Source organism: Pholcus phalangioides, unplaced genomic scaffold (genome assembly GCF_987345545.1).
Source record: "Pholcus phalangioides strain wild (caught in Gottingen) unplaced genomic scaffold, Ppha-v1.0 ptg000003l_1, whole genome shotgun sequence".
NCBI lineage: Eukaryota > Metazoa > Arthropoda > Arachnida > Araneae > Pholcidae > Pholcus > Pholcus phalangioides.
Window position 1 is genome coordinate 16,162,776 of NW_028301596.1, and position 72,089 is coordinate 16,234,864.

The 72,089-nt window shown below is 37.2% G+C and overlaps 5 protein-coding genes across 5 annotated transcripts in view; 1 reads left to right on the plus strand and 4 right to left on the minus strand.

Moving 5' to 3' along the window:
- The first annotated feature begins 4,678 nt into the window (after positions 1–4,678).
- LOC149088166 (beta-scruin-like) lies at positions 4,679–35,673 on the plus strand. The gene is made up of 16 exons (XM_089245165.1): positions 4,679–4,925; positions 7,296–7,438; positions 7,823–7,939; positions 8,602–8,785; positions 9,988–10,188; positions 11,710–11,930; positions 13,551–13,744; positions 14,520–14,618; positions 22,119–22,223; positions 23,749–23,942; positions 25,804–25,949; positions 27,711–27,827; positions 29,428–29,611; positions 29,808–30,017; positions 32,335–32,552; positions 35,219–35,673. Exons 2-16 carry the CDS (start codon positions 7,300–7,302, stop codon positions 35,431–35,433), a joined length of 2,544 nt encoding a protein of 847 aa, XP_089101291.1. The 5' UTR covers positions 4,679–4,925; positions 7,296–7,299; the 3' UTR covers positions 35,434–35,673.
- Positions 35,674–35,770: 97 nt separating this feature from the next.
- Positions 35,771–38,794, minus strand: LOC149088167 (uncharacterized). The gene is made up of 4 exons (XM_089245171.1): positions 38,698–38,794; positions 38,482–38,590; positions 37,156–37,271; positions 35,771–35,884 (listed from the first exon to the last, which is right to left on the minus strand). The coding sequence occupies exons 1-4, from the start codon at positions 38,740–38,742 to the stop codon at positions 35,840–35,842; spliced, it is 315 nt and encodes a 104-aa protein (XP_089101297.1). The 5' UTR covers positions 38,743–38,794; the 3' UTR covers positions 35,771–35,839.
- A 3,531-nt stretch (positions 38,795–42,325) lies between these two features.
- On the minus strand, positions 42,326–46,021 carry LOC149088168 (uncharacterized). Its single transcript, XM_089245183.1, has 4 exons — positions 45,779–46,021; positions 45,570–45,678; positions 45,329–45,444; positions 42,326–42,454 (listed from the first exon to the last, which is right to left on the minus strand). Exons 1-4 carry the CDS (start codon positions 45,821–45,823, stop codon positions 42,407–42,409), a joined length of 318 nt encoding a protein of 105 aa, XP_089101309.1. The 5' UTR covers positions 45,824–46,021; the 3' UTR covers positions 42,326–42,406.
- A 5,791-nt stretch (positions 46,022–51,812) lies between these two features.
- On the minus strand, positions 51,813–59,633 carry LOC149088169 (venom protein 164-like). The gene is made up of 4 exons (XM_089245196.1): positions 59,529–59,633; positions 58,247–58,355; positions 53,676–53,791; positions 51,813–52,038 (listed from the first exon to the last, which is right to left on the minus strand). Exons 1-4 carry the CDS (start codon positions 59,571–59,573, stop codon positions 51,994–51,996), a joined length of 315 nt encoding a protein of 104 aa, XP_089101322.1. The 5' UTR covers positions 59,574–59,633; the 3' UTR covers positions 51,813–51,993.
- Positions 59,634–68,399: 8,766 nt separating this feature from the next.
- Positions 68,400–72,089, minus strand: part of LOC149088170 (peptide 1-like) — a 7,780-nt gene continuing 4,090 nt past the window's right edge. The window contains exons 2-4 of the mRNA XM_089245207.1: positions 71,910–72,021; positions 70,468–70,577; positions 68,400–68,495 (exon numbers count right to left, since the gene is read on the minus strand). Of these exons, the coding sequence (XP_089101333.1) occupies positions 68,460–68,495; positions 70,468–70,577; positions 71,910–72,021 (258 nt within the window). The 3' untranslated portion in view covers positions 68,400–68,459. The remainder of the gene's footprint in view (positions 68,496–70,467; positions 70,578–71,909; positions 72,022–72,089) is intronic.

The following is a 72,089-nucleotide window of genomic DNA, read 5'->3' on the forward strand; positions in this document are numbered from 1 at the left end:
CCAGAAGTTGCCTTCGAGGGAGGGGGGGGGCCCCACTTTCATTTCGGGGGGGGGATCAAAGTGATAGAACAATAGATGTGGCCATCTTTTCCCCTTTTTTCGGTCATTTTCTCACATTTCGGGGGAGACCAGACCCCCAAGTCCCCCCCCCCCCGATACGCCCTTGGATGAGAATATAATCTCGTTCCCTGTCAAACCCACCCCATTGTTGGGGCCATGTAGGGATTTCAGTTGAATAGGAGCTTGGCGATGAGATTTGGTACAATTATTTATGATAATAAATATGTGAATTCAGAGGTGGTGTCTAAGCCCTCTTTTATTTTGCCCTGGGGCTATGATGTTATTGAAACAGTTAATACAAATACAGAAGCAACGCCACAACGGGTAAAATGCCCAACGAGGTGGCCGTAGCAGTAGGAACACACTTTTTATTGGACAAATATTCAAAAATTCGTTTGAGTTCTGTAGAAGAGCCTTATGATTACCAAGGGTTCCACGAGAAACTTCAGCAAAAATCTGCGAGAGTGAAATTGCCGTCATGATAAATCTGTCATTAAAAAAATGCCGCCCCTGTAATCATGCCCCTCGGCGGCGCCTCGTTGCCTGGCACCGGCCCTGGCTGAGAATATTTTTCTTGTGAGAATTTTCTGAGTTCTTACGAATTGAGAGATCTTAGATTTTCAATACATAAAGTATATGTTTTAAATCCGATTGTATTCTCAGTGGATTTATTTTTTATACAGTTTTCGATTTCCGAGGAAAATTTACCGTATATGAACGATGCTGCATCCAAGATTCAAGCTGGTTATCGTGGCTACAAAGCGCGGAGATCTTTTTGGAAAGAAAGGGTAATTTAGTTGCAAAATTTTCTTCCCCTTTGTTTCAAATATGATTCGATTCGAGTTGTTGTACATTCTGGAATATGGAATCCTCTTCGTTTTGATGAATATCACGAAAGTATGCTCTTAAAGAAAGGAATGAAAGAAGGAGGGTATTTCCAGCGATCCACAGAGGCTACATGTGTCCTAAGATGTACATAGGAACATATTTTTTCTCATTCAAGGAACAAGCTCGACGGAGGAGTGAATCTCTTCGTGGAACAGAGGATGATCCGAGAGCTAGTACCCAAGAACGCGAACCACAATACGTGCCAAGGAAGAGCTACAAGACCCAAACATTTGACAACCGAAGGGGCAGCAAGTTGCTTTCGGCTGATCCAAATCTTGGTATGATCCCCGAGCTGCAACCCGTAGATTCTGACACGAAGTAAGACATTCATATATATATATATATATACAGTCGGCCCCCCGTATTCGCGGTTTTTTCCCTTTATTGGAATTTTTTTTTCAACTCTCAAAAATCGTCATTCATGTGTTTTGTTTACAAAATTTTAGTTGTGCATATTTAGAATGGCTCGCTAATGACATTACTGTCATCACCAGAGCCGTGGCAGCCCCCAAGAGAGAAACAGTCCTCTTGGGTTGGATTAACCTTTTGCCACAATGTACACTAAAGAATACAACCACTTCTACAGAGTAAATTGAAGAGACTATAAAAGACATTGTCACGTTAGCGAAACAGGTGGGCGGAGAAGGGTTCAATGGTATGGATATAGAGGAAGTCAAACAGCTAAATTAATAGCAATTCAGAGGTGTTGACCGAGGAGGAATTAATGCAGGTTGACTGCTCCTGAAACTGAAGCGGCACCAGATGAAGATCAAGATAACGAAGTAGAAGACAGGTTCACCATGAGTAACATAGCGGAAAGGCTTCGCACGTTCAAATCAGCAATGGATTATTTTCATGGCACAGATCCCCATATGGTACGCTCTTCACATTTAGAAAAATTGGTAGAGGAAGCCTTGTCATCATATTACAACATACTTGACCGCTGTGGTGGTCGAGTGGTTATAGTGCCGGACTCGTGATGCGAGGATCCGGGTTCGAACCCCGCAGTGGTGGTCGGCTGAAGTTGGTTTTCTGTGGTTCCCAACTTCAAGGCGCAAATTCGAGCCAATCTCCCCGTTAAAAAGTCTCGCCACAGAGAGCAACAGTCCTACAACGGTAAATCATTCAATCATAACACTTCACTCATAGTTAGAAAAACTAGGGGCAGATGACAGCACTGCACATAACAAGCATTACACAGAAACAAACTTTACGTCAGGTTGCACTACACGCACATTCCCGCATGTACCGATTTGTTAGGGGTTCGTTGGGGGGGTTCCGCGGGGGGGGGGGTGCATGTGTGGTGTAGCAGTAGTAGGTAGGGCCTCCAAAAAATGGCTCGGGGATCCATGATGTTCTTAAGTCAGCCACCTCGTTGGGCAATTTGCCTGTTGTGGCGTTGTATTTGTATTTGTATGAAGAAGACACGACAAACAGAAATCACAATGCTCTTTCAGAAAACATCGCCAACAATCGCTGCACCCTCTTTTACATTTCGTTCTATCCTCTGCGTCACCCTGCTCTTTCCCATGATGTTCAATAAACGAGATATGCAAGAAGAAAACTATGGTTTCGGTTATTCGCGGATTTCCCGTATTCGCGGTCACCCCCGGAACGTAACCCCCGCGAATAAGGGGGGGCCGACTGTACACATAAACATATTCATTAAACATATAGGCATACTATCATTCATGTACATAGCCTTTACCCTGGGTTTCATTTCCACATGGTAGTAAAATAGAGGCATTTGCCCAGGGCTACCTTAATTTAGGACCCCTGAATTTAAATAAACTAGTACCCGTACACATAGGCGTACGCAGAATTTTCTCAAGGGGTGGGGCTCAATTTTTTTTTCTTCACTCGGGGGGGGGGGTAACTTTTTTCCTGCAAAATAACACTATAATCTCGGCTTGGGGGTGGGTTTAGAACCTCAACCCCCCCCCCCCGCATATAACATCTATAAAAAAATTTCGTTGAAGGGGTGGGATGATGGTTGATTTTCTCACCCCCAGAGCCGCAACTAGAAGCTTGGTCAGCAGGGGCAAGCATGCATTTTGGCACCCCCTTGTAATGCTAAAATAGAGGTAAGAGTGTGAAATTTGTGCCGCCTTCTGGTCCAGCGCCTGGGTCGTAGACCCGCCTGCTTCCCTCGTTGTAGTGGCTTTGCTCACCCCCCCCCCCCAGTTCAGGCTGACTACACAGATTGTTACGGTGAATCTAATTTGATGAAGTAGGAGACATATAAGTACTTTTTATACCATCCAATTAATATACATTTGTTGCCCTCACGTAGAAAGTTGAATGCAGTGAAGTTTTTTTGAAGAATGACGGTGGATTGGCCACTTGACATAACCTCGTTATAACGAAGTGATTTCTCCGGTCACTTGGAGTTCGTTATAACGGGATTCAACTGTAATAATGGTGGAGGGACGAACGCTCAATTCGCTGCTACAAAATACTGTGGGCGCTCGAGTACCCATCGCCCCTCAAGCTCTAATGCCACTGGTACCATTACTGGAAATTAATTTCCCAGTACGGATAATACATAAATACCAAATTCTGCTTTGGAGGCCCACCAAAAATCGCAGCCTGGGGGGGGGGGGCCTCTGCTGCAGGATGTGGGGATCATGCCTATGCCCCCGGACTTGTCACGCACCCCCAACCAGAACATAGTTCCCACTCTGTCGCCGGAGGGGAATTATGCTGACTAAACCGTGCTGGAGAAACCCGTCGACATCCGGGCCAGGAGGGCCACCCATGAAGGACAGGTCCACGGGACCCACCCACGGCAGACTCAATTCAAGGCCAATGAAGCTAAAAGCACATGTCTTTATTCCTCCGGGCTGACTAGATGAGTTTGGTCACATGCTACAATACATTCCGTTTGACCTGCTGGAAGTGCCGTTTTAACGCATGAGTCTCAAGAGAAGGGAGCCCTCACGAAAATGAGAACCCATAACACCAAACATGGCCCGCGCTCTGTCCCTTGCGGGACGAAAATGAGAACCGACTGAATTTTTGAGAATTTGCTAGATGGGGCCTCAGGAAATTCACTTGGCCAGGGGGCTCGTGATGCTTTTAAGACGGCCCAGCCTGCTGGGGATGAACGTAGAAAATATATTTACATTTGCACACAGGGAATATTATTGATATTCGTAGAGAATGTATTTTCACACAATATGCAATAGAGGTCGGACGGATAAAGCCACGGGACGTCTAGCTTCGTTGGCCTAGTGTTGAGTCGGCCTTGACACACCCCCAGGGCATCCATTGGAACTCCATCAACAGGAACTTTTTCAGAGAGCCTTGTCAGCCCCCACTCTTATAGGAGATGTGATATACATATATATTAGGTCCCCCCCCATCTTTAAAGGTGCCCTCCTCATATTCGACCCTATGCTTTCGTATCTTTGGCACCCCACGTCCCCCAGTGTCGTCTTAACGCATGGGCCCTCACAAAAATGAGATCTGGTAAAATTTTTCTAGAATTTATCAGGTAGGGCCTCAGAAAAACCACATGGCCCGGGGGCCCGTGATGCTCTTGGGACGGCCGTAAAGGTCCCCCTTTATACTTATCTCAGCCCATGCTTTGGAATCATTTATGACATTCTTGTTTGATTGCTTTTTTCCTTGAAGGAATATGGTCTTCTCGATCAGAAAATACTAGTATGTCCCATAACCGTGAGTAATATGGTCAATGAGTTTTTCTGCCTCAATCATATCATTGACGTTAAAGTCGTCTGGCTTTGAACTTCAAAGAAAGTAAACGTTTCGTAGGAATGTTTGGTAGCAATACGAAATCGGCTCTGCATTGCGAGGATCCGTTTCAGATGGATCCCGGATGAGGAAATCCGTATGTTGATTGGTAGCCTGTGGTTCCTTGAATTCTCTGATTAATTTGCTTGACTTCTGGCAAGGGTCCCTCGTTCCCTCAGGGACCCATAACAATGGCATTCTGTACCAAGACAGTGACGAAAGTGAGTATTTAAATATTCACTTTCTGGGTACTTTCGACCAGGTAAGAGCCCCGCTACCCGATGAATCACTTTACCCAGGGCAGTGCCTTCTTATCGCATATGAGCCCAACCGCAACTGGGGGGGGGGGGGGGCGCCGGACCAGACGGGGCGTAAATTTCACCGTTTACACTTCAACATGGCGGGGGGGGGGGTGCCAAAATGTGTGATTGCTTCGGCTGACCAAGCATCTAGTTGCGGCCCTTCCCAGGGGGTACTCATGGACTATGACCACTCTCCGCTGTGGTGGTCGAATGGTCATAGTGACGGACTCGCATCGCGAGGAACCGGATTCGAGCCACAGTGGTGGTCGGTTGAAGTTGGTTCTCTGTGGTTTCCAGCTTCAAGGCGCGAATGCGAGCCGATCTCCCCGTTAAAAAGTCTCGCCACAGAGAGCAACAGGCCTACAACGTTACAAATATTCTATCACTACGCTTCACTCCCAATTTGAAGTATAAATGGCAGCACTGAAATATCAAACACAATACTAGCTACACGCTCAGACTGTTAGGTGTACTCACTTTGCCCCAGACTCTGCCACGAAGCTGGGCTGGAAGAGATCTCGGCAACAGGATAAGTCTGGTGTCAGAGCCCCTGCGTTCATTCATTCAGGGGAACTCATGATAATGAGATCTGGTTAAGATTTTCAAGTTTAAGGAACAGCTATATAATCCATTATGGCGATTTTTTCCTTTTGGGGAGAAAATTGACCGAAACCATGATGAGAGAGAAGTTGCCTAGAATGAAAAGGAGTTATGATTTAGGACGAAATACCAACCCAAAAACGGGAGGAATAATATTGGTAACATCCTGTAGAAAAAAACGCGTCAAAATGAAAGAAAACGGCAAACCAACAAGCTAGAAAGGAAATCACTAAAGGAATAAGGTAATTGCTATAGCTGTTCCATAAATTGGAAAGCAAGCATTTGTGGACAGGTGGGGGGGGGGGCTGAGAAAAATCTTTACCTGAGAGGGCCCCATGATGCGCTTAAAACCCTAAGTGGGTATAGATTCTTCGTATGGAGGATGCGAATCACTGACGGGGTGTAACGGAAGGCATCTCTGTCCTCCTGCCTATGCCAATACACAATTTTTCTACTTTTCCCCCTTTCTTTCAAACCATTCACAATTCCAGTCTATCACCATGGCCCAACCCCTCGAGATAATGTGTTTATTTCTCCCATAGGACATAGCCTCGGCCATGTCTCACTCTACAGGTCTAGCGCCACAGGCAATTTGCTTCCGAATAAATTTTAGCCTAACAATCTTAGTGCATGTCTGAGGTTGTGAATGAATTTGTAGTGCTGCCATCTCGCATTAAACTGTTAGTGAAATATGATTGAATATTTGCAGTGTTGTGGGTCCGTTGCTCTCTGTGGAGAGACTTTTATGGGTAGATCTGCTTACAAGTAGATAGTGGTGAGTAGAAGAGGTGGTGAATACAAGTATTGGGAACCACAATGAACAAACTCTGGGTGCTGCTGATGGGGTTTGAAGCCTAGTTCTCAAGATGCGAGTCTGTCACTGTGATCACACGACTATACAGCAGCTCAATTTTTGTACATAACAAGGGAACAGGGGACAATTGCCCTTGCACCTGCCTATGTTTAAGACGGTTCCTGGCTCATGGGCCTATTGATACTGTTGAAATTGTCCTGCTCCAACAAGGCTCACAAAGTTCATGATCTTTCCAAACCACGTATGCAAGGCCGCCAAATTGGTGATTCGCGATTGCGTCAAGGTTTTCAACCCTTGGTGAACCAGAATTTTTTTAACTGGCAAACATGCTCAACATCATACAAATCACAAATGACCACCCGAAAAATTACTAAAAAAAAATTGGATACCCATAAAATGTACACACAATAACCCAAAATTCAACGAATGTAACAACTGATGATCGTTGTAGGACACAATTTCCAGTGGCACATATTTTGGTTAGAAACTAGGCTTTCTTTCACTGGTATATTGCTTCCTGTTAAGAACATAAGTGTTTAGATCATATTAGTGAATATTTGCCTTTGAAAAAAAAAAATTAACGAGCCAAGGATGCATATTCAAGTATAGTGAGCATGAACACTGAGGATAGTAAGAATTGAAAATGACACTAAATTAAAGATAAAGGTAGTAGGTTGACTTGTGTGAAAAACATTCCAATTGCCTATGAAATATTATTAAGATCCAAAGCGTCAAGGTGAAGTATTATTAAAAATAAATGAGACCAATTTGACAAAAATTTGGCTAGCGAAATCATAGTTATAATATTGTTCAGTGGGATGGTTTTTTCCCTTCATACTTCCCATATTATATATATATATATATATATTTTTTAGGATAATGATATCCAAGGATTGGCGCACGAGAACGTCTACAACTCTCCCAGTACCAGTCATCAGCCAGTTGAGAGATGAGCAGAGCAATGTTGTTCTACTTCTTGGTGGCATCGATCCTCTTAATCCAAAGGATTACGAACTTAGTATGTATTCTAATTGCAGCTAGCTATAATATTGAGATTGCAAGATATGTGAACATCATGGCTCCCACATCTGCAGCAGGGGACTAGGATCCTTTGCGGGGACCCTCTGACCAGATTTTCATTTGCCCTTCTATAGTGAATTTATAGAGAGAAAAAACAAAAAATGAACAAAATGGCTCAAGGCCCTGTCACCCCATCCTTCTGGGAGCATGGTAGACATGAATATATCATTAAAATACAAGCGAATCCAAAATTGCTATACGCTGGATAGTATTTTGTATCTCCTTCAGATTAGCAAACTCCTCAAGTCTGTTGAAGTTCATTTATAGCTCTTATTATCACAGATGTTTACTCTTTTCTAGTTGTTTATTATTTCCTACACAGGTGCATCCATGTTTGTGTATGATGTTTCCAAAAATAAATGGTTTTTTGCCGGATACATGCCAGAACCGAGAAATTACCATGCTGCCGTCTTTTGTAATGACATGGTTTATGTTACAGGTAAGGCAATTGAGATTCTGGGATTGTAACGTTTGCATAACTTGAATTGTTCCATTTTTTTTCTAAAAACTCAATATTTGAAATGTATATTTTTCCCGTACCTTTTCAGGGTATTGGAATATGTGTATAGTATAAATAACAGAAAAATATAGACTATTGTTTTTCCCTCAGGATTTACTGTTTTTAGAGTTTGAGGAGGGGAGGAGCATTATCACCTGCACGAAATTGGAAAAAAAGTCTTGAAAAAATATGGGAGCATTTTACAGAGGGTTTTGTTATTTCCACTGTATCAGTTATGAAGCGGATTGGCGAAATTTATAAAATCGCCGAAAGGATTAAATGCTGTACCAGGGCTGGACAAATCTTCAAAAATTTACGTAGCCGAATCAATATTTTGTATGTTCGGGTCAAGCTTGTGGTCAAAAAAATATACATGCCCAGACAATAGATTTTTCCCTGCGCTGTCACGTGACACGTGCTTGTGAAAAGAGTAAAGGTTTCACTCAATGCATTTACAAAAATTTCACACATTCAATTTTTGTTTTTCCTAGAATTCAGTATTTCCTAGCATGTATACAGATGTATATCTTAGTTGCTGAATACGTTATTTAATGTTCCCTCTCACATGTGAGCATAAAACGGATGGATAAATTTCATTGCAGGTGGTTATTCTCAGTTTTATGTTCAAAATGGTGACATGGTTGCAACTAGGACTGTTTTTATGCTTAACCCAATTTCAAAAAGGTGGCGGAAGCGCTCTGACATGCATTATTGCAGAGCTTGCCATGGGCTCTGTGCTGTTAACTTGAATTTGTTTGCGATTGGCGGCAGAAGTGATGGAGGCCAGTGAGTACAAATTGTAATAAGTGCAAATTTCCATCATTATATGTATACGTAATTTCCACACATATCGTACCCTTTAGGCATAATTTTTAAAGGTAAAATAGTATTGATTTTCAACGAAGCGACTCCCAATCACAATAAAAGCATTTTATTGTATAAACACACCAATAGTTTTTCTACCGTTTTCCACTTTAATGCAAATTAATGTCAACAGGTCAATGTGTTGATGGCTTATGCATTGGTTTTCTTGTTTATAATATTCAGTGTGTGTAAAAAATTCATGATGGGCAAACTCATTATGTTCCGGATGTAGTGAATATAATGATACTCTGTGTATCACAAGGAAAAAATATTGCTATAAACTATAGAGGGATTATTACTATGACAAGAATTAACATTACCATTATGCATCACCAAACTTATGGTGTTCATGGCATCTCTTCTAAATTGGTACCACCAGAAAATGCACTTATATATTCTATTCACATCTAAAATATGAGTATTATAATTGATCAATAAAATTCAGTTGGACATTTTGCCCCTGTAAAGAAGTTTACCATATCACACTTTTGTGTGCTACTACTAAAAAATATAGCTTTGCAACACCTTCAGGAAGCCAGTTACACGAATTACTGATGTTATCAGACACCCTTAGAAAAACAAAAGCTGATTAGGAATTTAAAAATATATGGAAGGCAGTTTCAACCAAAATATTGTGATTTTTCATTTATACACCCTCTCACTTATACGGCTCTGTCACTTATGCATATTTTTTCCTTGTTCCCTCGCATGGCACATAGACTTATGGGTGGGTGGTTCCACAGAACCTATCACTGCGACCAGAGGTCTATTGCACTATTATATGCATGACACATATGTGAGAAATCACTGTATCTACTACTACTACAATCTATGTTGTAGTGATCAGTGACCTCTGATAAAAATATCATTTAAAAGAGATTTAGTATGGTAAAGGACATTGTATTGAGGGGAGTTTAATGTTAGACTATAGGCAATTCCAAACAAGATTTAAAAAAATAGTTGTAGAGAGTGATTTTATTATAATCAAGTATCACTGTAATAAGTTTCTCTTTTTTTCTGATGGATAGAAATGCATGGAAACTGTTTCTTTCTCTGTGGTCATATATGTGGTGCTATATCTGGTAATAAAGGATAATCTAATACCCTCCTTTTTTTCAATGAAGGATTCTTGCAGCTGTTGAAACTTATGATACCACCGTAGATCAATGGACTGTTGTACGAGCGTTGCCTGAGCCATTGATGGGCATGGCTATTGCAACCCTGGATATGTCAATTTTTGTGATGGGAGGTTTATCAAAAGAAGAGCATTCAACCTCGTACTATGTATCGGATAGAGTTTATTACTACGATAAAGACCAGTTGAGGTAATTCAGTTACATTTAGTAAAGGAATTTAGCTGCCTATCTATCTTAATCTGCTATCAGTGATTAAGTTAGGGGCCGTTCTCAAGTATTACGTCATCATCGATGGGGGGGGGGGGTTTCCGATTTGCTGACTTTTGATGAGAAGTGGGGGGGGGGGTTGGATAATGCTTACGTCATCAAACACCCTTTATGAAAATATGAGTTACGATTCAGAGGGGCAGAGCTGATGATGAAATTTTGCTGACGTGGGGGGGGGGGGGGGTCAAAAATGGCTAAAAATTTGCTTTCGTAATACTTGAACAGCCCCTTATGAGAATTTAGTTTTCAGAACAGTAAAAGTCTGATATAACAAAATATCTGAATATCTAAGTGTGATAATATATGTCTGATATAAAAGTCTGATAAATTTTTTTGTCAGTACATAAATATCATTATGTAATTGTAAAAAGACAAATAAAAACAAAAAATAAATGTAGATGTATTTATGTTACCATACATTAGGGTTACCAAACATCCTTCTTCTTGATGTCATTTCAAGCATCCTCCTACGTTTTGGAAAATTAGTGCTTTCGTCCTTCTTTTCAGGTTTCTGGAATAATTTTTCTTTTTTATCTGAGGAAAATTTTTTTTCTTCATATTGAAACACACATTTCTTCATTGATATGAGTATTTTTGTGTTTTTTCCCCCCACACGCATTCACCAATAGCTGTCGAAATCCCCAGAATTTTTCTGTAACTGCTTTTTTTAGCAGTTCTGTTTGAAGTTGGGGAAAATTATTGTTGTTGCTGGTTTTATTTGTCAGAATAATGGCACCATCTATTGCAAAAATTGGGATATGTGACATCACTAAGGGTGGATGGGCAGGCGTCCTCCTTTCGAATCTGGTAACTCTATCATAGATGTGCTTTTTTCGTTTTCTTGCTGGTGCTGCGATCTGCTTTTCAAATTTAATGCCATAAATTTTCAATGAAAAAAATGATAGTCTGTATATAGGAGTTATACAATAGGTTCAACCATGATCTGATATCAATCAAAACTCATTATAGTATCAACATTCTGTGTAACCAATCGTAGTGGTATATCAGGGTTGACAGTAAATGAAATTTTTATTACTTAAAATTTCAATACTGAAGTCCCAAAAAAATATATTTGTTTTCTAAGGGTTTTTAAACATTCAAGTTTATCTTATTACATTATCTAGAATTAAATTTATGGTAGACCCCATAACGAGAAAAATTACCTTTACTATGTATCAGGGAGTATATAACTATTAGGAATTACTATTAAAAATGCATCAAACAGAAAAGTTTTGCTTTTTATTTATGCATTGCCACTCATATGATCTGATTTTTATTCCGTATTTACTCATATATTTGTTATATGCCTTGTAAATGTACAATGATATCCAAAAAATTTTTAATACAAACAACATTTGTCAGTTTTAGCAGGTTTCATTCATCAAACATATATCTGATACAAACATCTTAAAATAACTATGATTCTGTGTCTTTTTTTTTAAGCTGGTTTGGACGGATGTCTCTTCCAGAGCCACTTGCATTTGCTTCCGCTACCACCATCAAAAGAGAAGTATGGGTCTGGGGTGGAGTCGAAAAAAACCTCAATGCCGATGGCACTCTTATTAGCAGTGATTCTGTATATGCCTACACACGGTCTGATAACAAATGGCATCCCTGCTTCAATATGCAGACACCAAAGCATTCTATGGCAGTTGCGAAAATCGGTGAGTTCATGCTCTAATTACATTCGCCTTCGTGTGTTGATTTATACAATGAATTTCTTTGGTTTGTCTTCATTACAAAATTATTTATTAGAAAGTTTTCTTTAAAGTTTTGAAGGTTTTTATTCTATCATTTTTCTTTCAGAGGCGAAATATATGTATACACGACTTACGATGTAATGTAGTTTTTGTATGAATTGAGAATGTTGTGGTTATTCTTGAGTACCTTATTTAAAAATAAAGAAAGAAATTTCTCACAGTGTGGATTGAATACTGCTGTGTTTTATCTGTTGCTTTTATTTTGTAAGATTTTCTTTAAATAGAAATAAATATTAAAAAAATTAATTTTTAGAATTTTCTTTTAATATTTATATATGGAGTGTAGATGTGAGTAGAAAAATAAATATTTTTTAAACCATGACATGACAAACAGCCTTTAACATTAAAGTGAAATTGTAAGTTTTCTGGTTTTTTAGGTGATGTGATGGAAAATTTGTCTTCCAACATTTTGTTTGCCACCCATGCGAAACTTTGTCATGTCAAAAAATTCAAAATCTTTGAACTTACCTTTACTTAATAGCCACAAAAGCCTTGTTTGTTTCAACCTTCAATATTCCTTAAGATTTCATTATTTGATGAATGAAATTTTCACATTCTTATTATACGCCACTGTGAATTATATATATATTTATATATACACACACATTTTTTCCCCTCAAGGTAGCAAAAATTGTGTCTGTGAATTATAGGCAGGAAATTGAGGTATAAAAATTCATTAAAAATAATCCTTTTAAATAACATTTTTGTCTCTTTGAAGTTGACTGAACTCTGTATTTCAACTTGAAATACAGGTTGTCTAGGTCAAATGTCCTTATTTTCAATCTGTTCGTACACGTACAAGAATTTATAAAGTACTAGAAAAGTATGTAGCCTAAATAGAATGTGACAAAAAAAATCAGAGCACTTCTGCATGTGCTGCTTTTGTTGCTTGAGTGGAAAAATGTCCCAAAGACCATATCACATCAAAAAGCGCACACGATACATTGATTTTGAGATTGTTTCTCTGCAGTTCAAAAATTTTATGGGGGTTTTCTGAGCCCTGAATTCTGCAGGTTGTGCTTATTAACTCCCCTTTGAAATGAGCAACATTTCATCAGTAGTAGTTTACACCATGTAGTTTATTTTTGAAATTTTTGTGAATATTATTTAATATTTTGTGTGTTTTATCACTCAAATATGAAAAATAGTCATTCATATGCTTTACGAGTCCCAGATACAAGATTGTTGTGATGGTTAAAAAATTTGCATTGAAGCGTAAAATTTTCTATGCATAATTTCTTATTTTGGGTGCGAGTATAACAAAAAATTTTCTGAAGTTCATTTTTTTCCAGCCCTGTAATAGGCACTTAAGCTGTTATCTAAAATTAAAAATTGAGCACAACACTAAAACTAAATTATCTTAAACTTTTAATGAACATCAGAATTTTTTATTGAATAAAGTGATGTTCAGTAAGACTTTCATTGACTATCATTAGTTATAGTTACTTAGGGAATAACATCATTAAAATAATAAACAGTTGGATGTATAACAGATCATTATTTCTTGGTTATTGTTATTTTTAGCATCTTACGTGTATCTTATGGGCGGTATGAGCAGCGTGACCAGCGAAGCTCTCACAGAAAACGATATATTTGATAAAGACTTTGGTCAGACAAAGGAGGGAGCCTCACTTCCTAAACCATTGGTTGGTAGTGCAGCTGTTGGTTTGCTCCCGGACACCTCAAAGGGTGTTCATGCAGATATTGCCGCACAAATGGTGAGAGGAAAATGAGTTTGTTATATAGAAAAAATTGTGCATTGAGAGAATTAAAACTAGTTTTTTTTCACATTCATTATTTTGTATTACAAGTATTATTTAGAGCATAGTTTCCCAACCTTTTTTGTCCCATCGCCCCCCTTCTTCAGAAATTTTTTTCTCCCATTACCTCCAACGCAATCTCATCCATAGGATCCCATGTTATACCCGTAGCTTCTTCCGCCCCCTGGAACATTCCATTGCCCCCAGGGGCCGTTAACGCCCACATTGTGAATCACTGGTTTGGAGTGGCATAAGAAGGCTTTTTAATTTCTGTGCTCTTAGTTTTACTTATTGGAATGTTTCTAGTATAGAAAATGTGCATATGTTGATGATTTATTATTTATAGATCCGCAGCTGGATGTCATAAACTGAATAAAAACTATTTTTTTAATTATAAATTTCAAATTTTCATTCACCATATAACTGATAGAGCAGGGGTTTCCAACTTTTATTGAGTTACAAGCACTGCTTATGCCCATCATTGAATGAGGAACACCCCTATCGCCTCTACAATTTTAATCCTCGGATGTAATTTTCACAGGCTGTTTAGTTAAAGCTTTGATGAAGTGCTTGCAAGCGCAAAACCAGACATAAGCATAAAGCACTCTTGGTGCATTGGAGAGCACCATGGTACTCGCAATCAACAAGTTGAAGCTGGCTGTGATAGAAGAATATAAATGATGATGATAATCCAGAGTTATATATGAAGTTTCTTCTTTCATCTTTCTGGTAGATGAGTTCCACACGTCCAGTTTTGGATGCAGCAGCTACGAAAATTCAAGCAGCTTATCGAGGACACAAGGCCAGATCAAGTCAAATGCCAAGTGACGAGGTGAGCACTTTTGATACTTATTTACTTATTATTGATATCTACTTACTTGTGCAATTCCAGTATACTGCTTTTGACAGTGTGAAAAGCCAATCTAATTGTTATAAAGTCTCACAGAAATCAACAGGCTTACAGCAATAAAATCTTCAATCATTACACTTCACTCATGGTTAGAAAAGTTGATGGCAGCACTACATGACAAACATTACACAAACAAACTTTACATTTGGTTCACAACACGGACATGCACATTCGAACATGTACTAATTTGTTCGAAGTTCTGGAATATGGAAGGTGGGAATATGGACGATGTGCATGTTTGGTTTAGTGGTAGTGTAGTGTCAAAAGTTTTGCAAAAGTAAAAATGTGCAAGATCTGAGATCAAGAAAGGGATGGAATGTATAGCCTTTTCATGACACAATATGTGACAAAATTTAAAAAAAAGAACAGTTTTCATGTTTGGATTTGAATGGGTCTCTGTCTCAATCGATTCAGATAGTTTGATAAATATGTTATTATTTGGTAATTTTTGTCTATTGTGTTGTTTATAGCTCTATCAATGCATTAAAACATACATGCTCAATCATTGACCCCTCAGATTCATCTGAGGTGGCTCGTGACCTAAAATCTTGTATGATTTTTAATTGATAAAAATGTTAGTCAGACCTCAATAGAGTAACGACTGACCTGAAATAGAGCCTTTAGCCAAAATAGAGAAGCAGTGGAAAATGATGTTACTGGTTTTTGTGTTTTAAAATCGTCATTATTTAAAATTGGAAAAAAAGAAAATTATGTGCTGTTATTATCAAATCATTTAAGTGGTATGTGACAGGTTATCAAATCATGTAAGTGGCTCACACTCTAAAAGGTTGAGTACCACTAGATTAGAGCAATGATTACACTGCTCAACACTGATTTTGTTCTCAAAGATATTTCAGTGATTTTAGGATGCATTGGGGCTGCTGATTCCAAATCTGGCATCAGTTTTGTCAGATTGTGACTCTAGTTTGTGAGTTAAAATGAAAATTAAACTTCAACGATAATACATAAGTAACATACAAATCACATTGAAACTGTGTGTTATAAATAAATACTGTAAACCCTTGGCAAATGTTTTTTGTGAAATTTTTTTAGGCAAAATGGTATTTGCATGCTACTTATGTATTGCCAATGAGATTTAATTTTTGCCTCATCTCAAAAACTAGAGCCAATCTGACAAAACCAATGCAGATTCAGAATCAGCAGCTCCAATATATATATATATATATATATATATATATATATATATATATATATATATATATATATATATATATATATATATATATATATATATATATATATATATATATATCCATCCCTAAAACCATTAAAATTTCCTTAAGAACATGAAAAAAAGTCTTTGTTAAGCAGTGTTATTTAATGAAGGTAATGGCTCATAAGGAGAAAGGGAAAGAAAGTATGTTTAAATTGATTTCATTATTGTTTTCCATTCTATACGTTTGGCTCTCAAAGGAGTAATTTAGTGCTATTATATATATATGTACTCACTTGGAGAGTACACATACTAAAATTGGAATGATACAGAGATTAGCTCTTACATGAGAAGTATTTAGGGGTAAACTCGTGTCACTCGTGTCTTCGCCGTCGTTGGGAACGGACGTGCTATTATCGCGCTCCGCTCACCGACACGCCAGTGCGCCATTTTGTGTCTTTCTTTGTGTTTTTCTTCGTTCTCGTGAGTTTTACTTAGCGTGTTGTTTATTGTTGGGTCATATTCTGCGGTGATTTTCTTTTTTTTTTTAGCGCACGTTGGATTGTGAGATAAGTGTTTTTTTTTTTTTTTATATTGCTCTCATTTTTTTTTAAATTTTCATTGTGTATTTTCGATCGACTTATATTTATTTTTCTCGTTCGCATTTCATTTTCGTTGTTTTTTCGCCAGGTTCGCTCGCTTCTTTGATATAAGTTCGTAGGTTTTTGGACGTTAGTGTTAGCAAACAGTGTATACTTTTTCCCGGGTACTCTCAATAACGTTGTTTTCCTTCCATTTGGGCCTATTGTTGTAGTGTTAGTGTTTTGAGATAGTTAGCTAATTCTAATAAGTATAAATTGTAGTTCGTAGCTTAATACTTTTTTTAGAGGGTGTTGTATTCTTTATATACATATTTATTTTATTCTTCGTGATTTAGTGCGGAGCATTCTACTTTACGTAATTTTTTCGTATAGTCTCTTACGTATATTTTGCATAGTAATGTATTTTACATTATTTTAATTTCCAGTTAACGTTTCTCATTTTCGTATTGTTAAGTATTATTATTATTATCTAGCTTTAGCAATAGTGTTAGTATGCCTCGACCTCGACTAGTGTTGTGTAGAGCTTGCGACGGGAGGTTTCCCTGGTCTAGGGGTATAGTAGCTGATAGTTTCAATTGTAAAGGGTGCTTGGATAGAAAAAGGCTGGAACTCGAGGTCGAAGCTTTACGGGAAAAAGTTAGGGTGCTAGAGGGCCCGGTTATAACGGACCCTCTGGTCGTCGAGCCACCTGTTGATGAAGAAGCAATCTCCACGAACAACGACATTTTAGAGGGCGAATGGGTGGTCGTGGATGAGGTAGAGGGGGATAGTGATAGGGGTTTAATCATCGGCGATTCTATGGTTAGGGAACTTGGGAACCGAGTGTGTAGGGATTTTCGGGGTTTCGAGCGCTGTTGTCTTCCTGGGGGGAAGATTGGCAACGTTCGAGACGTTTTTCATCGCCGAAAGTTGCCCTTGCGGGTGATTCTGTGGGTGGGAACAAATCAGGTAGGAGCGAATATTAGTGAGTCTCTGTCAGAATACCGGGATTTACTATTATCCGCTAGGGAGGGGGGTTCAGATGTGGCAGTGATTCCAGTGCTGCCAAGGGGTAGTAGGGGATATAGGAGTAGGATCCACCAATTCAATATAGGCCTGAAGGACATTTGCTCCTCACTTGGGGTCACGTTCTTGGAGCTTCCCGCATTTACCGATAGGTGGCTTCGTTCGGATGGGATCCATCTAAATAAGAGAGGGGTCTGGGAGGTTTACGATAGTCTTAGGTCAGGTTTTTTACTCCCAGACCACGTAGTCGGGAATGCGGGTTAGTTAATGATAATCACAACAGTACTGACGGAGAATTACCCACCTCTGACTTGGATGGCTTCTCGATTGACAACAAACCACCGGGCAAATTAAAATGTGTGTTAATAAATGCCAGGAGCTTGGGTAATAAGAAAGATTTTTTAGAAACTATGATAGTTGTGGAGGACTTGGATCTTATAGCCATTACAGAATCTTGGGCAAACGATGGGGATGAATCTTTCTTACACATCTCCGGATACGATACTTTTTTGAGAAATAGATCTGATAGGAAAGGGGGTGGAGTGTTGATATACGTGAAATCATGTTTGAAGGCTAGAGAGTGTAACGTGCAGAGAAGTGATATTGAAACCATATGGGTTGAACTTGAGAACAAAAGACGTCATAAGCTTATTGTTGGGGTTTGTTACAATCCACCGAATAGGGATCAAAACTATATCGCCAAAATGCATGATGAAATTTCCTACATGTGTAAGCGAAAGAGGGTTCTCATACTAGGGGATTTCAATTACCCAGGTATTGATTGGGAGAACCTTTCATCTGGAAATCAGTATGAAAGAGACTTTCTTAAGTTGGTGCTCGAAAATTTTTTGTATCAGCATGTATCAGAAGCCACTAGGGGTACTGCTATTTTGGATTTAGTTCTTACTAGTTCTGAGGATCTAGTTGAACATGTTTCGGTGGGGGAAGAGTTTTCTTACAGTGATCATCGTATCGTCAGATTTCACTGTAACTTTTCCTCGGGTAAGGTTGATAACAAAAGACTGGTTCCTTGTTTTCGGAGAACTAACTTTGATGTTTTGCGAAGAAGGTTAGCGGAAGTTTTCAAAGACCGGTTGGAATCAGTAGGGGTGGTAAGTCAATGGGAAGAATTTAGTACGAAGCTGTCCTCTGTTTTGCACGACGTCATACCCTTTGTTCGAAAAAAGCGTGTTTGTACATCACACCCTCTATGGTTCACGGATAGCGTGCGGAACCTTTATCTTGAAAAGAAAAGAGCATTCAGAGAGTATAAAAGTGGACGAGGTGACCTATCATTGTTTACTGATAAAAGAAGACTGTTGAAGAAAGCGATAAGGGATAGTAAAAAGCAAGTTGAATCTAGGTTGGCAGATAACATTGGCTCTGACCCAAAATCATTCTTTCAATACGTCAATAATGGATGTAAGGGGACAGTTGGCCCCCTCTCGATAGGAGGCTCAAAAGTAGAGAGCAATGTAGGCATGTGTAGTGCTTTCAATGACTTTTTCGCGTCGGTTTTTAATGGAGATAATGATATTCGATATACGGGTGTTGCATGGGGTAATAATACGCTCAACGATATTCAAGTGGAAGACGTGGAGGTCCTAAATCTTCTAAGAAATGTATGTGCAAGCAAAGCACCAGGACCAGATGATATCTATCCCAGGGTTCTCAGGGAAGGTGCTAATGAATTGTTGGGGCCAGTCGCACAGATATACAGGAGTAGTGTTGCTGAGGGTATCGTCCCGAGAGATTGGAAACTGGCTAACGTTGTTCCGATATTTAAGAAGGGTAGTAGAGAAGTGGTGTCTAATTATCGTCCAGTGAGTTTGACGAGCTCCCTCTCGAAAATTTTGGAAATTATCATCAAAAGGCAGTTTGTGAAGTGGATAGACGAGAATAATGTATTGTCGGATAATCAGCATGGGTTCAGGAAGGGGAAGTCATGTGTAACTAACCTCCTTTGCTTCTATGATTACGTGACTAAGGCTTTGGGTAAGAGCAAAAATGTCGACGTTGTTTACCTTGATTTCCAGAAGGCATTCGATCGGGTCCAACATGGCAAACTCTTGAAGCGTTTACACGAGATTGGAATAGGGGGCAACTTGCTGAATTGGATAGAATCGTGGTTAAGAGATAGGTCGCAACGAGTTATGGTGAACGGGGAATTCTCTGGTTGGACAGACGTCACAAGTGGAGTTCCTCAGGGAAGTGTCCTTGGCCCCATACTTTTTTCACTTTTTATCGACAAACTCGATCAGGGTATCGATGGAATTACTAGCAAATTCGCAGATGATGTGAAGCTAATGGGGGTAATCGGAAATGAAAGCGATAGGGAGTTGCTCCAGACCAACTTAAACAAGATTGCAGCATGGGCAAATGAATGGAGCATGACGTTTAGCGTAGATAAGTGCATGGTCGCTCATTTTGGTTCGAACAACCCACGGTTCTCTTACGAGTTGAATGGTGTCACTATCCCGGATGCAACTAGAGTCACCGATTTGGGAATTCTCATTGACGAGCGACTTAAGTTTTCTGAACATTGTTCAGCGGTTGTCAAAAAATCGAATAGAATGCTTGGTCTCATTTTCAAAAAGGTCTCTTCGCGTTCTCCTAAAGTCATTCTTCCGCTTTTTCGAGGCTTAGTTCATCCTGGACTGGAGTATGCTGTAAGGTTTTGGAGACCATACCTACAGAGGGACATAGACTTGGTTGAAGGGGTGCAGAGAAGAGCTACGCGTGTCCTTATTGGCACACAGGGCTTGAGTTATGAAGAAAGACTTCATTTTTTGAATATGTTTACATTGGATGAACGCAGGTGTCGAGGAGATATGATTGAAGTGTTCAAAATTTTCAATGGGATGGATAGGATGGACCATGAACTTTTAGTACACCGCCAATCGACTGCTTTTACAAGGGGACACCAGTATCGATTGGTGAGGGACAATGCAAGGTTATGGTGTCGCAGGGAATTTTTCTCCAATAGGGTTGTTAATAAATGGAATAGCTTACCCCCGGAGGTAGTAAATTGTAACACAATTGACACGTTTAAAAAGAAATACGATAAATATGTTGGGGTAAATCGAGAAGCTATCCATTCTTAGAATAAGACAACCATAAGTATTCTTTATGGGCATTGTATAATATTTTATCATGTGTATATATTGTTTGTAATTTGTGTTAATTGCATTTTTAATTGGGTTGCTGTATTTTTGAAACATATGACAACCATATTTTTATGGGCATCTTTTTATCAGCCACCTCGTTGGGCATTTTGCCTGTTGTGGCGTTGTATTTGTATTTGTATTTGTATTTGTAAAAAGTGGCCCCCACAATCTGAGGAGTTTATGCTCTGATACACTGTGGCTGCAGGAAATTCGTATTGAGTGTGGTGAGTTATTGATGACACACTCTTAAGGATATTAAAATGATGTAGTCTTCATATATTGTCAGTTTCTTCAGAATCAAGTCTGACTGCTTGCAAGGGGGGAGGGGGGGAGCAATAATAGATAGAATTACATTCAAGCAATGTATATAGTAGTGGTCTATACGGTGGAAATCCTACATAATGATACCCTCTATAATAATAATCATCCATATAATCATATTACTCTCTAGTCGCGATGGCTCTTTTTGATAGCGTTAATGTAGGCCTGCGTTTCTCAGCCTATGGTTTGGGATGATGGCAGGAGTCGTCCGCAGGCAGACTTAATAATTTAATTTCCACTGAATGAAAAATTCTTCCACTGTTATAACTCATATTAGTAATATCCATATGGGTTCAATTAAAAATATACCTTCATACTATACCTTCATCTCTATACATCGTCAAGGAAAATGCAGGAACTTGCAATCGCAAATATGGGGACAGGATATCATTAAATTTTGCCGAAAAATACAATTTATTCCCTTAAATGCAATTTTCTAATTACTCCTAAAATCATTGAATCCTGGGAAAATAAAGGGCTGCTACAAATCGCAGTAAACATAATGTATTTCACAAGAAAAATATTTGAATGGTCAGTTGACCATATTTCATATGGTAAAGTGGGATCTTAAATGGGATAAAATATGGGACATAACCAATTGCCATCAGAAACATTGCCTGGAAGTAGGCACAATCACTAATTTTTATTGAAATTATTGAAAAACTGCAGAAAAAATGTTGAATCTGACTAATATGCTGTAATTATCATAAAATAATTTATGTACTTTATTATGAAAATGTTGTGTATTCACAACTCTAGTAAGTATTGCAAATTCAAATAAAATCCACGTTGAAAAAACAGGACAAATATAGAGAGAAAAAATGGTACAACCAAAATTATACAGGAATGTCCCATGATATGGGACATAAGCAGTCTGTAAAATTATTTCCAACATTTTACTGGTCCTTGGATTTAGAAAGGTTGAGAAACATTGATTTAGGCTATTTTATCTGTACATTTCTTTGGTCCCTTCAGTGTTTTTACATAGGTGTATTGCTGGAGTAATGTATTACATATTAATCAATTTGGGGTTATTAAATTAGTATTAATATTATCAATCATAATATTTCTAAGATTTTTTTCAGCAGATTAAGCCAAATAATTTTGTTCTATACTTTTTTCACTATTGTCATTATTTTATGATTTGTATTAGGGGAACTATGATATTGAAGCTCCACATCGGTACAGAAAATATCCTCAGCTCCAGGGTATGAATTTGGAAGATGATTTCAGGAAACTAAATACGGTTCAAGTTCAGGTAATGATTTTTGTTTTCATTTTTTCAGTCCTAAAAGAGGAAAATATGTACAGTTTTTGCTTGAAAATATAAATCACAAAAGTAAAGTTTCACATAATTTAGGGCTCTAGAATTTTCTTAATTCCCTTAACAAGAGCAATTTTATTTCTTTTACTTTTTTTTGTCTTTTCAGGAATGCAACTTGTTTAATTTTTCCTGAAAATAAAAATTTTTGTTAATTCTATAGGTTTTCTTACCCATTCTTCATGGATCATCTAGACATCTCTGTATTATTTTTTTCCCCATTTATTACGAACTTTGTGTATAATGTATTGGACCTGCTTTCTCTAAATATTGTGTTACTCGAAATGAGTGCTGGTCACCAAGGCTGCAACCAGAATTTTTATTTGCATGAGGAATGCAATTTTGCACCTCCCTCTAATGTAAGGATCGATACTTTTATAATGGTATTTTCTCCTTTTCTAAAAACTTTCCCACTCCTAGATATCGCTGCTCAAGAAGCAAGCCTTATTTTGCCCCTCCCCCTCCACTATTTTTGGCCAAGCTGGTCATAGAAGGAAGCATTTCAATAAGATTTGTGAATTTAAGTATGTCAACTTTAATAACTTTTTAACTTACTAATTTTCCACAATAAAATTTTTTGTATGCATCTAATAAGTGTTTTTTCATTCAATGCAAATAAATAACACTAATTATTACTACATGATTTGTAGTCAGTTCTGGATACCTGCATTGTAATTCAATGAACTGCTATTCTAAAGAAAATTATGTTTTTCTGCGTATAGTCTGCAACTATGAATAATATGCATGTATAAATTTCATTCACTAATAATGTTATCTAGAGAAATGGAAGGGGTTGCTGGTCACACATTTTGCTAGAAAAATGTTGATTTTTCTGTTGGTATCTTTATACCCCCATCTATAAATCTTCAAAAAAATATTTTTTACAAATTAATTTTTAAAATATTCATTTCTATTCTAACATCTCATGAAAAAAGCATCAGATAAGATGTGCCAGCATACAATATACATTAAGAAATTTCTATTTTTAACAATAAATTAATTATTATAACTAATTTTTTTTAACATATAATCTGGAATATATATGCAGGAAAATACTGTATTGAATTAAATTAAAAAAGTTCAAACTTTTTCTAAAATAATGTTGCTTGCCATTACTTGTGAAGTTTGCTTTTCGAAACAAATTCTTATGTACATTAATTAGAAATTCTAAAAGCATGTTCTTGAAGCATAAAGCCTCTGATACACATGCTACTAAGTAGCAAGAAAGCATGCCACTTCTGAGTATATGCAACCAATAAAGTTATTAGTAACATTTGCATGAATTTTACCAATCTCATTGCTAGTATATGCTTGAAAGGAGCATTCTTTTGTGCTACTTAGTAGCATGTGTATCATGGGCCTAAGTGTTGTGTTGCTTACCCTGATTAATCAAGTACTTTCAAGTTATATTTTCCCTGCTTAGTTCTCTTTAGTAGTTGTCAAATATTTTCTACTGTTACAGTCATGGCCACCCAAACCCAGTCCTACAACCTCCAGCTCTTGCGTTAATCTGACATTAGGTTCTCAATATCCTGGCTACACAGTCACTAAAGAAGATAAATATTATAAGATTAGAAGATACATATGCCTGGATCCAGAGATTGATCCAAACATGGGACTAATTCCATACCTTGATGACTTGTACAAGAAAACAAGGTATGAGCTGTTGTACTCTTTTTCGGCAATAATAAATGTCTCTGTAATTATCATTTTTTATGATATTTGTTGATGATGCATAAAATTTAAATCATGTATCACATAGAGTATTTTTATTCTGTAAAGACCCAGGTTTTTTCTGTAGAGGTAGAATAGAATGAATTTACTGTAGACATTGTAAATTTTTAAATTTTTTTTTATTGAGCAAATTAATCTGTTTTTTTTTTTAAATTTAAATTCAAATAAAAATGTAGAAAACTCATGTTCAACATTTGATTTATTATTCAAATCATTTGACGATATTGTTAATTTTGCTGTTAATTTCATTGAATAAACACTTTAGAATTCTGGCTGCTGGAAAGAATGATGTTGGGAAACCTATTTTTAAAGCATAGCCTATGGCACTTAATAAGTGAAGTCTGGTGTTATATCTTTCAACAATATCCATTTTCATGCTTCGACCAATCTTGAATATTCAATGGTGTATTTTTTTGCACTATTTCTTTTGCATTAGTTAAAAACAAAGTACTTCCTGTTCATAGGAATGAATTAATAACTCCTTAGCTAAACCATCAAATGGCCATCATAAAATTCATCTGGTAAATGTTTAGTTCCAGGCCATTGTTTGCAGATTTTATTTCAGTTCAACTTTTGATGAATGTAGCATCCATTATGTGCACTTGTCAAGTTTGTCACAAAAAGAATCAGAGACATGGTTCCCAGATTGGTAAATACTTCCCCCTCCTCATCTGGAGAGGTAGTAGCTATTTGTTTGCTCTAAGACAGGGTTCTTCAACCTTTCAGACATTGCAGACCACATAACAAATATCAGCAAAACTCATGGGCCACCAAGCTATTTAGAGCTAAGTATTAGAATTAAATACTTAGAAATGTGAGATGCTTTCCAGATTCTCAATTAATGCTGTACAAATGTATATTAAGATGGCATCACAAGGCATCAAAACCTGTGCTTAAGGCTACTTGAGCATCTCTCTCTCTCACGCGAAAAAGTTGTTAGAGGATGAGCCCCCCCCCCCCCCACCCAGTAGTATGAAAATTCACCTCATGTCCATCCTTTAATTTTGTATATTCAGAATCTGACTGCATCAAGTATCATCATAAGTACGTATATAATCATCATAAGTACTATAATTTCTGAATTTCTTTGATGTAAGTAATTCATTAAAAAGAATAAAATGTGAGAAATCACTTAAAAATCCAAAGCACGCACACATGTAAAGTATTATATATACTATGATGGTGGCCAAATTCGTTCAAAGCTTTCTACACACAATCATCAACCCAAACACACAAATGTTCTCTCTTCACCCAGCTTGCATGGAGCCACATACAAGTGAAAAAATTAAGGAGACAATATTAAAGCTTTGGCTCTCCCTGAGAGAATGCAGTCGATTTAGTTATTCAAGTCAGTTGTTCAAAATCTCTAAAAATATTAATTTAAAATAGAAAATTATTGAATTAGTTTTTTTATCCCAATGTATTGAACATTTTTATTTTATGAAATGTAATACTTCTGTTGTCATTTATTTGCAACAAACTGTAACTTATGCACATTTCAATGTTAAATGGGTATTCTTCCCAAAATGACTGGTGGGCTACATATAATATGTGGGCCATGAGTTGAAGACCGTTGCTCTATACTATAGAGCGTTGCTATTTACCTCAGTAGGTGCTGAGAATATTTTTTCCTCCCAGAGAAGGACATGACAGGCTGAATAAGTTTGGGAACCTCTGGCCCTTGTATCAATCCCAGTTTAGTATTGATTGTATTTTCTTGTTTGCATCAATCATATTCTTTGTATATGATTGTTTGTATGATATTGTCTACTTGTGTTTATAGGATAGTCATTGGATTGAGACATATTGACCAAACACCATTCTATGCTGTAGACATAAAAAATATAGAAAATTTACGTGATGACTCTATACCTGTGGTATTAATTACTGGAGGTGTCAACGCTAGAGATCCTCTCAACATTCCTCTTGGTAAGAGCATAATTTGAGTCAGAGATCTTATATTCTGATTGATTTTTTTTCATCTTAAATTTTTATTCCACAAGAAAACAAATTTTCATGGAACTTTCCCTTTATCAATGGGAGATGTTACTAGAGTATGCCAATACTATTTAACCATACTTGCATCTCATACACATTTGTTTGAAGAATTTCTAATCGATTGGTGCATGCCGGAATGTGTGTTCTGAATGTATGTGTGACCCTAATGTATTTGTCAGAATTATCTATGTTTTGTGTTCTAGGTCTAGAATGAGCTGCATTTTTGTTGCAAACTGATGCTTGGGGGAAAAATACATTGCATTTGTGTGGTGTGATTTGATACATGTATTTACAGTGAAGTCTGTCTAAGTTGGACACCAACGGTTCCATTAAAATCTGTTCAAGTTAGTGAGGTGTCCAAGATATAAAGGTACAAAGAAATATTTAATGGCATCATTAAAAGTGTTTTTAGTAGAATATGACAAAAAAAAACTAAATATATTTGCAAGCATTATATATACAACCTTTTCAGTAGGCTTTAGAAAACAATTGTGTAGAAAATATCTTTTTAATTAATAACAATATCTTACAATTAAGACATTTAAATGCAGTAATTAAATATGTCAATTAAATTAATAATTTCCTTTCTATTTTTCCTTTTCAATGGTCAACTACACTAATTTTCTTTTACTTGTAATGCAAAGCCAAAGTTTACTTCCACACTTGCAGGAAGTCTAAAATGATGCTTTACATACAGAACACTATTAGAGACTGAATAAAAGTTTGAAATGCAGAGGGATTAAAAAAAGCTTAAAAAATAAAGGGATGTACAGGTGGAAGAAAAAAACCATAGTGTCTGACTATTATACCCTATTTTGGTTAACAATGAAGTTTTCCCAATTAGTCTGTTTTCTAAATCTGCCTGAGAGTTGGGTAAACCTACCCTCCCAACAAAAACTACATAACTACTACCCAAGTATACAACACTTGAGCAGAGCCACCTCATTGGGCATTTTATCTGTTGTGGCCTTTGTATTTGTATTACATGATCAGTATACAATAAGGTATACATCAGGTATACATAATCAGTATACATCAGGTATACATAATCAGTATACATCAGGTATACATAATCAGTATACATCAGGTATACATAATCAGTATACATCAGGTATACATAATCAGTATACATCAGGTATACATAATCAGTATACATCAGTATACAAAGAAATTGCTGATGAAGGGGGCGATGGAACAAAAAGTTTGGGAAACTATGATATAGAGCATTGTGGACATGCTTTGATGTAGGATTATAGCCAGTTCCATTCAAAACAGTCCAGGTACCTAGGATATAGAGGTGTCTTAAGTGACAGGTTATACTGTATAAGTAGTACTGAAACATTTGCACTAGTTTTGAATTTGGGAAGAAAATCCTGAGCATGTGCGTTCTGAATTCATTTGAAATGATTGAGCACAAAACTTAATGGTCCATAATTGTTCTGAAACTGCAATTAATATTTTGCCAAGACTTTGCAACATATTGAGAAACGTGAACTTGATAAATATGTTTGTGACAAAATTAAATACTAAAAAAAGCTATGTAATAGCAATTAAAGTAATAGAATTTATTTGAATTTCTGGTGTAGGTCTTTTTCTAAAATTTGCCTTCTGTTTTTGAAGAAAATGTATATCATGATGCAAAAAAAGTTCAATTTGAGGCAAAGTAAAAATAGTTTTTTTTCTTTTAAATAGGTAAAGCAGTGTTAAGATACCACCCTCTCAAAGACCGTTTTTATTACGTCAACTTGATGCCTGAGGCAAGAAATCATCATGCTGCTGTGTATCTGGATGACAAAGTATATGTTACAGGTATTTCAAGTTCTATTTCAATGTAGTTCATTTTTTTCCCATTAACTATTTGATAGTTTGTCATGAAATGTATAACTATGAATGAGAGAGAGAAAAAATATTATATGATAGTCTTAATAACATAAATATAACAAAATGAAAATATTGAAAAATTGGTAAATAATTTTTACTTTATTTTCTCCCCCCCCCCTTTTTCATAGCACCGTATTCCCCGCATTAGCCAGCATGCTGTGTAACTTGGGGAACACAACCTTTTCGAATGTTGGAGTGTTGCACGTTCCCCGAAATACTGCTTTACCACACACCAGCTCTGGTCATATATAGCCATGTGGCAATTTCCAACCTGCACTATCTTACCACTTGGGCACTCCATGAAATACTGGGAAAAGTGAGGTCTAATAAAAAAAACACAGACTACATTCGAAAAACCAATATCCGTTTATTTCTCAAGTGCTGAATAAATAAATTTATCAGAATAAAATAATGGTTTTTCACAGTAATAAATGTGTTTAACCTAAGAACTTGATAACGGTAATGAAAATCGAGTATTCAAATTATCATCATCATCTTACTGCAAAATATAAATATTGTTTTCTGTTGTTTTTGTGCTAGTTCAGAGATTGAAGAAATATGCTGTCACTTTTGTTTTGCATCTTTTTTGCCATGGGAATTCTTTATTTTTTTCACTCTGCTTATTCTTATTTTACACGTGACCAAGGAATACAGATATATTTAGCAATCTGTATATATTATTCCCATTGAATTCATCTAATCTATACTTTTAAGAAATCACGATTTGAGGTAGAAAAATGTAGAAATAAAGCTTTAACCATCTGAACATAATTTGTAGATCAAAATGGATCCTAAAATGCAGAGAAAAGATGAGGTTCAAATCAACAAATTTAATCGGTTCTTAGAGTCTAGATATTTATGAATCATCTGTGACTCATATTTTCCTGTATTTACCTCCTTTGTTATTTTCCCGCATGCCAGCTAATACAAGGGGGAATACACAGCATTTCTTTTCCCATTTTTGAAACACCCAACTGCTTGGGGCCCCATGATCAATCTATAGCTGGACCAGATAAAGTCAAAGGGAAGCAAGAAAATAGTGGAAACGCTCAAGCTTCATTGTATTTAATACCAGCTCAAAAAATATATTTATTTGTGAATTTTACATAATACACAATTTCAAGTACCATGAAGAATTTTTAAAAAAATGCAAATCATCATTATGAACATAGTCTTCTTTTGAACTATGTCCATTGCAGTCACTTAGGATATTGTTAGGAAAATATCAAATAAAAACAATACGTTTAAAAAAAAATTTGCACTCAAATGGTTTGTTATTCTTATCAACCATGGAATGCAACCATTTCTCACGTATATTTTCATTACCTTTTTGTGAATGTTAGACTAGAAATTTCAATACTTGTACTTTTTTCCCTTTATTTTTGAATGGATAGAAGTCGCATATGAAGGGAAAAAAGTTTATTGATGTTTTTTTCGGGATATTGATCAAGTTCCTGTCAGTTTTTGTTGAATTTTCAGATGCAACGTATTTGCAGAACTTATGAGCTGCAATTTTTCCTCCTGATAGGTGGATGTGATCCAGATAATAGAAACAATGGAGAAATGGTTTCTACGAAATCAACATTTTGTTTGAATTTTCATACCTGCGAATGGATCCGAAAATCTCCAATGAATTGTGCTCGGTCATTTCATTCTTTAGTTGCGCTGAATAAGACAATTTATGCTATTGGTGGAAGAGATCACAACGGTCGGTATGTACTGAATGAGCTTTTGATTGTGCAAATACAGTTGATTCTTTTTTGTAAATTTTTAATGAATCAGAATGAAATCATGTCACTTTTTTTTTTTGGTTCTGTAATGATGATAAAAATTTATTTTGCTATGTTTGCTGCATCATTATATCAAAGAATATTAATTATTGATTATTATCAATTTCTTTTACTTCAGGATCGTTGCCTCCATTGAGTCCTACAACATAGATTCTGACCAGTGGTCACTTCTACATTCAATGTCGGTTGCAAGAATGGGATTTTCTGCGGTTGCGTTTGAAAATAAGATATGGTGCTTGGGTGGAATAGGTGCCGCCGTTAGTGAAGGGCCTGATACTCCTCTCAATGTTTTGAGTACAGTTTCAACATATGAACCATCTTCTGACACGTGAGTTTGAAGCTGATTATGATTTGTTCATTTTATGAGTTAAACTAGAGCACAATGACTTTTTACTTAATTTTATTGTAAATGGTTAGGAGGCTGTTTCATTTTGATGTAAGTTAGTCAGTACAACTTTTTAATAGAGAATATCAGCAAAATTTGAAACAAACTAAAACAGTTTATGGCATTGTTAAATATTTTTAAATTCAGAATTGGACTGTTGCAGCTTGAGCCTGGAAGGTGAGGTAATCAGCTCTCATGCTAAAATTTTTGTACCTTGCTACCTTGCATCTTGATACAGCAAAGCTGTAATGTTATTAGTAATACATTATTCAATGGAGGCTGAAATTTTATGCTTTTTTTTTCAATTTATGTATAATGATTTTGATGATAATGAATTACATTATCAATGTTCAAGGTTATAGTGCAATATGCTAATTTTACTGCAAGTCTGACAAAGTCAACTGGTTGCACTGTGTCTGACCTTCACTCAAGGTATTCTGACCATAGTATGAAAAGCTGTGTAATGTTTTGAAAAAGGATTTGCAGTCCCATATAATTGGAAATAAAATTAGTTCTTACAGAATACATTATAATTTGGTAATCCATGCATTTAAAGATTTGAATCACTTTAAACGCATTGGTCCTAATTTCAGTTGATTGGTACAGAAAACAGTAAACCAAATCCCAAGTTTTAACACATCTAATTTAAATCTATTAATTCGAAATGTGGCTGTTTTTATTCTTCAATTTTACCCATTCTCATCACAGCTCTGAATTATCCACTGACTTCATAAATCTGATGAACTGACCTCACTCCGTGTTAAAAACTGGTTTTTATATGCTAAAGCAGGAGCAGACTATTTTACTTTCAGTGATAAGGAACAATCCTCATTTTTTGGACTATTCCGAAAATTCACCGAAAATTCTACTTATGGGTTACTCACTGTACATGTTAATTTCTTATTCGGTCTGATGCGTAAGATTGTAGTGTATTGACAATCTTTAGTGGTGAGAGAGTTCAGTTATTTATTGTTTTTTTCGCTATTTGGCTTCTTCCCCCGCCTCATCAATAATATTTTTTTCTTTTGTAATGAAGAAATTTTCATGAAAGTTCAAAATTTTCTGTCTGATGTAAGTGAAGATGATAATAAAAGGGAACAAACAAACTTTGCAAGTGCAGCTGAGCAACAATAACTTTTTTGAGTGATTTTTTAGAGAGGATTATTTGGTGTGTTGGGGAAACAACAACATTTTGTGGCGGGAATAATGTTGCTAAAAATACTTTCATCATTAAATCTGCAACGCAAACTGATTAAATTTTCTGCATGTCTGTGGAGTGTTTATTTGATTGTAATCAGTACAAATCAGCATTTCTCTACATTTCTAAACCCAAAGGCCAATAAAATGCTTAAAACAGTTTGATGAACCATTAACCCTCTAAGCAGCACAACATAAATCACTGAATCCTGTTGAAACCCTACTTCATTAAAAAACATGTTTTTTAATGAAGTAGGCTTTTTTTTAATTTTCAACAGGTGTAAACTAAGGGATATAAAGAGAAGTGTTCTATTGAGAAATCAACTTTGCACAGTAACTGTGATTGCCTGCCAAAATCAGGGGCTTTTAAGGAAACATGATATCTCGTCAATGCTGCTTAAAGAGTTAACTTACAATGTATGGGGTTCTGATTTCATGTTTGAATCTATGCGAATATCGCTGGTAATTGTGACATACGTGAATGCCAGAACTTGGCTGCTGGATTTGGCAGAATCATTTCAGGCATACAACCCAGTAATTTTCATTTAATTAGAATTAAATTCTTTATGTCTGCCTACAGGTCACCTGCGCCCATCCTCACAGACAATAAGATGATCTGGTTAAAACAGGGGTTCAGATGCTATCAGACCGTTGAATTGATCCGTATTCCATCAACCAGAAATTTTAATTTACCCTCTTCGGCTCATCCTGATAATGTCAGATAATCAATATTTTATTGTAATACAGTAAAATCTGTCTATAATGATACTGTAGGGATCTAGAAAAAATATTGCTATACACAAGCTATAATTATAGACAGTTTGAGTATTTGCACTATATCTTATTGAATAGGGATTGGATTCTGCCCTGGATGAAGAAAATACTGTGTCAGAGCCAGTATCATTATACACAGGTGTCACTGTATTAAATTCTGAATTGCTTGACTAATGAGTTATCCTTTAAAATAGTATCATTGAGTGGATATATGCTTGATTTTTTTCCATTGTAATATGTATGTATGTTGTGATATGAAAAAAAGAAAATGAGCATATTTTTTTACAAGTTGGACCAGTCGACCTCCTTTGAGATGTCCTAGAGCATTTGGAGGAGCCGTTGTCATCAATAAGAAGATATGGTTGTGTGCAGGATGTTGCAAAGTACCTGGCCAAAAGACTCTTGTTAGTATGGCCTCCATTGACAGCTATGACCCAGATGAAGCTGAATGGCAACGCCATGCCATCATTTGCAATCCAAGACACTGCGCTGCAGTTGTGGCTGTTGGTAAGTGATAACATGGCATTTAATATTAATTTTTATTCAAATGAAAGCTTTGCATTAGAGAGGAGACAAATATCCAGTTGACAAACAGTATCTGGTCTTTCTGTCCAAGTGTTTGTAGGTATTCCGTGGGATATTTGTGCTGCAACATAAAAATCCTAGGTCACCATGTGGTGACTATAAAATTGTTATTGGTGCCTAAATCTATGCCAATTATTAAATTAATACCTGAAGACAAACAAAATTTCCTGAATTTTTGTCCGGTTTTCTTTTTTTTGTCTTCCAAAAACACCAGCCCAACCTTGGCTTCTCTCCTGCCAGTGTGTCTGCCAACATATAAAGGTGTCAATAAGTTCCGAAAATTGAAGAAAAAAAATTTTTTTGTTTTTTTTTCTATTTAGTGAAGCCCTGGTAAAAGGTCTAAATTACTTCTTTGTAGACCAAATGCCAATGAAGAACCCTGATATTATTATTTGTTTAAAAACATATGTAATTTTTGGGCTGAGGTACTTCCTGTATAACTTAGTTATCATTGCTCTAAAATCAATAATGCTTATATTTACCATTTACTAAAAATAAATTATGAAATAAAAGATCAATCTCAATTTAAAAGTATAATCAATTTCACTGAATTGAAAATAAAAAAAACACCAATTTTCATTCATGATGAGTTTTAAAAAAAGCTGGAAGATATTTGATATTCAACCACAAAATTAACCATATATTCAGTTATTCAGTCAAATCACTATTTGATTGAAAATTTTACTTGAATGAGATTTTTGGGGTAGAAAAATTTGTACGCATCTGCAAGCAAGGTTATCTTTTCAGACGCGGTACAACGGAAACGTCGACAAACCCCAGAACACATTGAATTCCCCCCCCCCCCACACTGAGTGGCTAGTTTCCCAACTTCTGTGCAAGGATTATGAAAAAAAAATTGCAGAATGGTGCCAGTCAGAGTTGTCTATAGACTGTAAGTCTCAGTTTAATTAGCCCTTGTACACTTTGTATGACTTTGCAAATGATTAACTGAGCAATTAAAATTCTTAACCTTTCAATTTAAATTTCCTTTTCCCAACACAAGGCGTTTTTCATTTCTGAAGTTTTATCATGGTATGCATGCATGATTGTGGGCTTGGTTTATACCAGTGTTTAGACCTCAACCACAATACATGAATTCTAAGAATTTTTTTTATTTAATTGAGTAAAATATTGGTGTGGATCATGAAGATAGATGTGATATGTCTTATTTCGAAATATCACTGTTTCACCATGTAGCCTTGATAGAAATAAGCTGGACATGTGGGAACTGAGGATTAATCAAAAATATTGGTTGCACTCGAGATGTCAAATAGTCCCTTGATATAAAAGAGTTTTCAGCTCTGTAAGACTGAATTTCAAACTCTGGTCAGGTATGAGTTGATTCAGTATTAGATGCCCTGCAAAATGGTGCATGAACGCAAAACCATGTTTAGAACATCAAACATCTGACACAAAGCATTCTGAACGTCGTTTCACTAGAATTTCTATTATTATACACTTTTCTCACAATAATGACCACAATCACTTCATAAAAAGTGGACATTATATCAGGTAGTCCTTATGTCGTGAGAGCGTATTTCCCTATATAAGTGATTTTAATGACTTTATCCTTTTAATGACTCATACAATTAAACGCTTCTTTTTTCTTTTGTCTGAGGCCTGCCTTTGCTTCTTATCTTCAGTGTGAGCCTTAAGAAGTTAATATACCGACTTGTATTTTTTATTTGGTGACTGCTGTCACATTATAAACATTTTCATTTCTGTCTCGTTCCCATGTTTGGATGAAATTCCAGAAGTAACGTGCGATCCCTGTTGACCAATCAAAAAATAACATCTGTATCAGATTGCTCTAAATCTAGAAGTAGCACACACTTCTTGGCAGGAACTTTTAGGGTAGGGAGATCCAACATTTCCCGGCCGGAAAACCCAAATTGCTTTGAAATTCAATTAAAAAATAAAATAAAATAGATTATAAGAGTTTTCCTGCCAATGGGGTGCTTCCAAAGGCAGAGGGTGGTGGTGGGTGAGTTTTGTGCTTTTTTTTTTGTCTATTGAGAGGCTTTTGGTGAGATTATCTTAGCTTTATATTATAATTTGAGCGGCTTTTAATATGATTTTTTAATCTGAATTTGCTTTTTTGTTTTAATTGAATTCATATATAACGATGAAAGTCGCAGGTTAAGTGTTTGAAATGATATATTAATATTTTGAGTTGGATTAATTGTTTCAAGCTTAAGAAATATTTAAAATTTAATTGCGGAACAACGTAATGTCACCTCAGTCACTGTGTGTTGTTTATCTTATTTTAAGAAAAATGTTCTGATCCCGCCTCATTACACTTATATCGAAAGGAAATCACACATAGGATAGTTTTTATATGAAAAAGTTTAGGACCTACCATTCTAGTCATCGAACTGGAATAATTGCTACAATGCATCGTCATTATAATGAGCACCAACTGTATCTCACTTGTTTGGATTCTTTATCTCATTCTTGTAGTAGGCTGGACATTTCAGCAGAAATTTGTCTGTGTGCTTTTTGTCATCATCAGTATTTATTTCTTAAGTGAATATAAACTCATATTGTGAAAAAAAAGGATTTAAAATTATTTATTTCATTCCTTGCAGAAGACTGTATTTATTTGTTTGGTGGTGTGTGCAGTCAGGAATGGAGTGATTTGGACCGCAACGAAATGGTCATCACATACGATTTCAGTCTTCACAATTTGAGGAATTTGCCCAATGCCACCACAGGTGCAAGTGCAGTTGTCATCCCTCCTCTGAGACCGACTCTCCGCGCCGAAAGCCTAGCTTGCTTGGTCCACAATAAACTGGCTAACTGATTATCAAGATAGAAATGTGTTTCAAAAAATATCCATTCAGTATAAACTATTGTGAGAACTGTGCGATGTTGCAGACTATGTGTAATCATGTGCTACCATCGAGGATGTTTGATTGTACTATAATCTACTGGTGTTTTTCTTAAATTAATCAAATTCAATAAGAAATTGGGTTTTTGATTTATTTTCTATACACTTCTACTGAGTTCGATGATACAATTAAAGACAGTATTTTCATTTTTTAATGTGCTGGTTTTGAAGTTGCTGTTTTTTTTTTTGTTATGGTTTCGGGTCAAACTTATTTCATGTGGAGGAAAATCATAGAAAGAAAAAAAATCAGTACTTATTTTAAAATTTTATTTGATATATTCAGAATCGCAATGGCTCAGAATTTCTGCTGCAGTGATGCCTAAAATTCTTCTCCACTGTCGACTTGGCATTTTCCTGCAACTTTCTGTGGAAGAAAGAATAGATAAACTGAATCAGTGATGCCAGAGAGACTTGCATGAAATGAACAATGTGGTTAATAACTTTTTTTGCAATGTAATCAGGGCAGTGAAATTGAGGGCTTATTTTTCCTTTTCCGTCATTTTAAATGTGATTTGTAAAATCTTATAATAAAAACTGATATTATATTAAAAACTGATACTATTTTTACTGAATATAGTTGAGTGCTTTGGAAGGGGCTCACAGGAACATTGAACTCATCGGAATGCTCATGTGTACAATTATCAAAAAAAGGTTGCTGCTGTTAATTGGTGCCAGCATTTTTTTTTGTGACCAGCAAATGCTTAACAATTGATGTATTTAATTATAACTGGAATCAATGTCCACTGTTTGCATACCTTCATTTTTTGATGATCTTTGGTTTATTTTTCTCCATTGTGATTTATTTGGAGACACACAGATTAAATGCAGTTCCCGCCAAACTTGATGTTGGCATATAGCCAAGTTTAAGTTCACTTCTATTGAAAACTGATAGTTAGCGTCCTGACATGTGCTTGCTACATGGAGTGGTGCTCCACACCCCAGAGCATGTAGTGAGTCGTCATGACAAAATAAAAGCAAAATAATCAATCACACAATCCTGGCGTTTGGGGATAAAATGTCACATCACCTCCCCTCATTCCTATATGTTCAATGTTTCAGTAAGTCTCCAACGGGTTTTTTCCAGAGAATTAGCCATCCTTGTCACCTGAACATGGAGATGTCTGAAATATTTTTCAGTGTATTAAAAATGTGCCCTATTTTTCAAACTTATTTTTAAAATAATACAGTTATTACCTTCATTCTGTTCTACTAGTCTGGAAAATACCAGCCACCATATTTACATATGTACTTTTCAAAATCATAGCACTAGATTTCGTTATCATGGGAGTCATGCCAGTTTGGGCTCATGCATTGAGACACCCCTTCTTCCATTCAGAAGTTAACAAAATGGTTAAACAACACTATTGCAAATTTGTTATTAAATGAAAAAGCACTCTTTAAAAATAATATTGTATAAATATCAAAAGTGGTTCTTTTTTGATTGAAAAACAATTGATGTTCTTTGTTGATATAGTGAACCCGCTGTTGTAAGCGTAATATGTTTTATAAGGAAAGAGGACAAAGCACTTACTCATGCATTCTCGTTTCTTAGTTTTGGAATCGGGTTAACCTAGTTATATTTCAAAGAGAACTTTTAACAAGAAAAATGTGAAGAACAAATTCTGTTTCACTTACTCCGAGGATGCCGCCCTTAGATGATACACATTTCAATCCAGCTGCGCAGGGGCATTTAAACTTGTAGATGTGCTTCTTCAGAATGTGTTTCATGGGTTTCATCTCACAAACCTTTCCTGAAATGAAAATGCACGAATATATAAGTTTAGCAATAATTATAATTCAATTGTGATTCATTTCTACTGTCAGGGCATTCTCAATAAGTTTTGGGATGAAGTGAAATTTTTTTAGGCTTTTTGAGCCCTAATTTGGGGTCGTCGTACCTAAAACTGTGCAGAGAATGTGCAGAAATGCAATGCAGAGACAGAAATCTGAGTACACTAACAAAAAATAATAATGAAGGACATAATTTCAGAATTAATGGGAAATTATGAAAAAACATGGGAATAAGAAAAAATACGTTACAGCAGAATAAATGAAAATTCCGAATTGAAGGAAGAAATAATTTTAAAGTTGAAAATTCCGAATTAAGGACTGAATATTTCAAATTAAATAAAACTTCAGAATTAAGGAAATTAGTAATTTGAAAATTCAGAAATAAAGAAATTCAGAATCAGAAAAAAATAATTTCAGTGATTTTAAAATAATTAAATTTTAAATTTAAAATAATTTCAATGACAGGAATCAGAATTAGAAAAAAATTTTCAGTAGCAATGAAAAAATTAGAATTAGATAGGAAAAAAAAAAGATTCAGTATTTAGGAATATCAGAATTAAGAAAATCTCACAATTAATGCAAATTCGAGATTGGAACAAAAAATTCCAGTTTTAATGAAAGAAATAATTTAGAAAAAAAAAAAAATTCACAAAATGAATGAAAGTTCAGAATTAAAGGAAATCTGAATGAAAAAAAAATTTCAGCATTTGGTCCCTGAAAAAATCAGAAGGAAAAAAATTCTGCAATTTTATGAAAATTATATCAATCAATCAATTTTAATTGTTTGAGCATAGCTCACTACAATAAAATACATAATACATACATCACACAACAATAACATTTGTGACAACACTGGTTTAAAATTTATGAAAATTCATTTCAGTATTTATGAAAAAATAAAAATTAGCCAAGAAAACAGTAATCAATGAAAATTCAGAATATAAGAAAAGATACTGAATTAAAAAATTTTAAATAAAATAGTTTTTTTGAGAATTTTACAATTATAGATATATAATACCTTCAATGATTTAGTAGGGCCCTGCTTGAGACTTTGAGTCCATTAGGGTGCCACTTATTCTTGAATTTTTTCATCATTGAGAGGTAGAAAATTATCTCAATAGAAATTCTCAGAAATGGTAATAATACACAGTAATTAGAGAATACGAGTACCTTCTTCCAGCAAGTTTTTGCATACACCGACGGGACCAACTTTAACGCAGCATTGCTCCTCCGTACACATTGACTCGTCCATCATGCAAGTTAAAGCGCCATGCGCAACCTTCAATATCGAAATACAAACAATTCAAATCACAATAAAACTTTTATCGCACAATAAACGAAAATCTAGGTACTTGGAATTCATAAAACAGCAAATTTCATACTTACAACAATGGTAACGAGGAAAATCGCGCAGACTAGAGTGGCTTTCATGTTGGCAGTGGTTCGTGATAGGATGATAATGCAAGTTGGTTCGATGGTTTCTGCGAAAATGGACGGAACCTTTCCATTCTGCACATTTGTTTTTATATCTGTATTTCTGATAATAGAACGGGTCAACAGGCATTCTACACGTGTAGTGATTAATTATATGTATAAAAGTATCACCTTGAAAAAAGATGCCGATAAACGAAGAAATGAAATTCTCTCTCAAGCATATGCATATTTTCTCATCCGTTATCATATAACAAAATGTCCACATCAGTTTAGATTGGAAAACAAAAGCTGTCTTCGCACGACTTTACCGATTTTTTTTTTTTTGTGGTATTTTCTCTATGAAATAAGCTTTTACCGAGTACGGTAGGCCCCGATTATCCGAGCTAATGTCAACCGAACCTACCGTATTTTAACGTGTATAAGATACAAACCCCCTTTTTTACCTAAAATTGAGTACCAAAAGAATAGGGGTTTCATCTTTTTCCCAAAATAGCAGATAAGAACACATGGATGATATTTTTACACACATCTTTTCAACTTTTTTCCAAATTTTAAGCTAAAAAAGAATCAGAAGGTTCCGTATACACTTTTTAATACAGTTAACTTGAATAACTGAAACCTCGAATACGACGAAACTCACAGAATTTTGAAAATTAAATGAAAGAAAGTATAAAATAGTGAAATAATTTTTAATTGCAATGCTCTTTTAAAAAAAAAGGGTTCTGAAAATGATAAAATGAATATAGTATGAACTTAGGCCTTACATGAATTACTGTAATGTATTTACGCTCTAAAATATTTCGGAGATCACATACAGTGTGCTGTGGAAAATAGTGTTTCAGTGTCTTCTATTTTCGAGCACTCAAGTGCTTCGGGGGCACCAAAGCGGTCCTAACAGCACCATAGGCCTACATGCAAAGTGATATTCTGGTAGCTCTATCAAGTTGAATTTACCCTCGTATCAATAAAAATGCTTACTCCTGGAAATTTCATAGTACGAAATCTAATTATCACGAAGCCCACAGGCCGTGTCCTAGTAGGCTTATGCATTAAGACAGAGTTCTTCAACCTTTTTCCTAGTCGTGAGCACTGCCAGTGCCTATCATCAAAAGAAGAGCATCCTTACGGCGGGTTTGACATACGAATGCATGAAATCAGGATGATTTCAGTTCTTGAATGCAATTAGTACAAGGTGTTCAATTGCACGTTGATCGAGTTCTCAAAAGCACAAAATCGGACACGAGCATCGAACACTCAGGGTGCTTCAGAGAGCACCGGGTTGAAGATGCCTGCATTAAGATAACATCGGGAACGCATGATAGATTTTAAGATACTTGTCTAAAAATTGGTCTTAGGTCGGTATTATACTATAAAAGTTTGATAAAAGTCCTTTTATAAAACTTGAAAAATGCAACCACTAAGATCACCGGTCGCATTTTCTAGAATGTAACCAATTATTGGTTGGATTTTTCAAATTTTATAAAAGAATTTTTAGAAAACTTTTATGGTGTAATCCCGGCCTTAAACAAACGTTTTTGACACACTCGCCGTTCTTCTTCGAAAAAAACCCCATCACCAGTTCAGCAAATCCATAGCACCCTGTGCTGTATCAGTAATTCAACGCATTTTTGGGAAGGGCGATATCGCTCCCTTTTGTTGTGTACTGGCGTAGACATCCCGTCAAGTTTTCCCGGACGAGAGGCGTTTCTCAAGTCATTTTACTGCATCTAATTTTTGAAATAAGTTTATGAAAAGTACCCACCATCAAACACAGTGGTGGACGGCTGAAGTTGGTTTTCTCATGGTTTCTAACTTCGATGCGCGAATGCGAGTCGATCCCCGTTAAAAAGTCTCGCCGCAGAGAGCAGCAAGCGTACAACGGTACAATTATTCAATCATTACACTTCACTTCTGAAATATAGATGGCAGCACTGAGAAAAATCAGACGCAACACTATATACGCATTCATTCACACTTCCGGCACAACTCAGTCGGTTGCAAATTGCCCATGGCGATAGACCGGAGTTGTGCTCGGTTTGTAAGAAAGAATGTATGGGCTGAGCAGAGTTGTGCATAATGCCAAAATATGAGCAAGTTCATACCAGGAAGGAACAACATAGTCATTGATGAGATTCGCCAAATTTTAGGGGTGTGGGATACTCATGATCAGAAAGTGTTATTTCCGTTTGGATCTCCCTAAAAATTATTTCTTTAGTCTTTTTCAAAGATCATTTTTCATACAAAACCAGAAATAATTAGACTGACTTAATATTATTAGGTAAAAGAGTCTGTGGCCTCCATCTTGTTGGCACAAAGGGTCCATTGAGCACATAAGGGTAAGAACCCATGAACTAGAGTCACGTTCCCTCACAGGGGGGGGGGGGCGACAGGTCTGCAGCCCCTGGGGGGCGGGATAATTCTCATCACTGTTTTGTTTTTTCACGAATACATAAATTCAGTACAAAGTGTCCGCCAAATGTCCCAGGCTAGGAGCCCTGCTCCAGGATGTGGGGGAGCCATGAGTAGAGTGTATATAATCAAAAATATTGATCCCTACTAGGAATCATGTTCCAGCATTCTGATTTGAAGTCATTCTAGCTGATTTTCCAATCGAAACAAGCCAACCAAACTATAGGTGATTACTTAAGACGTATCGGATTTCTCGTATCAACCACGACCACCAACCACAATAGCAAATTAATCATTCTCTCTCTCTCTTTGGATTGTGTTATCGAAACTATATTGAATATAGGAACATTTACATCCCAGGGATTTTTCAATGTTTGTGTTCTGCGGACCATTTGTACGAATGAGATGAAGTTTCCGGACGGTCACAGTGCCAATAAAATGAAGGCCACTGACCCCTTTACAAAATAATATATTCAGAGTAATTTTAAAAAAAAACCCGATGAATCAGTTGTATTCTCGTCCCAGATCACGGACTCCTGTAATCTCTTGTAGAACACCCGATTTACCCGATTGGGATACAGTCGAACCTCGTTGAGAGTTCCGAGAGTGTTTAGTCTTGAGACGAACTAGCTTGATATGAGTTAAATATTTCCTCACGCTGATCATTAATAAAATATATTGTCGGTTAATACGAAATTCGGCTAGAGCAAAATATTTTTTCGACTTGGTTTTGAAGAGGTTCGACTGCATGTTATGCATCCTGCATTCTTATTCTTTGTGTCCGGTTACCTCTGGCAAAAATTTTGTGGTGTTTGGTCAGAACATGATATCTCCAAATAATAGGCTTTTTGATCTAAAAGTAAGTCTTTCTAATTATAAATAAATAGAAGTGAGATAAATGCACAAATACGCGCGTACGGCTAAACAACATGCTGATGCATGATATTTTCATTTGCATTTGCGCGTATGCTTTATTTTTGGTTTTTTAAATGACAATGAAAATGCTTATATCTGAAAAAATGGGATTTTGGAGTTGTCATGTTCGGACCAAACAATACAGAATTCATTTTCAAAATTTGTTTATAGAATTTGAGATTTAAAAAAAATAAAATAAAACATTGAAACTTCAATATTTTGAAGTTTGAGTTTTGAATTGAAAACATTTCAATAATTAGTTCAGACATTTTTTTGATTTTTTATTCACGTCTTGGTGAAATTTACAAAATGTATGGCCCTCTCCAGCAAACTAGGACTACTCTTCTTCTTCTCCGCTGTCAATTTGGCATTTACCAGCAAGTTTCTGAAAATAAAGTTAATTTCCATCTTATAATTCGGATTCACTGAATGGTTTTAACCACTTCACGTCCAAGCTTTTGGCAAAAAAAAAAAAAAAAAAAAAATGGGTTATCTGTATTTGACGAATTGGCGATAAATCTGGTAGCCTCGTCCTAAGCTAACCGCACTTTAGGAAAAGGAAAGGAAGGAAGTATAAAAGGGAAAAGTATATATATATAAGATTAGAAGGTATATATATGAAAGTGTTTTCGAGAATGGATGTCACTCTCCACTCCGTACGAAGGGTTTTTTTTTTTAAACAGCAGGCTGATGCGAAGATATATTTAGGAAAGAGAGAAAATTCAACTGCCCTCGCGAGAAATTGGACCCACGCCCTTACACTTTCCGCGCCCATCATCCACGGCCCATCATCCTCGGATAAGTCGCGATCTGGTAGCAGCGTCAGCAGTGGTGAGCTTTGGCCTGAGATAGGTCCGACCGTCCATGTACGGTCCCGTTCAATGCACACGAGCTCCAAGGAAAGATTGAGATATTCGTTGCCTTTGAAGACTAGTCTGGCGTTCACCCAGAAAGTGAAAGGACGTGGGTTCGATTCCCGTAAGGGCAGTGCAGTTGAATTTTCTCTCTTTCCTAAATATATCTTCGCATCAGCTTGCTGCTTACAAAAACCTTCGTATGGAAAAAGTGTTTTTTAGAATCTATTTTTTTTAGCCTCAGCCTACGTGTTCTCTTCCGCTCTTACGTGCATATAGTAGAAATATACATTATATGTGCGGAAAAAAAACCACATTAATATAGGAGTATATAGAAAGGAAGGAAAGAAAAAGCAACTTCAGTTGAGCTATGGTTACTATGTGTAAAGCTTCGCAATGATGAAGAGCAGTGTATCTTTTGCCCCATCGCCCCCATCTTCAGAAATTTTTCCTCCCATCGCCCCCGACGCAAACTAACCCATAGGATCTTATGTTATACCCGTAGAGCTTCTACCCCCCACCCCGGAACATTCCATCTCTCCTCAGGGGACGTTAATGCCCACGTTGGGAATCACTGGTGAAGAGGAAGGAAAGAAAACACAGGGAACTTATTTGAATTTATTCCACTGGTGTTTGGACGCAATATTACGTCCGCGACCGTTAAAGGGGATTAACTCTGATATCGGTCATGGTACGTACATTTTTGCACAATAAGAACATTATGCTCTACGTGCAAATGACATTCATGCCGTTAGGGAAACGGCGTCGCTGTGGTAGATTGATTTCAGCTAAGATGGGCCCAGCGCGCTAAACATTAAATTAATATACTTAATAATGTATTCAGTGTCATGCATGTTATATTTAACATGCATGAACATGCATTTAATTAAGGGAGAATTTAACAAATTAATATATTTTCCCCCTGTTATGGGGGAATACACAAGAAGGAAATAGTTGGAAGAACAGTAAGGCCGGGATTACACTGTAAACGTTTGACAAAAGATGTTTTATAAAACTTGAAAGAAGCAACCAACAAGCCTATTGGTTACATTCGCTCGAACGCAACCGTTTTTCAAGTTTTGTAAAATCACTTTTATCAAACTTTTATAGTTTAATCCTGGCCTTACGTACAGAATGTTCCACTTGTTCTCAACTCCAGATTCTGAGTTATAACAATATACAGGGTGCCCATAAATTTACGAATAGTTTAAAAATTCATAAAAATTGAAGGAATATTGGTATATTTTAATGTGGTTTGTGAAAAGGTTATTCTCACGAAGGAGAACTTCCTTTTATTTTGTACAGGAAAAAAATAAGTTCAAATTTTTGTTGATAGAGGTTGCTGCATATTAGCAAATCACTGGAAATATGCAAATCAGTGGCCTATAAAATGCAGGATGTACGATTAACAGACAGACAGACAGACATGACCGCCCAGAGAGACCATCTTGGGATGGTTTACGCTCTTTCCCAAAGGGATGGATGGTCTCGGAGAGCAAAAAAGTGTACCAGCCACCAGTGAGAATCTGTATGATTACCAGTTCATTTCTGAATTTTCTTGATACTGTCGTATCATAAGGTTTTTATTGTGATGTTGACATTGAGGGATAAAACACATTAGGCGAAGTTGTTTTACCCCCGAATCGCCGGCATAAGCTTTACAAAGCTATGGAGCTCTGATTTGCTTTCGTGAAGCGTCCTCTATCGACTAAACTTTGAAATAATTTTAAAAAAAATCCTCCTCCATGTGAAAAACTTTATTCGCAAACCGCAATCAATCAAGTACAGTAAAACCTCTCTTTTGCGGACACCGGTGGGACAAAAAAAAAAACGTCCATGAAAGAGGGATGATCGTTAATCAGGGGGGGTTTGAAAAGCATACTTTTATTATGCAAGGGAATTATTATTTGGCGGTAAAAGAGGGGCGACTGCATCTGAGGGGGTGTCCGTTAAGGGGGGTTTACTGTATATCAATGATGTACTTCGATTTTTACTAATTTTTAAACTGAATGGCAATATAATGTGCACTTTTCACGATTTCGCTAAATTTTAACTGCATTTGAGGTAAATGAGCAGAAAAATTGTTCCTATGTAAACTTATTTGGGATGATTAGAAAAGTGTTCGTTAAAACGGGATTTTTGCTATAACGGTATTCGTCAAAACGCGATTCGACTGTGTCTTCAATAAATTTTTTCATGGCCGCTTACAACTCTGATCAAATGGTGCGATATTTTTTCCATTGGATCGATTCGGGGGAATCAATCAGAGGCAAGTACCTTTCACGCACGTACACAGTTCATTTTTACTTCTCGTGCGGAAACTCCGCAAAACAGTTAGATTTTGTCGATCCAAAATCTCAGGGATGAATTCACAAATCAATTATTAGGAGTTTACAGGTACTTACTCCGAGTATACCACCCTTGGACGATGCGCATTTCAGTCCAGGAGCGCAAGGACATCTCATTCTGTAGACGTGCTTCTTCAGAAGAAGAGTCAGGGGTTTCATCTCGCAAACAGAACCTGAAATCACAGAAAAATAGGCAAATATTCATCTACGACTTCATCACGATGATTTGCCAATTTCTCGGTAAAATTAAGGGAGACCAGAGGTATGACCTCCCAACCAATTTAATCGATTCTTTTACCTTCTTGCAGCAAGTTCTTGCACACACCGATCGGGCCTACTTTGACGCAACATTGCTCTTCGGTGCACTTGGCCTCGTCCATCAAGCAAGTCAATGCACCGTATGCAACCTTCACTCGTTCAAGGACAGAAAAGAGTGGATAATCAATAAAAAAATATGCATATTACGGGCTTTTTCGGACGAATAATATGATATGGAAATTTACTTACGGCAACAGCAACGAACAGAATTGTACAGACCAGGGCGGCTTTCATGTTGACTCGCTGTGTATGAGTGTGTACTTACTTGCTTGAGATAGTACGTAGTTTTGCTTTTATATCCGGGTTGTTTTTGTTGCTCATTTATATCATCTCCGATGATGATGATGATATAGATATTAGACTATAGGTCACCCCAAACATAATACCAGATATTTTTCTACACCTGGTTCTATGTTTATTAGCAGCAATCAACGTTTGTGGAAGCAGTAATCTGAAACCGTAACCATCTGTACGTTTTCTCACCTTTATCTTTGGCTACATAAGCCCCAGTTGAATTTCATTCCCCGTTTTAATAATCATATTCATCAGATGACATTCAAGATGTTCGTAGGGAACAGCTATTGGCTGTAGCGATAATATTGACGTCACACTTTCCACAAAGGTGTCTTTTAAGTCAGCCTGGAGTTTCCAGTGGCTGAATGAATGAACGCCAGAACTTTGCCACTAGACTTATCCCGTTGCCGAGATCTCTTCCAGCCCAGCTCCGTGGCAGAGTCTGGAACACTTTATTTTGTGTCAAAAAAAGAAGAAAAAAAAAACCATACAAACTTTTACAACATATTTTACCCGGACAATTGTCGCGATTAACAAATTTTGTGGTGATTACAGACGAGATGGGATTAGGAGTTGGAGAAGTTTCGCGATTTAGTTAAGATGAATGTACACATATTGGGATGAAGGTATGTTTTAAAAGCAATTGAGCCCCCCCCCCCCATGCCATCTTATCTGTTATCTTACACTTGCCATATTATATTCTAATAGTTTCCAGTTTCTGTAACTGTGTTCGGGTAAATGGGTAAATTTCTTACATCCCACCAGGGACAGAGCCTGGACCACGACTGGCCTTTCAGTGGCTGTAACTGTACCCACCCCTCCATCAAACATTCTTTTTCAATGGTTTCCGAGAAGTCACTTGGAGTGACAAACCTGTTCTTTGATGGAAGATTGTCGAGTCCGTTCTCCATTATAGGCACCTTAGCTACAGCTATTAACTTATACAGTCGAATCTCATTTATATCGTTACTCACGAATATCGTTATAGCGAAAATCTCGTTTTAACGAGAACACTTTTCTAATCCCCCATAGGGACATATTTATATAGGAACAACGCAAAACCCTGCAATTCCTTTATAATGAAGTTTCGTTGTAACGAAGCGATTTCTCATCTATTGGACTTCGTTATAACGGAATTCAACCGTATAGCGGTAATTGTGAAGTAATGTAAAATAGTGATTTGGGGTGAGGAAATATAAAAATTTAAAAATTCAATATAATATATATATTACATAGCATCCAATCCGAAGAAAAAATGTAAATTGGTAAAAAAATTTGCATATCTGTCTATTATACAGAAAGAAATTTTTGCCACAACATTATAGTAAAGACGAGACAGCTATAGACAAGCTTTGTCATCTTATATATAAATGTGAAAGTATGTATGTATGTATGTATGTATGTATGTATGCTCTTTATACAAATCCACAGTTTTAGACCGATCGTCGCCAGATTTTGCATATATACCAAACAGGTCCGGGATTGAACCGTAGGCTACTTTAAAAGTTCGTCAGAGCTGGGCAAATGCCCGAAATGGGCAAAAAACTGTCGGACAACAATGGTTTTGGGGGCCTCAACAATCACTTTCGGAACGTTTACTTTGGTTGCCGTGGTTCCCAACAATGCGTTTCAGACGGGAATATATGCCTTTACAATGGTTTGTCACACCTTTAATTCTGTCATTATAACAGTTTATTCCTTTATAACGGTTTGTCACTTTTCCAATTTAATTGCAGAAAACCCGGGAAGCGCCGGATATTTCTGCTAGCCCATATACAGGTTGTCCTGTAATCCTGTAAGTGATAATGCGGCCTTTATCTCATCAACCGCCCATCGTATAGGTATAGTTTCAATTTAAAAAATGCGTAAGCGTTTGAATAATATTCGCTGCACAAGCTGGACGTATGACGTCGCTAACAACAGAGAACAACAACTACGCTGACAAAACTGGGAATAAAAATGTTCAACGCGAACAGATGAACTCAATGCTTGCCTCAAATCATCAACACTCTGGCACAAAGTTAAAAAATTATCATTATCCACCAACATGCGAGTTCAACTGCAAAATGACTCAGCACTGCTATCATTTTCACATCAGTTGACCAACCAGTACACCCAAGCACTGGACCGATTACGTTCCCAAATGGATTTTGCCAGTTGTTAAACTCAGTTCAAGAACTTGCAGACAAAGTCTTCCCAAAAATTCGACAAAATGACCAAAACCATGAGTGGCTTTCTGAGAGCGATTCTGGCACCGAAAAATGACAGTGTGAACAAGATCAACGAAAAAATCCTAAAAATTATTCCGGGAGACTCCGCATCTTACAAATCGGTTGACACTGTCACAGACACAGCGCAGACATTTAGTTCTGTATCCTGCAGAATTTCTGAACTCCTTTGGATATTCCGGGTGTGCCACCACACAATTTGACCCTCAAAGTCGGAGCACCTGTAATGCTTTTAAGAAATTTGGAGACACCGATACTCTGCTATGGCAACAGACTCTGCGTGAAGAAATTGCACAATTGCATCATTGAAGCAACGATTCTAACTGGATGTTACAAAGAAAAAGAAGTCTTCATTCCACGTATCCCAATCATCACCGAAGAAATGCCATTCACTTTCAAGCGATTACAGTTCCCGATTCGTTTAGCTTTTGCCATGACAATCAACAAAGTACAAGGCCAGTCGTTAGCAGTGGCAGGTATCAACTTACTTGAGCCCTGTTTCTCACACGGACACCTTTTTGTCACCTGTTCACGTGTTGGTAATAGCAAAAATTTGTACATCTACACACCAGATGGACAAACAAAAATATTGTGTATCCACAAGCGATTGCCTGAAGATTTTAATTAAAATATTTAAAAATAAAAGTAATTTTTTCTTACTTGATGCAGAAATTTTTTTGAGTAAGAAATAATTAATAAGCTATACATATATAAATTTTTTACGGGGCGGGCAACGTCGCCGGGTATCAGCTAGTTGTTATCTAAAGTTGGGTTTTCCTAGGAGTAGGATTTCTGCGTAGTGTGTGAAGGAGGGGGATTGGTTAAAAACCTGAAATTCAGGTTTTTTTAACCAATCAGCGTTTTCACGTTCACGTGGAGCAGATAACCTGCTCCTAGGCAAACCCGGCTTTAAGCCGTCTTGTTTTGCCGTGTCTAATCGGTGTGCGCCCAGCCTTAATGATTGATATCTTTGCGAATTTTTTATTAAATTTCCATGGCGTAAATTATTTTCGGTGCAATAGAAAGAGGCGAAAATTTCACTAACCGACGTTTTTTTGAATCGGAAGCCCTATACAAACTTTAGTTTTAATATTCCCGAAATTAATATTTTAGGTGGTAGGGAAAATTTTGAGGGAAATTTTCCTTGAATAAACACCCACAACGTGATCAAATAGTAACAAAAAAAATTAAAAAAATCACCCTGAGACACCCTGTATAAATGCAGCATCTTGTGGAAAACGTTGTGGTCATCATACTGTACTGACCGCTTACTTCTATACTTCCAGGTTGAGCGTGAATTTCTTCTTCTTTTTTTTTTCATTTGTGTGGACAGACGTATCGAAAATAAAATTTAAACACACAAATTATCTACGGTAATTAATTAGAATAAATAAATTAGAAAAATTATATTTGTGAAAATTGACTATCGGTATCCAAGACCGGACTTGAACAGGGGCGAAAGATGCGATCGCACAGGGTCGCAAATATCGGCGGCCGTAAAACTGGATTTTATTGCATTGACTACGTATAATAGTTTTATGATAACTGCTTTAAAAAGCCAGAACTTGATTTATTGGTGAAAAATACGTCGATGTAGCAGACACACACATGTGGTAGTGAATCCGTGGCCCCCCTCATATTCTTGAATGGGGCCTTGATTTTAGACAGAGAGTCCCAGACTAAGCATATTAGCTGGTTCCTTTTTATTAATTTTTCAAGAAAATTTATAGTTTTTAACTATCGGAAAGATGTAAGACCAAGATACCCAAGGCCCCCGACCCTAGAACACTGTCAAACTTTCTCATGAGGGAACAATTGCCTTAACAGCATCTTGAGCTCTCGGGAAAAGAGATTTTTTGAGCCCGTTACCCAACGAGACTTGATGTGGCAGTCAAACAAAATCCTGCTTCATGTATAAGCATTATTTTGTTTTTGCATACAGATTGCAATGTGCGGTTCTTAACCACCTGTACTACCCAGTATATCCATGCGTTAAGACGGACTTGCTTTGCTATAAATTGAATTTCAGTGGATGTATAGAGCAAAAATGAGCTAATCTCTGGGCACAACTCCTATCACATTTCTCTTGTAATATTGAAGAGGGCCGCAAAACTGTTATCGCACCGGGCCGCTAAATGACTAGATCCAGTCCTGCTGGTATCTTAGAAAGAAATTTTGTTTCGGCGCTCCCCGGAACATTCGACCATTAGCCGGCACAGATGTAGATAAATAAATGTTTTCGATGTAGTGAAGAACTAAAAAAAATCATTACTGAAAAATCAATTTTTTGAATGAACGCTGTGATGGTCACTCAAATGCTCACGAGTATCAGGTCAAAGACGGATGATGCATGGATTGTGCTCAGTATGGAGAGGATATTGACCATTTCCATAAATGATCACTAGAGCCCGAATAATATGCAAACGCATAAGTGCATATGAAGTTGTATAATTTAGCACTTTTCTATAGTTACTGCATGAAAACGCTGTGGAAATCGCTGAAATTTTAGGATGCGAGCATATTTTTAGCATTTTTTTTTTCTATTAATCAACATTGTACAGTCGTTTTTCAGGATTATTTTTATCGTTTTACTCTTTGAATTTAATCAAATTTCTTTAATTTTTTTTCAATAAAATATTTCACCATTGAGTATTATTGTTCTTTTTAGGTCATATGTTTGGGTAGTATTTTTAAGTGCATTGTTTTATTGCATATTTTTCTTTACTCTAAGGGCATTCTTCAGTGTTTTTGATATGCATATTTTTTTCAATTTTTGTGAATATTGTTTTTGCATTTTTGAGTCATATTTCTGGATTTTTAAATGCACGCTTTTTTTTCTCACTTTTTTGCGCATATTTTCCTATCTTTAAAAAAAACTTCAATATGCTCCATGGGAATATTGCAAAAATATACGTAACATGAAAAATAAATAAATAAATATATGCATTTAAAAGTGCTGAAGTTTTTCTGAAGATAGGAAATGTGCATTTTTAAATGCATAATTTTTTTTGTTCATTTTACGTATATTTTTCAATATTTCCATGGAACCTATTGAAGAATTTTTAGAACATATATTTTTTTTATTTCATCCATATGTTTCGATATTTTTAAAGAGATAATCCAACATTTTTCAATGCATATTTTAGTATTTTCAAATACATATTTCGGCGTTTTTAAATGCATATTAATGAATATTAAATGAAGAATTTTTACATTTTTTGGCCCTTTCAAATGCAAATATTTTTTTCATTTTTTGCTTATAATTTTTCTTTTTTTATTCCCATACATTATTCATATGGATTTGTCTTCGTTTTTTGCACTTATCTTAGATTTCTTGTCACGCCTTTTGGCATTTTTACATGCAGATTTATCTTTATTTTTAGTGCATATTACAGGTTATTTGGAGTGCATGTTTCAGCGGTTTGAAGTGCATATTACAGGTTATTTGGAGTGCCTGTTTCAGCGGTTTGAAGTGCATATTACAGGTTATTTGGAGTGCATGTTTTGCCCTTTTTTAGCGCATATAATCCGGGCTACAATGATCACTTTTATAATCGGGTCAGAAAATTTCATGTCTTTCATCGAGTTGTGATTTATGATGTGACTTTGTGTTTACAACTCAGAAAAATAACTCAAAGCAATTTTCAGTCTTATTTCTAAATCAAAGGAGGCTGAATTTAAAAAAATGAATAACTAAATCGTGGAAGAGAATTAATTTTTGTTTATTCGGGATATTGTTGATGAGAAAAACGCATCTTTCCAGAAACATTTATTGCTGAGTAATATGGGGAAACTTGTTTTGACTGGAATCCCCTTGTGTGTTATTTGCAACGATCATTGATCCCGTTGGATAGACTGGATTTGACCGTCGAAGTGATTGATCTATTCTTCTTCTCCGCTGTCTGGCTGGCATTTACCGACAAATTTCTGTAATTAAAAGAACATAATAATATTACAACGTGATACCTCAAACAACGTTTCAAACATAGATATGTACCATGCAAGTTAATGAAGATCACAGTTATTACGTTGATATACATGTGCAATACTTACGCTGAGTGAAACTTCAACATTAACTAAGTACTTTGTTGGGTCGCACCATCAGCTATGAAGGTGCTCTGAACACGTCATGGTACTGGTGCCTTAGGCTGTGCACATAATATGGTGATCAAGAGGTACGGGAGTGCATAATAGAGAACTAGCGATGAAAACAATTGCATTGCTTTGTTCTGCACTACACATAGTCAAGAAACGAGGTGAAAGAGAGAAAGAGGCCGCTCGACGAGGTACGCAATTCGAACAAAGTTGTTTGTTTTTACCTCGATCTGCTGATTTTCGCTATATACTGATTGGTGTGTGTGTTTCTCCCCTTTTTTTTCTTTCTCCTCTTCTGTGGACGGATCATCATCAATCATCACACCCTTACACTTCTCAGAAACTCTCCGGTAATTTTCTCTATCCTTCTCCTCTTACTATGTGCGGGCATCTCTTCTTTCTTCCCAACGCATTTTTTCTTCCTAGTCGCAATTCTTGTAATTCGTACCTCTTCGCTCCACTATGATCGAAACTTTAGACATGGGCGTCGAAGCTCCAAATCTGTGTTACTGCCATTCTCTCCAGACGGTGATGGTTTCACTAAATTTTTATTAAAGGGTGATTCGACTCTTACCCTGTGTTGTGCATCCTTTGCAGTTCTACATCATTTTCTGTTATAATTCTTGTCAGGTTGTGTATTCTTTTGTTATATCCAACAAGTTCAGTTGCCTTGTTAATAGGTACGCCAGGTGCACTGGCAACCGAAATGATACCATTCCAGAAAAGAGCTGAATCCTTATCTCCCCCTCCCCCCCGCCATTTGTACGTGCACTAAAAACTGGAATGTAGTCACTTGTTTACAAGGTACACGAAGCAGTGGTAGGTGCGAGATTACGCTCCAAAAATCACGTGCCGTGGTTGAGGTCGAGTGACTTAAATAGGTACAAGGCGCTTCGAGCTGATAAATGCCCGTCCCGACATGTCGCCCTGGATCTGAAGTTTGGAGAGACAATTGAAATTCAGTTGTCCCTTGCTTAATGTGTAATTTGTATAAAACTCTCCTTGTATTAATTTGGTGCTTGTGTGCCTGCCTCTGCTCTGTGAAAAATACTGTTTTGAAGGGAACACCGGCTTGCAATTTGTGCCTCGACGTTTGAGAACCAACTTCAGCGAACTTCCGCGGTGCCGTTTGAGGGAATCGGACTCAGGCTTTGGTGATGCGAAGCCGTCACAATACCCCGAAATTCGCATAGGGGTGATAAGTTAGTTACTGTGTGCAGAAGCACCAACGTGAAGAAAACATTGGCAGGGCTGGTCGTCCCGTATATACGGAACTTTAGCGCATGCGTGGATGAGGCTCCAAAGAGGGTGGTTTTTCACAAATTATTAGAAGGACTCAGCCCCCCCTCCCACAAAATTTATTGGGGGTGGGGGCTCAAATGGCCTCAGCCTCTAAGTTCCGGTGCCTATGACTGTGTGACATTGAAGTGCAGTGTGCATAATTTTAAGGGGAGAAAAGTGGTACTTACACCAACGACACCACCCTTGCTCGATTCGCATTTGAGGTTAGCTCCGCATGGACAACGCACTTTGTAGACGTGATCGTGGATCAGGTGTTTCAAGGGCTTGATGGCACAAACTTCATCTAGAAATATAAAATTTAAAAAACTTAAATCAAACATATCTTATGAGTGTTACAAGTAAATTTTCATTTCATATTCTCCCTTGCCATTGATGGCAATGAAATGTCTAGTAGATACTGTATTATAAAATGGGTAGTTTTGAAATTGCGGAATTTCTGAAGTCATTGAAAGTGACAAGTATTTTCGCTAAAAAATTTCCGATGAGTTAATTGAAGAGATGTTTTAACGCATAGGCCTACCTGGGCAAGGCCCGGAGTTCCTCAGGTGGATAGCGGCCTTCATGATTAATACAAATACAACGCCACAACAGGCAAATTGCCCAACGAGGTGGCTGACTTAAGAACATCATGGATCCCCGAGCTACCTACTACTGCTACACCACACATGCACCCCGCCCACACCCCCCCCCCCCGCGGAACCCCCAACGAATCGGTACATGCGGGAATGTGCGTGTACGTGTAGTGAAACCTGACGTGAAGTTTTTTTGTTTCTCTGTAATGCTTGTTATGTGTAGTGCTGCCATCTGCCACCAGTTTTTCTAACTATGAGTGAAGTGTTATGATTGAATGATTTATCGTTGTAGGACTGTTGCTCTCTGTGGCGAGACTTTTTAACGGAGAGATCGGCTCGCATTGCGATCTCCCCGTAATGCGGCATATAACACTACAATTCTCAAGAGCAAGTACCTGAATTGGTAGGCTGGTGTTTCTAGCCATGTACCCCAGAACAGCATTGTATACTACTTTACCGCATACCAAATCTGGTCATATCGCCATACAGCAATTTACTACCGATCTAGTTGGGTCGGAAATGAAGGCGTCATCTATCGGTGATAATGGCATTCTAGGTTCAGTAGGGGAATGAAAAAAAAATTTGTTATCTAAATATCCTTTCACAGGATCGAATACCTGACGGCATCCTTCATGCTTGTTAGACGAGCATCTTACCACTGCGCAGCTCGGGTGTAGAACATCATTCTACCCGGGGGCAGAATATCAATAAATAGAAGTGATTAAACTTGAGCAATCTCTTCTGCGCTCGAAACGTTCGTAAAGCTTCACGCACAAGCACAGCCGGCGGTTCGTGGCTGAGGTAAAATAACTTTACAGGACTGATTTGCACATTTCTAGATTCGCTTTCGTGCAGCGTCATATATCGACAGAATTTTGCACTAATTTTTCCCTGGGGGAAGAAGAAGAAAGAAAAGGAAATCCTCTCTTTCGTGAGAATAACCTTTTTTCACTGGTCGCATTCAAATATACCAATTTCTTTAGATCTTGTGAATTTCCAAACTATTCACGGATTCATCGCCACGCGGTATAGTTGTAGGCTCCCACACGTGAATGCCTGACACAGAAATTCTTCAGGACAGTTTCTCTACGTTAAAGTTAAAATGAAAAACGTATTCGATGAATTTTAATTATGTTTCCTAGAGCCCCCTAATATTTTACGACCCGGTAAGACAACACATTTCTCTTCCGTTCAAGTCCACCCCTGAAGAAAAACAAACATTGCACAAGAAATAAGATCCTGGAATGGTACGTCACCCATGTTAAACGCGCTAATATATTTTTCTTACACTGCATCACTTATTCTTAGAAATACCACATAACATAAATGACAAATTGTATCATTGTTGAATAATTGTACAGTGACCTCACTTATGCACCAGTGCATCGTAACAATAAAGGACGGTATAAGTGAATCGAATAAGTAACGACACATCGAAGATTCCACGAAATTTTCTCGTTATAGCCGAGGTGTCATTACACCCAAGGTTAACGTTTTCAACACCTTTCAAGATTGGAAAAATATTGAATGTAGATTAGTGTATTAGTGTAGTAAATACACGATGCAATCTCAAATACTGTGTAGGAAATCGTTGCGCAGTCCCGTTCAGCTCAAAAAGAACACAGTATTCTTAATGAGGCCGCTGTGGTGGTCGAGTGGTTATAGTGACGGACTCGCGATGCGAGGATCTGGGTTCGAACCCCACAGTGGTGGTCGGCTGAAGTTGGTTTTCTGTGGTTCCCAACTTCAAGGCGCGAATGCGAGCCGATCTCCCCGTTAAAAAGTCTCGCCACAGAGAGCAACAGGCCTACAACGTTACAAATATTCAATCATTACACTTCACTCACAATTTGAAGTATAGATGGCAGCACTGAATTATCATACACAACACTAGCTACACACTCAGACTGTTAGGTGTACGCATTCACTTTGTTCCAGACTCTGCCACGAAGCTGGGCTGGAAGAGATCTCGGCAACGGGATTAGTCCGGTGGCAGAGACCCTGGCGTTCATTCATTCAGTATTCTTAATGAAAGGTAACGTCTGTGTGTGTCACCCGTAGCTAAATGGTAGAGCACGTTCCCGGAAAATGGGAGGTTGGTGGTTCGATTCCCCACAGAGGGATGAGACTTTTCTTTCCGGTTATTTTTGCTTGGTATCCAGTCCTGTACTTCGTATGAAATTTGCTGGTTTATTATATAGAGAGAGATTATATAATACACCACACACATATATTTCATCAGGAAACATTCCGAAAATCGAGATCATAAGTACATGACATCGTCAATTTTCGCTTAAAACGTTGCCAATTGTCAGCCAAATCACCAATTATTCCTTATAAATAGAGCCGAGAAGTTTAGGCACTAAAAATGCCTAAAATAGGCATTAAAAGAAGGTACTTTTTTATAATTAATGGAAAAAAAGTAAAGTGACTAAAAGCTACGCTATTAAGAGGTCCGAAAACTGGCTAAAAACCAGCCGCACTCACTGAATCTATTGATCTATACTAATCCCACTGAATTCAGCGAACTCTCTTTCAATTATAGATTATAATAATAGGAAATAGGAAAAAATATATATGGACAATATACTTATATAGAAAATATATAGAAAAATAGTACAAGCAATTTACAATTCGGTATTAGTTCATAATCACCAGCCGGAAGATAATCTCGATACAAATAATAATAAATTCGATCCCGTTTATAACTTTTTTCAAAAAAACCACCATTAAAGAAAAACGTTGCAATCGGGAAAACTTTTTAAACAGGAAATTTCGATGAGTATTAATAGAAGTTGGGACCTCGAACATAAGTCGTACTATACGGGAAAATGTACAGTGGGGGAACTTTATAAGCGGGATCCACTGTATACAATGACGACAAAAGAAAAGCTACGGCAAGTCTTTTCGGAAAATCATCCAAGTATAAATCAGAGCTTCCAGTTATTCCGAAAATATCTGCGTTAAACATTGGGAATATACAGCAGGTATAGACAGCGCCGTCTTAACGCATGGGCCCACCCGGGCACGGCCCGGGGGCCTCAAGAGAAGAGGGGGCCTCACAAAAATGAAATCCGGTTGAAATTTTTTAGAATTTACAAGGTAGGCCCTCAGAAAAACCACTTGGCCTGGGGGGGGGGCACGATGCTCTTAATACAACCCTGGGTATACATGGGGAGAATTCGTTATCGAACGAAGGGGACATATAGGCATATAAAAAAAAATTATGCCCGTTCAAAATTTTACATGCCCTGGGAATATCAAGTATACTATGAGGAATAACGGTAAAAAATGTATCGTTATATCCGAGGACGTTGCGTTTTCTTCTACGTTATTAGCAAGGTTCGTTAACATTATTTCCTATGGGTGCTCCGCCTTTTGGGGCGTGCGGGCCACTTCATTGGTTTGGAAACGAGTCGTGGTCCACTCGAATTTTCTGGGAATGTGCCACCACAAGTGCTCTAAAAATGTTATGCGAGCTACTCGAGGGAAAGTGCCGCGAGTCACACAGGATCTGAAAATGTGCCGCGGGCCGATTGACTCATTGTGTGAATGTACCGCGAGCAATTTGACGTGGAAATGTGCCAAGAGCTACCAAAATGATCTGTAATCGCCAATAGCTTCCCTTAAGTGAACTGCAAATGGGTCGACGGCCGCTTAAGCGATCTGTAAATGCACTGTGAGCAGCTCATGATTACAGATCCACTAAGTGATCTGGAAGCGTGTAGCAGGCCAATCGAGTGGTCTTGAAATGTGCCGCCAGTGACTTGGGTAACCTTCAAATGTATCACAAGTCACTTAAGAAAACTGGAGGTGTCCGCGGGTTGCTTAAATGATTTGTAAATATACTTGAGGTAACTTTAAGTGATCTGGAAATGTGCCACAGCCCACTTTAAGCGATCTGGAAATGTGCCGACGCCCAATTTAGTGATTTGATAATCTTTCGTGAGTCACTTGAGTGATTTGATAATCTCCCACGAGCCATTTGAGGGGGTTTCGTTATTTGTCACGGACCACACCGAGATGGCACCGAGGACTGCATTTGGCCCACGGGGTGAGCATGTGCGCTCTATAGGAATTAGAACCAATTATTGGCATTAATACCGAGGTGTTGTTACAATCAAAGTTGTTATTACCGGGCTCAAATATAAAATATTCATATTTACCTTCTTTAAGAAGCGGCCTGCACATACCGACGGGGCCAACCTGGACGCAGCACTCATCTGGGGTGCATTTTTCAGCATCTGTCATGCATGTCAATGATCCGTATGACACCTAGAACAAATATCCAATTTTTAATGCGTAATATTGTCACTGTACTCAAGAACTTGAACAACCCCATTTTTTTTCAATTTTGATTTAAATTCAATAATTTCTGGGCAAAAAACGAACTGCGGTGTTATTTCATACACACGAGGGTCGAATAAACTATCATAGGTTTAAAGTCAGTAGACTAGTGGCTTCCCAGATGGATCGTACGAATCCACCAACAGCTAGGACTCTTGAGCTATGGGTCACGACCCTGATTCGCATGGGTTCCGAAATGGGTCTTACGAATCCACATACATTCGGGGCGCGGTAGCCCAGGTCGATAAGATACTCGCCTAAAATACCAAAGGATATTTAGAGATGTCGCGAGTTCGATACCCGGTTCGCCCTTGTCAGAAAACTTTCCTGACACAAGGGTACAACACAAACGGTGACGTGACCGCAGAGAAAATTGCTACCGCAGAGAGTCCCCCATCGAGGTGTTTGCGCACTAACCTCTCGTTGAGTATAAAAACAAGCCTGCCGTTCGGAATCGGCGATAAATTGTAGGTCCCGGTCTAATTTGCCCTCGAGTGCAGAAAATGACCGTGGTGCGACAAAAATGATACAAACCACTTGCATTCAGGGATTCTTGAGGTACGGGTCACGACGCAAATTTGATTCCCAGGGGTTTTCATTTGGGTCGTACGTATGCACTTAGAGCCAAGCTATGGGTCACTTGATTCACGGGGGCTTCCGAGATGATTTGTACGAATCTATTCACTGCCTGGGATTCTTGAGCGAAGCGTCGCGACCCGAATCCGATTCGCAGGGGCTTTCTAGATAAGTCAAACGAATCCATTTCCGTCTAAACGAATCCATTTCTGTCTAAACGAATCCACTTGTCTATTATAAATGCACTTACTGCGTCACTGGTTTCACTAATTTCAAAGAACAAACAATTCTATGGGTCGCAAAGCTGATATTTCTGTTGATGGTTTTGCGTCGCTGATGAAACCTGCAGCAAATAAGCCTACATTAAATTCCCATACCTATTAGCAGGTCTTCCAACTCCGGACGCATACAACCAAAACAAAAATATTTTGATAATTTCACGGCCCATGTAAAATTAATATTTCAAATCGTTTATTAAATATTAATTTTTTTTTTCAATTTTTATATAGCGAACTATCCACTTACAACGACAACAGCAAACATGATAGCGAAAGCTAATGTGACCTTCATGTTGGATTTTTTTTTTTTTGTTGTTGGATTTCAACGTACGTACTACAGAAAGCGCTACCCGTGATACACACTCTGACATGATTTTTTCGGGATTTTTATAGATACGTATACATTTCTTATCGAAATATCTTGCAAGATTCGATTGACGTGACCATGAGAGAGCTCTCCCACGCATCTGTTGGTTTCCACCACTTTTTCTTTTCTTCACTATAATATATAGAACGTATGTGATAATTCCCATTTATATCTATTTACTTTATGGTTATGAAAATCATGTTATTTTACAAAAATCATGAAAAAAGGTTTTCCTTGTCAAAACCAATAATTTATCGCATTATTAATAAAATTATATTGGAATGTCTATACAGTATTGATTATGTCTTCAAAGGGAGAGAGTTTTGGGAGTAATTTCCTACCAGGAAGTAGAAAGGGTGTCCCGTAAACCCCTAAATACAGTCGGATCCCGTTTTAACAAATACCGTTATAGCAAAAATCTCGTTTTAACGAACACTTTTCTAATCACCCAGATAAGTTTTCATAGGAACAATGCAAAAACCTGGAATTCTTTTATAACGAAGTGATTTCTCCGGTTTCTTAGAGTTTGTTATAACGGGATTCGACTGTAGTTTAAAAATTCCTAAATATTAATGGAATTGATAAGAGAAAGTGCCTGAAATATCCGTTTCCTGCCATAAATTCGCCACCCTTCCCCCTAATTTGCATGTACAGAGCTGCTATCTTGCAAGAGTGCCAGGAAAATCTTCAGAACCATTCAGTTTTCTACTCGCAGTGACGCAGTTGCTTTGCTCTCTTCATTCACGCTTAAATTTTTCGAAAGTAATTTTTCTTGTGATTTTTTACAGTGCGAAATGAATTTTGAAGTTATATTCACGCTTCAGGATAACTTTTTCATGAGTTAGCGATCAAAATTTTATAATGTAATACCGGTCTTAGGCAACACCACCTGAAATCCATTTCACCTATTGCCATTGGCTACAGCAGGCTGGCGCATGCGATATCTTTACCTTTTTTTTTCGCAGAATATCCAATGGCAATATGAGAAATGGCCTTCTTCACTGCCGTCATAAACTTCGTGTGGAGACCTTGTTCAATAGGTGGTGTTGATTTAGGACACTCATATATACGGGGTGATTATAAAAAAACTATCCCGACATATGGGCCCCCTAACTATCATACCATTCACAGAAACTGAATGAAATTTTGGCATAAGGTATTTTGAGGTATGCGATCAAGAATGATATGGAAAACAACAGTGTCACTCTAACAGTTACAGTGAGAAAATTTCGAAAATATCAAATGGCAACACCAAGTTTTTTGTATTGGAATGCAATCTCCATACTGAAAAACACTAAATAGCGTTGGAATGGCACCTGTAGCAAGAAAATCCCCGGAGCTAGGCAAGGAAAAAGTAAAAAGGACTTTGCCGTGCACCAGAGCATTGATGTTCGTTTCATTCGTCACACCGTTTCTTCGGCTGAGATCCCAGCCTGATTAGTCCTCCACAAGGTCATGTGGAAAATTTGTGAAACACAAGCCTATCTACCGCCGGTGATTTTCATGTTACAGTTGCCGTTCGAACGCTATTTAGGGTGTTTCACAATGGAGATCACATTTCAATACAAAAAACTTGGTGTTGCCATTTGATATTTTCGAAATTTTCTCACTGTAACCTTCACTGTTAGAGTGACACTGTTGTTTTCCATATCATTCTTGAGCGCATACATCAAAATACCTTATGCCAAAATTTCATTCAATTTCTGTGAATGGTATGATAGTTAGGGGCCCATATGTCGGGATAGTTTTTTTATAATCACCCTGTATATATATATGATGTACTGTTCTTGGAATATATTTTATTTATTTCTTCCTGACTATTACACTCATTTCGATTGATGTATGTATCACTTGCCGACCCTTTTATACTGTGTTTAACAATTCTAGCCTTCCACATCTCTTTCACAACCGGGACCCTTATTCATGATGACTGTGGAAGCAGTGCCGTCTTAACGCATGGACCCCGAGGGCCTCAAGAGAATAGGGAGCCCTCCGAAATATGAGAAGTAGTTGAATTTTTCGGTAATTCACCAGATGGGGCCTGAGAAAACTCAATTGGCCCGGGGACCTATGATGCGCTTGAGACGGCCCTTATCTGAAAGTCTCCATAAAACATCTCTAAAATACTCTATGGAACAGAAAAAAATTGTGGAAGAGCGCGTAAAAAAGGAGAAACAGTTCTAATCAAAGGCCAAGAAAAGTCTCGCCATTGAAGAATAAATATCAGTCTGGAACAAAATCTCCCAAAAACTAAACAAAGAAATATGAATTTATAGATATATTAAAACTGGTAAAGTGTGTGTGTGTGTGTGTGTATTCTAAATGCTTCAAGTGGTGCCACCAGATATTGTTCACCGTCAACAAAATTCAAAATCTTTGTGATTTCAGTCTGGATGACTATAAATAATTTAGATGAAATTTATTTACTAACAAACTTATAGTAACTTAAACATATTTTATACATATTTAAAGGTATGTATAAAAATTTTTAATCGAGTTTTCATCTCCAAAAATATATTATACTAGCTGTAATACCCGGCGCTGGGGGGTTTCTTCCTTACCCGGGTTTCTTCAATGAGGCTTTTTTGGATCACGTGAAATCTCCCTCTCTTTTTCTTGAGGGACATATAAACCGTGTCCAAGTTAACCAATATGGCGACTTCCTGCGCGATTCATGAAATAAACAAATTTAGATTTACAGAAACGTAGAAATGAATATATATTTTTCCTTTTTTAAGGGGCGCTAGGTATTTCGATAAACCTCCACCCCCTGAACTTCAAGTTATCTATTTCTGCCTGTTTTAGCTCTCAAAAAATGCTTAATTAAAGCTGTGGAATTTTTTCGATCCACTTTTTACGGGCTCATAACTAATTTTAAAATATCCTAACCCATATGACTTTATGCAAATAAGTATCAAAAGACAATACGGAGAACTGAATTTTCATGCTTGAGAAGATATAAATAAAAAGTTGAAATCAGTGTTATTGCATGGATATCCAACTCAAAAGTAGGTCCGACTAATTACTTCACGTTTAATCTCCTGGGCTTCGTATATCTCTAAGCGAACTCAATATTTCAGAAATCGAGTATTTAATACAATTTTTAAAATCATTGATGTGACAGAAAACCCAACCAAATTTCCTCATTTCTACATTAAAACCGGCAATTTTAACATTGATTTCTATAGGGGATCACCCTTTGCCTTACCATCAAAGTGATGCTGATGATGGCGTCTATTCAAAAAGCTCTCATTACTGGGAGGATTGAATAAAGTGGCAAACCATTATAAAGGCATAAATATTATACATATACTGACAGCGTTGAAGAAATGACAAACCATTGTAAAGGCATATACATGTTTTAAACGCATTGCTAGGGAACCACGGTAACCAAAGTCAACGTTCCGAAAGTGATTGTTGAGGCCCAAAAACCATTGTTGCCCAACCGTTTTTTGCCCATTTGGGGCATTTGCCCTGCTCTGACGAAATTTTAAAGTAGGCTATCGTTCAAGTCGGGTCCCATTTGGTATATATGCAAAATTTGGTGACGATCGATCTAAAATTGTAGATTTGTACAGAGAACATACACACACACACAGACAGACAGAAAATCAATTTTATATATATAGATACAAGATCTTGACACTATTTTAAACAAGTTTCCTTTTGATAAAAATCCAAAATCTACACACACATTGATGTGATTATCTTTTTTCTTTTGTTAGAAAAAAATTATTTAGTACAATTACACTCTTTGCAGACTAAATAATATAAAATTATTTAAAAATAAATTTTTAAATTTTTTTTAACTCTGAACAAATTTTTAGAATTAACAATTTTGCTGAACACAGACGGTATATGGGCATTTTCTCTTATATTGGAATATATGCTTGAGAAAAAGTTATTTTGATGAAAGGGGGATTGTGTGTGTGTCATTAACATTAAACATTATTTCCAAAAAAAAAAACCATTATTTCCAATTTTCGCCGATAGAATGCACTGTCAAAAGCAAATCACTAAGAATGCAAATCAGAGTCTAATAAAATACAGGGTGTACGATTATCAGCTAAATCCTGTATTTCCCTGTTACTGGCGCTTTCATTATGATAAAGCACTATTTGCTGAAGTTGTTTTACTTCGGTCACACAAATCGCCAGCTGAAGCTTGACGAAAGTTTCGGACACAGAGAAGTTCAAGAATGAATCAGGTCCAATCACTGTTGATTTTCTTTTGTGCAGTGCCCTTTATCGAGTAAAATTTGAACTATTTTTGTTTCCTGTTCCTAAAACAAATCCCCTCCCAAGCAGTGTCGGCTTAACGCATGGGCCCGACGTGAGAATAGTGTTTTTGCAAACTACATTCAAATGTACAGATTGTTTCAATTTTGTTTTATGAATTTTTAAATTATTTGCGAATTGATGGGACACCCTATAAATCCCAACATGGGTTAGTCATGAAGTCTCGGAAAACTGCGATGTAACAAACATGTATAGAGGTAGGTAAGAGGAAAACGACTATAGTTCCTACAATTCGATGCTGGTTGAGATCAATGTTTCTCAAGACAAATCCTAGACCCAACTAGCCATATGGGGCTGGAATGTCCTTCTTGCGCTCCTGGAGTGACGCCATTAAAGCCTCTATAGCCAACTGCTGTTCCCTATCTAGATTTTTTTTTCAACGATTAGACCATGTTGAACAAAAAAATGGTTTTGCTGTTCTAAGAAGAAGGAAGTCTGCCCAGTTATCAAGGCAGCTTAGTTTATACAAGTTGTACAGGGAACTGGATGGGTGGAGATGATTTTTTTTTTTGCAGACAAAAATTCACTTGCCCCTACCGGGAACCAAACCACAGTCCCTCGCAGTTTGGGAGAGAGCGCTACCATTACGCTATAGAAGCAGTGGGAATTTCCTTCCTCGCAGCGTATATATGTTGTTATAGAGGTAGAGGGTGTTGCAGGTATCACCACCCTCTGTGTCCGCCTACGGGGGTGATCACCCGCCCCCTCACTAATAAAAATTAGAATAGTCAAAAGAGTGGATGTGGACAATTTCTGTTCACTATTTACATCATCGGTGATCCGTCTCCCTCCGTTCGAATAACCTGTATCCACTTATGGATGGGGCCAGTTGAATTTGGCCTACTTTCTTATTCTGAACTGGGCACATCTCCGATCTACCACCGTTAGGCAAATTACTACCGTTTTATTCTATTTTAGGGAGTGAGTTGTGCCGGAAGTGAGTATGTGTGCATCAGTACTTGACAATCTGTGAGTGTATCTAGTGTTGTGCGTGAAGTTAGCGCTGCCATCTCTATATTACAAATTGTGAGTGTAAGTGGAGTGAAATGATTGAATACGCTTTAATTCGACAACTTCGTAATTTCAATGGATTTGGCGTCCTCCTCCTAACCAGATGATGGCCCACTGTTCTGTCTCAACGATGATATATAAGCAGGGGTGCGAAGAAGACCTGTTCCATACTGGAAACGGGTTTGGCCTATAACATGGAATTATAGGCCGTGAGATTAGTTTCGTCTGTGACTTCTTGAGTGGTCTGTATTTCCCCCACAGCTGGCTATCACTGACTATTCGCGAGGACCCCTTTCTTGTTAGTACGGTACATCAAATGCAGTCGCTCCACGACTAATAAATCTTCTATGGTGGAAGGCTGTGGCAACACGGTTGCAAGAAGTTTTTGTGTAGGCGGAAAAGAAAAAAGACGTGAAGCAAAAACCAGGATTATTTATACATCGCCACTCCCTTTCCAAGGAACCCGTGATGATTTCGTTTCTAAAAATATGTGAAAAGCTTGCGTACCATTTCAAATACTCGACTTGAAAGAGCCTTGTATATCTCAAGATATATTTGCGTGCCTTCTCAAAAATGGAGTAGGTCTTTGCTTACCCACCCCCGCAAATTCGTAGGGTCCTCACTTCTTTCTTGAGACATGGGCTTGCACTTGAATATCCGGAGGTTGCTCACACACACTCTAGGCTTATATAGAATATTTGTGAATCCCTTGCAATGCGTAGAAATCTTGCCGATTAGAAAGATCGGGTGTGTGTCGATTCGGTATGGTGTTCGTACTCGTACAAATGCCTATTAGGCACGCGCTGTGAACCTCTAGAAATGCGTAGAAGGCGTGCGTGCATACAATTGAAAATGCTATGCTTGCCTGGTTTCTGACCGAGATGTGAGTATAGGATGCTTGAGTTACTCCTGCTGCCAATCTGCACATACATTTCGTAAATATTCCTCTTCTAAGGAAAGGGTCCCAAGCTGTCGTCCTCACAAAATTATGAGATAAATTTAAGTGCATTCATCTCACCTGGAAACACATAAAAACAGGAAAAAAAAATTGCTGTAGTGTACAATTATTAAAGCCGCAAACAATTATTTAAAATGACAATAGCTGGCTACTCATCGCCTCTCGCGCTTCTCGGCGATATCTACAAAATTTTCTTTTCAATTTCTTTACACACTTTAGCTCTTATTTTTCCTTTCTTTTTTCTTTCTTTTTTTCTTCTCTTTTTTCTGTTTCTGTGCTGTACCTAATCATGTGTTGTTTGGTTGACGTTTCCAGCCAAAGGACACGTCAACCAAAAGTTACAAGCTCTAGGGTTGCGGGCTTTTTAAATTCATTCTTGGCCTCTATTGGCGTTAAAAATAATAATATTTACGATTTTAGAGTGACCCATAATAATTCCACCGGATTTGTTAAAATTTCTGCGCATATTCAAATGAGTAGAATCAGTGGTAGTTTTTTCAAAACTTTCTGAAGACCACCTTGGGACCCTTTACTTGTGAATAACTTCTAACCAATTGGTGCATGTCAGAATATACTGTGAAGATTGTTTCTGAGGAAACTTTGATATGTGTTCAAATAGGGCCGCCACCTATTTTCCGAATTCAAAAGCAACAACGTGGCAGGTCATTCTTCCTGTTTCGTATTATGCCTGAATTTAAAATATTGCAGATTCTCTCTGTGGAGAGAATTTTTGCAAATGGTAGAACGGCTCACATTCAAGACGAAAAACCAACTTCAGCTACTACTACCACTGTACCGGCTCTGGGGTTCGAACCTGGATATTCGCGATGCGAGTCCACGTGGCTGCGATTTTTTGTTTATTATTCTACCTCCTAGACGAATGCGTGTAATGCTTACATAAAATACTTGTTAGCCTTACGCATGCGTAAGATGCTTGTGCATGTCCCAGAAATTGGTATGATGCGTCTGTTTAATGTGCAGGAGACGATGTGTATGCATTGTCCTCTAAGCAGGAGATTTGTGTATCCCCATAAAGCTCTATCAATGTGTGGTAGGGGATTTGCGTATTCATATAAATGCCTAAAAGGCTCACCTACTAGAAATGCGTGCTCACATTAAAAATGCCTGGGAAGTTTACCTACTACAATTTTAATTTCTAATGCTATTTATATGCTTGGAGAGCTTACCAAATTCATGCGTATTTTGGAAACGCCAAAAATCTTGAGCGTACTCCCTTGCATTTTGCGACATAGTTCAATTTTCGGACTTGTTTCATTACTTTGTTCGTTTTTCTCGCCATTATTGCCTTTTTTTTCACGTATTCGTGGATAGTCAGGAACAAAGATTTAATTTTTACTATATTGCATCGATCACTCACACTGAGCACTTAAAAGGTTAATGCTATTGCGTGTGGTAAGGTTTTTGGGTATCGTGAAATATTGTGACTCTCTGAAATGTTGGATGCTCCATCTTCATTTTTAGGGCTGATAATATTCATTTTTGCTCAAGATTGGTGAAGTTGATCGGGACGATCACAACCGTCCCCAAGCGAAATGTGGCAATTCATAAAATTTTCGTAACTTCTGTACGATAATATTGCATTCAATAAATTCGTTTAGAAACGCCGCGCATCTATGCTATGATAAAAAAAATACTTGAAAAAGGGAATTCCTCTTCCCTGAGAAATGGGAAAAGCAACTCAGTGTGATAATGGTTTTCGAATAAAAGTCGGGACTGACATGAAAAAAAAAGAGGACTGTCCCGGAATATATGGGACGTAAAAAGGAATGGTCACCATATTCATAGCTAATAGCTATGGGCGTATGGATGGTATCATATCCATGGCTAATAACTTTCATCAATTTGTAAAAATCACTCCCCCTCGAACAGCGAGCTCAGATCCGCCCATGGTCTGATGGTTATTGTAGTTTTGTTCTGGTTAGAAAACAATTGTTGTTATTTAGTAAAGTAGTGCCACCTGTTGTAAACAGAAGTAGAGGTCATTGCCGAGGGAGGCACGTGCTGCTTCCTCATTTTTGGAGTTTTCCTAACCCAGTAACCCTACTTTGAAGTCCTAGCAACCCTCTTATTTTTGTTCAGACGCCATCTATCTTTACCAAAAAGGAGATAGAACAGTTCGAAAACAGAAAGAGTAATTTCTGCGGAGAAGGTAGGTGTTCTCTAGCAGTTTATGCAGAGTTTCTCAGGCTTTTTATTTCTGGCTCTATCGTACCCGTAACATGGGATAGCCCATAGGATCCTATGCTATTATACCCATGGCTTCAACAGCCCTCCCCCAAGAGATTGTTTCGGAAAAGATCTCGGCAACGGGATAAATCCGGCGACAGAGTTCTGGCATTCATTCATTCATGCCCCCCTAATAGGCAATTTTGTTCACCTTTTTGAAACAGTTTTTTTTTCAGGTGATTTGCGACTTAAAAGACACAATAAAGATGTTTAATAACAAAGCACACAAAAAACAAAATGGATGTGATTATTTTTTTTATTTTAACCATCAACGTAATTGCGATGTTGAGTCTTCATTCATGGATTCACTCTAGAGCAAATGCCACGGTGAGTCTGAAAAGAAATAGCAAATATTATTGCATTTTAAATGCAAAATTATCACAATATTACTCATAAATACGATAGCTATGAGTGCGGGAAACATTAAAATGTAATGCTACCAAATATTCAGCGAAATAGCGTTTGGGATGATAAGTTTTGATGGTCATTATTAGAGCCCGGATTATATGCACTAAAAAAGTGGCAAAATATGCTCTAAAAATATGCAAATATGCACTTAAAAATGCAAAAATATGCACTTATAAATGCAAAAATATGCACTTATAAATGCAAAAATATGCACTTATAAATGCAAAAATATGCACTTATAAATGCAAAAATATGCACTTATAAATGCAAAAATATGCACTTATAAATGCAAAAATAAGCACTTAAAATTTAAAATGTGCACTGAAAATTCCAAAATATGCATTAAACACCCCAGAATATGCATTAGAAATCTTGCAAAAGTCAAAAATTCCGAAATATGTATAAAAAAAGGGAAAATATGCATTAAAAAATACACCATGCAAAAAAAATCGAATGTGTTTTTAAAATACATGTTTTCTATTAGTGCATATGTATTTCATTTTTACCAAAAAATATCCCCTCATATATATATATACAGCATATGCAAATAACTTCTACATATTTTTTATTCAGGCATTTTTTTAGTTTTCAGTTTGTTGTAGCTGCTAAATAACGAAAATAGCAGTAATAAAAGAATTTCGACACTATTTCTAAAAACAAAATTAACATTTTGACACATCTCTAGAAATAGCCTTACAATAAAACAGTTAGTAGTCGTAAAATACTTTATATCGGCGTCCCAACGCCCCTCGCCGAGAGAAATTCAAATCCCGACAGAAATCGCGAAATGCGGCTTATACATGGAAATTAAATTTTTAAATTCGACCGTGTCGGGATTTTGACCCTGTCAGGATTTCGACTTGTCGGGATTTTGACCTGTCGGGATTTCGACCCTGTCGGGATTCTGACCGTGTCGGGATTTTGACTTGTCGGGATTTCGTCTCTCGGGATTATGACCCACACCCTTTATAAATATGTATTAATTCACTAAATTTCACATACGGGGAAAAAAAATCGATGTTATGAAAATACTATGAACAATATTTATTTGGAAAATTATTAAAAAAAAAGTGAGCTTAAGTAAACCTTCAAAAATATGCACTTATACTGGAAATTCTTTGATTTTATGCATTTATATGCATTAATGCTAAAAAAGGCCAAAATATGCAAATGCATATGCACATATGCATTTGCATATAATCCGGGCTCTAGTCATTATCCTCAAAATCAAAGGTGCTCAACTTATACGAGAATACAAATTGATGTGGAATTATGCCGCGAGCACTTAAGTAATCTTGAACCGTGACGTAGTAATCTGGAACTGTGTCGCGGGTAACTTGGGCTATGTGGAACTGCATCACGAGTCGCTTGTGCTCAGGAACTGTGTCATGGGCCACTTAAGTGATCTGGAAATGTGCCGCTCAGTTTATTTTTAAAATTTAGTTTGGGGCCACAGTCCACATTACATGACTCCGACACCCACATTTGGCCAAGAGGCTATGGGTTGAGCATGTATGATTTAAATCATTCACATTTGGCAACATTATAAGTGATGTTATGCGGCAAAAAAAAAAAAAAAATCCTTCGACATAATTGACCCAATTCCAAAGTAGCGTGGTGGAAAGATGCTCGTCTACCACTGTGAAGGCTGCTGTCACGGTCCCGGGTTCGAATCCGAGGGAGGATACAGTTCAGATATTTTCCCCTAACGAGCTTGAGGTGACCACCAATAGACAGCGCCATTTCCAACCCATCTCATTTATGGCAGTAAATTTCAATATTGCGATATAGTTGGCATATATACATTATACATATATATGCCAGAATTGGTGTTTGGTGAAGTAGTCAGTATATTGTTAACAATACTTCGCTGAATATGATGAACATGATAACTTACTGATCCGGATCCGCTGTCAGAGCACACCAGGTCATCGGCGCATGGACATCTCAGGAGAAAAACGTGCGGGAACAGTTTGCTCTTCAGCGATTCGATCTCGCATTCTTCGCCTGGATCAAGAAATGATAATAATCAATTAGTAATCCCCGTGACAATAATTATAAATGATCATCACACCAAAAATCTGTAATTTTTATGATATTCAATCGTTATTCTAGCATCTCAATCCTCCTCATGCGACTCATCAGTAAATTAAATTTTTTAACCCTTTCACACAAACAGGCTTTTGGCAACAAATTTGGATGAACTCTATTATGGCGTGTCGGTGGTAAATCTGGTAACCTTGTACGCACGTTTTGACAAAAAAAGGTAGCAGAGAAAAATAAAATAAAAGAAAGAAAAAAAGTATAAGAAGAAAAACATTATAGTAGATAAGAGAGAGGGAGAGGAAATTGCAGTGTAGATTTCTCTTTCGTTCTTGCATCTGCATGGTATAAAAATACATTACATGTGGGGGAAAAAGTCATTAACAGGAACGGAGAAGAAAAGAAACATCTATTCATAGGATTACAAAAAAGCTTCGCGATGATGGGGAGAGGGAAGAAAACAGTTAACTAAATTAAATTAATTCCATAAAATTGTTATAGATGTTACAGTTCCTATAATTTCTATTATGGGTAAGGTGAGTAGGGTGACTACAAGAGACTATTTTCACGTTCCGGTACTTTCCCGTAAATTTTCAGGGGCGTCATTTCAACTTTTTCCGGGGGGGGGGCGGGGCGCAAAGTACATGTACTCAATATATATATATATATACCATTTTTAGTGTATTTTCAAAAGCCAGGGGAGGGGGCAACGGCACCCCTGCCCCCCTAAATGACGGGCTTGTAAATTTTGATTCTTCACTGAAATCATGGATAAAAATTATTTTCCCAGCTTATTAATTATATCACGACAACTACGAACAAAAATATGAACATTAATCTCACATATCTGTCATATTCATTGTGGTCATATGACCCGTATTTTCCGGGACATTACCAAAGAAACACGTAATTTTGTCCACCCGACTTTTTTTTTTTTTTGTAATAGTGTCCCGTTTCCCACCCGTCCTTTCTAGGAAGCCCACGTAAATTTTAATTACATACTGAAATCAAGGATTAACATAATTTTCTCAAATTATCAGTTATGTCATGATAATTACCACTGAAAATACACAAATATTCATTTCACATATTTGTCATGTTTAACGTTTCCATGAATCACACACACATTTCAATCTGTCTTAATTTGCAGTAGCGAATCATTTTTTGCCATTTGACGATTTCTCAGAAATTCTAGTCATCATTTGCAGCTTTGCTGGTCATCTTTGATGACAGTTGACAATTTCCCCGTATTTGGGAAACTTCCATTATAGATATGGTATCAAAATACGCACGTACCTTCTCTTCGGAGAGGCCTGCACCTTCCGAAAGGTCCGAATGCGACGCAGCACGTGCCCTGCTTGCACCCGGAGGCATCTTTCAAACAAGTAATCTCGGCCTCTATGCATACCTAGAAGAAAAGAATCGTGTTGGTTACACTATTGGGCCTTTTTTTTTACATAAACCACCTACTGGTAT

Excerpts from the sequence above, each read along its gene's own strand:
- LOC149088166 (XM_089245165.1), top strand. The coding sequence starts at position 7,300 with ATGATATCCAAGGATTGGCGCACGAGAACGTCTACAACTCTCCCAGTA. Across the intron at positions 27,828-29,427 it reads TGACAAAGTATATGTTACAG|GTGGATGTGATCCAGATAAT; the intron begins GTATTTCAAGTT and ends TCCTCCTGATAG. Across the intron at positions 29,612-29,807 it reads GGAAGAGATCACAACGGTCG|GATCGTTGCCTCCATTGAGT; the intron begins GTATGTACTGAA and ends CTTTTACTTCAG.
- LOC149088167 (XM_089245171.1), bottom strand. The coding sequence starts at position 38,742 with ATGAAAGCCACTCTAGTCTGCGCGATTTTCCTCGTTACCATTGTT. Across the intron at positions 38,591-38,697 it reads TTTTCCTCGTTACCATTGTT|GTTGCGCATGGCGCTTTAAC; the intron begins GTAAGTATGAAA and ends TCGATATTGAAG. Across the intron at positions 37,272-38,481 it reads CAAAAACTTGCTGGAAGAAG|GAAAGGTTTGTGAGATGAAA; the intron begins GTACTCGTATTC and ends TTTTCATTTCAG.
- LOC149088168 (XM_089245183.1), bottom strand. The coding sequence starts at position 45,823 with ATGAAAGCCGCCCTGGTCTGTACAATTCTGTTCGTTGCTGTTGCC. Across the intron at positions 45,679-45,778 it reads TTCTGTTCGTTGCTGTTGCC|GTTGCATACGGTGCATTGAC; the intron begins GTAAGTAAATTT and ends GAACGAGTGAAG. Across the intron at positions 45,445-45,569 it reads CAAGAACTTGCTGCAAGAAG|GTTCTGTTTGCGAGATGAAA; the intron begins GTAAAAGAATCG and ends CTGTGATTTCAG.
- LOC149088169 (XM_089245196.1), bottom strand. The coding sequence starts at position 59,573 with ATGAAGGTCACATTAGCTTTCGCTATCATGTTTGCTGTTGTCGTT. Across the intron at positions 53,792-58,246 it reads CAGGCCGCTTCTTAAAGAAG|ATGAAGTTTGTGCCATCAAG; the intron begins GTAAATATGAAT and ends TTATATTTCTAG. Across the intron at positions 52,039-53,675 it reads GCAAGGGTGGTGTCGTTGGT|AAATTTGTCGGTAAATGCCA; the intron begins GTAAGTACCACT and ends TTTTAATTACAG.